The following is a 71,883-nucleotide window of genomic DNA, read 5'->3' on the forward strand; positions in this document are numbered from 1 at the left end:
TAGGATGGGTTCCAGGCCGGCAGCCTGGGATAGCAAGGATGGACGTCGTTCTTCTTTTGTCGTTTATTTTCGTCCGTAGTCGGACCCTGCTCTTACTCTTGATGATTATGTAATGTACTGATGTGACTCTGATGTAGCTTGTGGCGAGTGTAAGCCAATTCTATATATCTCTTCTTTTTAGTACATGTACTTGTAACGATATCCATTCTTGCGACACGACGAGATGCGCTTCTATCCCTGACGAGGCCCTCGTGCCAAATTGAGGATAGGGTCGCATCTTGGGCGTGACACTCCGGCACGTCCATCACGTACCTGGAGCTCCGGAGTAGTAGTCAGTAGCAGCCGTAGTATACTACGTAACAAAATAGCAGGGGGTTAATACTGCAATGGAACTGGTACTACGTAACAAAATAGCAGAGGGTTAATACTGCAATGGAACTGTATTTTTTTTCTTTGAGAATAAAACAGTGGTGTTTGTGTGTGTGCGCTGCGTAGGTCGATGACGATGATGATGATGACAACGAAAATTGGGTCCGTGTGCAGAGCTGCATTGTTAGCGCTGGGCATGCTTGAGCATAAAGGCATCCCGATCACGCGAATAGACATGACCATATATCAACTGAAGGTAATCAATCATAAATATTGCATTTTATATGTATCTTTGAGTATTCAGTGTTGGTATAAACACATGTTAATATTGTGCACGTGTGAATAATTCAGCATCTGCACAAAAATCTTTGTTATAATGACTATTCATTCAACGTCTCCTTTTCTCCTTTGTATTATTTCTCATCAAAGATTAAAAGTATCAAACCACCCAAATGATGTTTGAGTGTAATCGTAAGTACACGCTATCAATATGACGAGTCAAAAACAAAAAATTATTAAAATTAAAATAATAAGTTAAATAAAAAAAATGTTTACCCCGTTGCAACGCACGGGTATCTATTACCTAATAATAAAGCCCCTGTAATTTTTGTTATTCAACCCGTGCTCCACCATTTACTGCAGCACAAAGGGAAAAAACGATTCACTGCAAAAATTATACCTGTACGCATCGCCTCCTCCCGTCGACCCTGGACCACCCTGGCCTGTGCCCAGGCCGTCGCCACACCACTCGCCGTCGTGGCCGACCTCAACCGCCACCGCTGCCGATCTCAACCCACCCGCCTCTGTGACTGTGCCTCTCCCCGCTCACTGCCCCGTTACGGCGCTCGAGCGCATCGCGTCGACCCTGGTCCATCCTGGCCTGTGCCCAGGCCGCTGTCACACCACTCGTCGCCGCGGCCGACCTCAACCACCACTTATGTCGATCTCAACCCACCCGCCTCCGCGGTCGTACCTCTGCCTGCTTGCTGCCCCCGTTTCGGCGCTCGAGCACAGCTTCTGGATCAAATCAACGCGACAGCTACAACAACTTGGGATGATGCGTCTGCTCGATGCAGAATGGCGGCGGCGCACGGATAAGGCGCGGCGGAGCGAAGTACTTGCAGGTGGAGGCGGGCCTCCATGGCTCACACGGGGAACTCCGAGGTTATGGCGCGGCAACGACGACTCCTTATGGCCACATAGAGGCGCCTAACCCCTCGCTCCCCTCATCGTATCCCCTCCTCCGGTAGGAACTCATCATCTAATGAGATCCCCTCCCCATGCCTCCAACCGTGTGCCAAGCACCGGCAAGAAATTTTGTTTTGTGGGAATTTGTTTTGCTGATGAATGAATGTATTGAATGTAAGATTGCATTGTTATATAGAGAGAGAATGGAACACCACCTTCAGTTTGTCATCTGATCCCACATTCTCTACCCCATGAGTGAAATAAGATAACAGTCCATTGATCAATTCAGGTAGCCTCTTTGTTTTGCTTTGCTTGTCCCGCTCAATTTCTCATCATGGTGGAATTAACAATGGACGGGTTGATTTCTCAACAAAATAGGATAGGACTGACTACATTAGTTAGTTAGCTTATTATTTCTATACCTAATAATAAAGCGGCTATTGCTTCCGTCAGAAAACCCACCACGACATTTTTATAATAAAGCCCCTGTAATTTTTGTTATTCAACCCGCGCTCCATCATTTACTGCAACACAAAAGGAAAAAACGATTCGCTGCAGAAATTATACCCGTACGCATCGCCTCCTCCCGTCGACCCTGGACCACCCTGGCCTGTGCCCAGGCCGCCGCCACACCACTCGCCGTCGTGGCCGACCTCAACCGCCACCGCTGCCGATCTCAACCCACCCGCCTCCGCGGCTGTACCTCTCCCCGCTCACTGCCCCGTTACGGCGCTCGAGCGCATCGCGTCGACCCTGGTCCACCCTGGCCTGTGCCCAGGCCGCTGTCACACCACTCGTCGCCGCGGCCGTCCTCAACCACCACTGCTGTCGACCTCAACCCACCCGCCTCCGCGGTCGTACCTCTGCCTGCTTGATGCCCCCGTTTCGGCGCTCGAGCACAGCTTCTGGATCAAATCAACGCGACAGCTACAGAGACTTGGGATGATGCGTCTGCTCGATGCAGAACGGCGGCGGAGCGCGGATAAGCCGCGGCGGAGCGAAGTACTTGCAGGTGGAGGCGGGCCTCCATGGCTCACACGGGGAACTCCGAGGTTATGGCGCGGCAATGACTACTCCTTATGGCCACATAGAGGCGCCTAACCCCTTGCTCCCCTCATCGTATCCCTCCTCCGGTAGGAACTCATCATCTGGTGAGATCCCCTCCCCATGCCTCCAACCGTGTGCCAAGCACCGGCAAGAAATTTTGTTTTGTGGGAATTTGTTTTGCTGATGAATGAATGTATTGAATGTAAGATTGCATTGTTATATAGAGAGAGAATGGAACACCACCTTCAGTTTGTCATGTGATCCCACATTCTCTACCCCATGAGTGAAATAAGATAACAACCCATCGATCAATTCAGGTAGCCTCTTTGTTTTGCTTTGCTTGTCCCGCTCAATTTCTCATCATGGTGGAATTAACAATGGACGGGTTGATTTCTCAACAAAATAGGATAGAACTGACTACATTAGTTAGTTAGCTTATTATTTTAATAAATCAACATTATTATAAAAAGATTAAAAGCGTGTGTTCTGAAACTTAAAGCGCGTTGGTCCCATGAATCATTTATATCTATACCTACCTAATAATAAAGCGGCTATTGCTTCCGTCGGAAAACCCACCACGACATTTTTATAATAAAGCCCCTGTGATTTTTGTTATTCAACCCGCGCTCCATCATTTACTGCAACACAAAAGGAAAAAATGATTCGCTGCAAAAATTATACCCGTACGCATCGCCTCCTCCCGTCGACCCTGGACCATCCTGGCCTGTGCCCAGGCCGCCGCCACACCACTCGCCGTCGTGGCCGACCTCAACCGCCACCGCTGTCGATCTCAACCCACCCGCCTCCGCGGTTGTACCTCTCCCCGCTCACTGCCCCCGTTACGGCGCTCGAGCGCATCGCGTCGATCCCTGGTCCACCCTGGCCTGTGACCAGGCCGCTGTCACACCACTCGTCGCCGCGGCCGACCTCAACCACCACTGCTGTCGATCTCAACCCACCCGCCTCCGCGGTCGTATCTCTGCCTGCTTGCTGCCCCCGTTTCGGCGCTCGAGCATAGCTTTTGGATCAAATCAACGCGACAGCTACAGAGACTTGGGATGATGCGTCTGCTCGATGCAGAACGGCGGCGGCGCGCGGATAAGCCGCGGCGGAGCGAAGTACTTGCAGGTGGAGGCGGGCCTCCATGGCTCACACGGAGAACTCCGAGGTTATGGCGCGGCAACGACGACTCCTTATGGCCACATAGAGGCGCCTAACCCCTTGCTCCCCTCATCGTATCCCCTCCTCCGGTAGGAACTCATCATCTGGTGAGATCCCCTCCACATGCCTCCAACCGTGTGCCAAGCACCGGCAAGAAATTTTGTTTTGTGGGAATTTGTTTTGCTGATGAATGAATGTATTGAATGTAAGATTGCATTGTTATATAGAGAGAGAATGGAACACCACCTTCAGTTTGTCATCTGATCCCACATTCTCTACCCCATGAGTGGAATAAGATAACAGTCCATTGATCAATTCAGGTAGCCTCTTTGTTTTGCTTTGTTTGTCCCGCTCAATTTCTCATCATGGTGGAATTAACAATGGACGGGTTGATTTTTCAACAAAATAGGATAGGACTGACTACATTAGTTAGTTAGCTTATTATTTTAATAAATCAACATTATTATAAAAAGATTAAAAGCGTGTGGTATTTTTTTCTCCCGTTGCAACGCACGGGTCCTTTTGCTAGTTTTTACTAGTAATAATAAAGCGCAGAGCGCTTCTGTCGTCCGTCACGGCGTTTTTGCAGAAAAGCCCTTGTCGTTTCAGGTAATTAACCCATAGTCCTTCTGTAAGTCGGGTCGAACCTTTTTTTACTTTTTATGAAAAAAAACCCTGTATTTAATCCGAACTAACCCGCGGTCCGCCCTCCTCCAGCGCCGCCGCTTCGACTCCGCGCTCCGCCCGTCCCCCACCTTCCGCGGCTTCTCCCCGGCCTCCATCGCCTCCTCGCTCGCCGCCATCCCGCGCCTCATCCTCCCGCGCTCCGCGGGCCGCCTCTGCCCACAGCGGCCCTTCCCCTCCCCGTCCTTCTCCTACCACCGTCGAGTCGCCGCCGCGCTCACCCTCGCCTTCCTCAACTGGTCCCACTCCGACGCCAGCCCGCGCACAGTCCCGCTCACAGAGGCCCCGCTCCGCGTCGCCGCGCTCTCCCTCGCCCGCGCCCGCGCGCTCCCCGCGCTCTTCAGCCTCCTCCGCGAGCACGCCCCGCTCGTCTCCACCGCCGCGCTCACCGACGTCATCCGCCCGCTCGGCGAGGAGGGCCTCCCGCGCCAGGCCCTCGCCGCCTTCCACCGCGCGCGCCAGCTCCGGTGCTCCCCAGACGCGCAGTGCTACAACACGTTGCTCGCCGTGCTGTGCCGGAACGGCCGGTTCAAGGATGCCAGGTTCCTGCTCGACCAGATGGAGCGCCCCGGCGCGCGCTGCAAGCCTGACTCCTACACCTACACAGTGCTCATTTCCTGGTACTGCCGGATCGGGGCGGGGACCGGGTGCCGGAAGGCCGCCAGGAGAAGGATCTACGAGGCCGGCAGGCTGTTCCGGAGGATGGGGGAGAAGGGGCTGGAGCCTGACGTTGTGGCCTACAACTGCTATATCAATGGTCTGTGCAAGACGTAACGCGTGGAGCGTGCGCACGAGGTGTTTGACGAAATGGTGAAGAAGGGGTGCATGCCAAACAGGGTGACATACAACTCGTTTGTGAGGTATCATTATGTGTCCACTTTTGTGATATTAACTGCGGGCATCTAAAGATGTAGAGTTTGCTTGCTTGCACTGTTCATAAACTTTATTAATGCAATTGTCACTATGATGAAAGTGAGTTCCCAAGTTATTTGAAGTTTTTCTCTCTTGGTTTGTTACAGAATGATTCACAATCACTCGGGAATTAATTGGAACGGGAGGACAATATGTAGTTCTTTTGTACTGTTACTCATGCGTAGATTTAGAATTGGTTTATTTCTTCGAAATACTATCTTATTCTTCATAGTTCCTATGCATGTTGTTGTAACCCTGGTTATGCTGCTTTCAGAAGATGGTGGGAAAATTGAACAAGAAAACCATGGAGATGCAAATCCATTACCATCCCAAGAGTTGGGCAAAATAGTTAATGGGACTAAAAAGGTTTGACCTATCTACACTCAATAGTATTACCAACAATCTAGCGATGCTTCTGTGCAAAATGCAGGTTCCTGCTACATTAGATGACTATAGAAAGCTTGTAGTTCCAGTAATTGAGGAGTATTATAGTACAGGAGATGTGGAACTGGCAGTTTCTGAGCTAAGGAGTCTTGGATCCGATCAGTTTCACAATTACTTTGTGAAAAAGCTCATATCCATGGCAATGGACCGCCATGATAAAGAAAAAGAAATGTCATCAATTCTGATGTCTGCCTTGTATGCTGATCTATTGGACTCCTCCAAGATGAGTGAAGGTTTTATGATGCTTCTAGAGTCAACAGAAGATCTATCTGTGGATATACCAGACGCTGTTGATGTCTTGGCTGTTTTTGTGGCACGTGCCATTGTTGATGAAATATTGCCTCCCGTTTTTCTCACTCGGGCCAGAGCATTGCTTCCAGAATCTTCAAAAGGTATTGAAGTTCTGCAGGTTGCTGAGAAGAGTTACTTGTCAGCTCCTCACCATGCGGAGTTAGTTGAACGCATGTGGGGCGGGAGCACACACTTTACTGTAGAAGAGGTGAAAAAGAGGATCCAGGATATTCTGAGAGAGTACATTGAGAGTGGTGATACAGATGAAGCCTTTAGGTGCATAAGGGAGCTGGGCCTTCCATTCTTCCATCACGAGGTTGTGAAACGTGCTCTCATCCTTGGTATGGAGAATCTATCGTCGCAACCATTAATCCTGAAGTTGTTGAAGGAATCAACGACGGGTTGTTTGATCAGTTCTAATCAAGTGTCGAAGGGTTTTTCTAGGGCTGCTGAGAGTGTTGATGACCTGAGCCTTGATGTTCCTTCAGCCAAAACGCTTTTTGACAAGCTGCTTTCAGCAGCCATATCTGAAGGGTGGCTTGATGCTTCATTCTGTAAATCTGCTGCACCTGATGAAGATATGTGGAATGCAAGCAGTGAAAAGGTCAAGCGTTTCAAAGAAGAATCTGATCACATAATTCAGGAGTATTTCCTCTCCGATGACGTCCCAGAACTTATTAGAAGCCTTCAAGAGCTTTCTGCCCCTGAATACAACGCCATGTTCCTCAAGAAGCTCATCACTCTTGCTATGGACAGGAAGAACAGGGAGAAGGAGATGGCTTCTGTACTTCTTTCTTCGCTCAGCTTGGAACTATTTTCCACAGGTGATATCATGAAGGGATTCATAATGCTTCTGCAGTCAGCAGAAGACACTGCCCTTGACATTGTGGGTGCTCCCCGGACGCGCAGTCCTACAACACGTTGCTCGCCGCGCTGTGCCGGAACGGCCGGTTCAAGGATGCCAGGTTCCTGCTCGACCAGATGGAGCGCCCCGGCGCGCGCTGCAAGCCTGACTCCTACACCTACACAGTGCTCATTTCCTGGTACTGCCGGATCGGGGCGGGGACCGGGTGCCGGAAGGCCGCCAGGAGAAGGATCTACGAGGCCGGCAGGCTGTTCCGGAGGATGGGGGAGAAGGGGCTGGAGCCTGACGTTGTGACCTACAACTGCTATATCAATGGTCTGTGCAAGACGTACCACGTGGAGCGTGCGCACGAGGTGTTTGACGAAATGGTGAAGAAGGGGTGCATGCCAAACAGGGTGACATACAACTCGATTGTGAGGTATTATAGTGCGGTGAATAAGGTTGACAAGGCTATTGGGTGGATGAGGGACATGGTGGTGAGTGGGCATGGGGTGGCGACATCAAGCACATACACCAAATCTTCATACGTTTATAGAACTTCAGTTATTATCTCATGCTATCCATCCTTGAATTATTTAACCTACATCCAAACATCAATTTGATAGTATGTAAGCATGGCTTATGTTGATTTTCAGTCCTCTCAAATCTATAAGCGTGTTTTTCAAGGAATGTTGTTAATGTGGCATACCATTTTAAATGGGGATGCAGTAAAATGTGAAGAGATCTCAAATGCTGATTCTCCTAACCTATTGAATGTACTAAAGTTCAGAACATAGGGTATTGATAAAATGATGATGCAAAAGCAAACATATTGTTAATGCTCTGGCTTACCTTTCAAAGTACAACAATGTCCATTAATACATATGATAAGGAAACAAATAAACCGTTATTTCTTATGTAACTTAAGAAGATCTTGATTGGATGTTTTGAATAACTGAACAAGGAGAAACTACTTTTGGCTCTACTTTCATGTGGTTCCGTAGCGTAGCACGGGCATTTTACTAGTCCTCAATACAGAAAGAAACAAAGTTCGTCCCCCCCCCCCCCCCCCCAAAAAAATAAGAGACAAAGTTCAGAATTTTCTTGTGTGTTTTTTAGGTTCCGAAAGGCAGCAACTTCGGAACTGAGTCGGAATTATGGTATGTATTTATCATTGATTTCTTGCGATGAGCCCTTCCAAACTAATTCTTCATAAAAAATTGCACGCATTTAGAATACACGGATATTTTTATACTAAAGTATTCGGACTTTGACAGTTATCCAAGTACCCGAGTTCCCGTTTAGAAATTTATTAATACCTGATCAAGGTTCACAAATTTTAAGAAATTTCAAATGCAATTTTGAATATCTCCAGACAAACTTAAGTTTGGTGCTTAAATTTATTTTATGCTAAAATAATTAGAACACTTTGAGTTTGATCCTGGTGTACATGGTCTAGTTTATTGCGTTGTTTGAAGTCTTACAACAAGAAATAAAGGACGAGTCCATGATAAACTTATGTATCACCCAAGTTTTGGTTATCCAGCGGTAAATTTTGTTAAGGCTTGATAACCACGAATCTTGGTAGCTCACAAGGAATTGCATTATTAAATAGAAAATCCCGAATTTTTGGATATGAATGTTATTTTACAAAATAATTTATTCGAATGTAAAATTCATTAAGAAAAATTGTCTGGTAACTACCAGGTATTTTTTGGAAACCGGAAATCTTGGTGACCCACGAGATTCTTTTGCATTTGGAATGCAAAACCTTATGCGTCAAAATTTCTCTTATTAGACATTCATGCAAATCAAATGTAGAAAATCCACGCTTTCATCTTCGAGTGTATGCACTGCTTACTCTTGAGATGTCTAGTGGTCAAAGTGTGTCTAAGAACAGACGCACCCCGCCCACAAAGTGCATCTAAGAACCTATGGTCCTCCGACGGGGTTAGCTGACGAGCTTTTATTCCATCATGGGGTCAACGGGACTAGCGTCGGCCGACACACAATTATTTGAGCGAGTGGAGGAGCGACAAGTTTTAGGGAGAATGGGTGTGACCTACTTAAATTTGAGCGAAAATGTAGTTTTTTTAGGCTTAACTTCTCAAACTTTAGGTAATGTTAAAAATCTGACAGCAGACATTTGGTGAATCCCAATGAATGCTCTAGAATTGTCATGCAAAAAGGAATAAATTCGTCATGGCGTTGTATAAAGATTTACAATGTTCTAAGGTGAAAATTACCACATACTCCATCCGTTTAATAATTTTTGGCGTGGATCATGGTTTTAATTGAGCCATGGTTGAACTAAAAACACGACACAAATTATGAAACAGATGGAGTAAAATAAAAAATTGACAAAAAAAATTGCCACGTTACATGAGGGTAATTGACATGTGTGTTGGATCAAGATCTGGCAAGGACGCTTTTGACGCTAAAAATTTGACGTGGGATGTATATTGAAGCCTTAATTTTTTTTGAGAAGTTCTTATAGATTTGAGAGATCTGTTTGTTGGGTGTTACCTTCCTAAGAGCATCTTCAATAGGTGTTGTAAATTAGGTGTTTTATAATTTACAATACCAAAAAATGTGTTTTACAACATCAAAAAACAGCCAACTCCAACAGATGTTGTATATTCGCGTTATTAGTCGCCAACTCCAATAGATGTTGTAAACGGTGTTGTAAAAATCGGCCGGCTGCCAAGCTGCTGCTGTTCGGCTACACAACCACTGTTGGTTGGCTGCCGGCCACATTTGCATATTAAAACAATCAAAAATGAAATAAAAAATATACATGTCCACAATATCAAATTATTACATAGTTCATCAAATCCACAACATCAAATGGATCACACATACAACATAGTTTTGCACAATACAGAAACAACTAAATGAAACTAGGCGGCTCTATCGCCATGGAATTTTCAATACTCCTCCATCAAATTCCTCTGAAGTTGATCGTGTGAATCAGAGTCTCTAATCTCATTGTACACCTTCATGAAGCATTTTATTCGCTCCGTTCAACTAGCATTGCAATGTCTTCTTCTTCGTTCAAAACAAATTAATCATCCGATGAGGATGAGTAATTGTCCACGTAAGAGGAGCCACACGAGCTCATCTACAATGCGGGAAATCAACGGTAAACTACTTTACATCCAACAAAAAAGCTCAAGATCATCTATTTTTACCTTCGAGAATTTTGTCGAACACCTTGTTTGCGAGGTGGAAGAAATCGGTCGACGGTGAGATCAGCAGCCGGGCGGCGGAGCGGTCAGTGGACGGTAGCAGTCAGCCGGCGACGGAGCGGTTAGCAGGCCGACGACGGCCACTTCACCGAGGAGAGGGAGCCGTCGGGTGGCAGGCGGCGGCAGCACCTGCGCCGCGGGCCGTTGGGCGGCGACGACTACACGACCGCGGCAAAAACCTACCCCATCGCCTCGGCCAGCCACGGTCGTTGGAGAAGCTCTGGCCACCGTGAATTTGGTCGGCGGCCGAGACCAAATCGGGCAGCTCGCGAGCGCGCAAGGCGGCCGGGAACAGGTCGGCGAAGTCGCGGCGGGCTCGGCGGTGGTCGGTGTGGTCGGGAGGCGGCGGATCTGGCCGGCGGCAAGTTCGGGCAGCGGCTGGCGGGCGCGGGAAAGGAATCGGAAGAGCGGTTGGAGGTTGACGCGCGGCTGGCCGTTTTACAACACCTAGCCCTTGTGTTGTGTATTTGCAATACCAAGGTCAAATTCTTACAACGTTTGTTGTAAAAAAATTTACATATAGCAAAAAAGCCCATGCGTTGCAACGGAAGAGAAAATAACACACGCTTTGAACGTAATATATTAGCACATTTGTGTTGTCGACGATGAACTCAGTGCTCACACAACGAAAACGCGTTTGAATGTACAATCACTCGGAATAAGATGAGAAATATGTTGTTTCTCCCCACGAGATTTTTCAAAGGTGTGCATGTATGTTAACGATGTTTCCTTTCCTCTCGATTTGGTTTTAATTTAATGGATATTTATTGCAATTCGTATGGTCGTCTGAAAGAGAGAGAAAAAGACAGTGCATTACAGATTAAGTTTGCACCAAAAATAATATTGAAGAAGTATTCAACAGCTAAAAATAACATCCTGTTTAAATTTTACACATTTTTTCAATCAAATTTCATATATAATATGTTAAAATCGGAGTTACGGTTTAAAAGATATGGATAATTTTGTTTTAGATAAAATCTGGATTGGTTAAAAGAAAAGTCGGGGTTTTTTTTGTTAAAACAAAAAAACGTTTCGGCTGACTTAAATAGGAACGGCGGGTTGATTACCTGAAACATCAAGGAGTTTTTCTATAAAATGCAAAATACGGTTCGGCACCGACTAAAAGATGGACCGCGGGTTGATTATCTAAAACTGTGAGGACTTTTCTGCAAAAGGACAGAAAACGGTTTGTTCTGACTTAAAGTTGAACCGCGGGTTAATTAACTGAAACTATAAGGGCTTTTCTGTAAAATGACCGATGACGGACGACAAAAGCGCGCAGGGGAGATACAACACCTCTTGAAGCACTGTTTTTGAGCCTAAGTGTTTTATAAGTTAGTTATTTTTATATATACAACATCTATTGAAGATGCTCTAATAGATCGCGGCACTGTTTTTGAGCCTAAGTGTTTTATAAGTTAGTTATTTTTATATATATAACATCTATTGGACATGCTCTAATAGATTGCGTTATGTGAAGTTAAGAGAAATCTAAGGGTTATGAGTTGTCTGTACTTTCCTTAACAGTGACTTTGTAATGTCTCAGCTAAACTATTTGTGAGGTCTTACAGCGAGATCCGTGTATTTTTTTTTCTTGTTTCTCTAATGTTATGTCATTTAATTGAGACTTGATTAAGTATTGAGTCGACTAAGATATAGCCACACCATTTGCTTATAATTACGGTGCCTGAATTTTCTAACCATCGGTAAGATGTGGCATGCATCGCACTCGTCCAAGTTTACACAACATCCGTCCTCATCGAAGAACTTGCTAGCCTCTCTGCCGTCGCTACCCAAGCTCCCGATCGCCATGCCATGCATGAGCAGCGTTGGTTGCGTCAGAGCGGCTTCCTGTGCGCGGAGGAGGCCATGAGCACGGACATGGCGACGACGAACATGAAGAGCATGCTCCCCAGCAGCGTGTACGTCCTCCTCGACGACCTCCGGTACTCCCCGAACAGCACCACGCCCCAGAACGTGCTCACCAGCGGCAGCGCCTGCACGGAGTCCGCCGCCGCGTACCCGGCCGCCTGCCCGGCCATGAACGTGAACGCGTTGCCCAGCCCGGACACCATCCCCGCCAGCAGCGCCAGCCCCCTCCCCTCCCCGTCGGCGAGGTACGCCCGCAGCGTCGACCGCGGCACGCCGGCCACGGGGCGGTAGAGGCACCACACGTTGAGCGCCACGCCGACGACCAGCGAGGAGAGGCAGAAGTAGAAGTAGGCGGTGTAGACCACCAGGTGCGGCACGCCGTCGCGCAGCGTGTGCCACTGGTCGTTGGTCGCCAGGTTGAACGCCGGCGCGAACAGCGAGTAGCACACCCCCGCGAACGTCACGATCGCCAGCCCCACCAGCGTGTTGGACCCGAGGACCTGTGAGATGTTCATCTCCTCGATCGTCAGCAAAAGAAAACACATACTGTGTGTTCTTTGGTTGTTCAGAAAATGTCTGCAGGTAAATGATGTTCAGTTCTACTCCGAGAAATATATGGATTTTCATTGTTTCTTCGTTTTTTTGCAGGGAAGCTCTGCAGTTCAATCATGATAAAGTACTACTATTCTTCAGGTACCTACCTTGATTGATCTTTTGTCCTCGAGATCAATAAGGAAATCTGCTGTTCCTGCCTCGACTTTCTCCACCGCCTTTGGTAGTGCGGGCTTTGCTTCTTCACAATCCTTTGGTTCCTCTGTTGTCAATTGAATGATTATTACTTTTTTGACGGTGATTGAAAGATGATCATTTTCTGATTATAATGACACAAGTTGTTTCTTTGAAGGGAAAGTACCTTCTTCAAGGAGGCGCTGGGTGAGATCTTCCTTTGCAGTGTTCCTGTCAAGAATTCAGCAAAGTGATCTTCAGATGCAGTGCTTAAAATATTCACAGATCCACAACTAAAATTTTGGTGAAAAGGAAAGAAGCCCGTTCCTTACTTTCACCAAATGGAAAGGAAGAAGCAGAAGCAGAGATGAGACTGTACCCAGTAGAGTAGTTTCTGGAGTTTGATAGCTTCTCCTGGTTGTCAGCAGCATTAGAGGAGTGGACAAGTGAGCCTAGGCACGCTGCAATCAGAAAACATCCGACGCCGGGGAAGAGAACCTCCGCCCTGTTGATCCGGCCGTCCAGAAAATAGTTCAGTGTCGTCCCTACAACAGTAATTTCAGTCATTCACTTATCTTCAGATAATGATGCTGGAACAGCTGCAGCTTGAAACATCCATGTACTTCCTACCTATGACAACCTTGAGACTTGAGGCCATGACCTCGGTGACCGAAAGCCCGACGTATGCCCAGCCGTACTGCGTGGCCACGGTGCCGAGGGTGATCACCACGCCGCCCGCCAGCGCAAACATGATGGACGGCCAGTAGTCCTGGATTGTTCGTTCAATACAGATATAGTTAGGACAATTGCACCATCATATACACTGAGCAAAGCCTGATGTACCAACTGAACTTGTGGCTTCACTTATGTCAGTTAAACTTCAGTTCAGAAAGGCTGAAAGCCAGGCCAACTTCAGGTGCTGTCTGAATTTCAGTCTTGCATATACATGTTGACCCTTTCTTTCTATGCGATGCGAGGAAGGAATGACGACAGTGATAATTGAGCTACCTGCGGCTGGGTGAGCTGAGTGAGGAAATTGGGCGTCTCCGGCGTGTCGCCGCCGATCTGGCCGAATGTGAGGGCGATCAGCACGGCGGCCAGGAAGTTGGTGATGGAGTAGTCGAGGTACGTGTGCTGCGGCAGCCGTCCCCGGCGCTCCAGCACGGCGAGGACGACCGGCCAGGTGCCGAGGAGCACCAAGGCCGCCGCCATCAGCCCGATGGCTCCGCCGATGTCCTTCACCAGATACATCTGATCTTTGTGACGGCGGCTTCAGGAAATTGTGAACAACAGTCAGTACAGGTAAGAAAGATGACGGCTTTCCTTAAAAAACTGAATCTGTCTACACATCAGACCCAGCCTCGGTTACCACTGAAAAATGAAGATGTTAACTAGAGAAGAGCTCTGGATGGAACAGTTCAGCAAGTCAACATGCAAGAAGATTCATAGGTCTGCCTCTGCCCGGGAAACCACAACCATCATGTATAAATAAGCACTTGCAAGGCATTAGCAAAGGAAAAAAAACATGCAAGATGGACCAGGAAGCTCTAGAATCTGCTCCGGAGACAGATCTGGGAGTGGGAGAAGGAAGGGAAAATATGCTTAAAGCGGCATGTTCCTTTGTCAGAAGAACAATGGGGGAAGTCAGCAGTGCATGTGCAAGGGGTAAAAAACTAAAAATGCTCTTGCATCTTCTTTTGTCAGAAAAGAATCGTTGAACAGCCAAGCAAATCGCTAGTAAAACGGAATGAAAAAAATTGCTCGAGGAAGAGCAGAAGCGGCGGTGGTAGATCGAGCTCAAGCTTTCAGATCCTACGTACCAGTTACGGCCAACCAAAGATGAGGCTGCTCTTGCTGATTGTTGAGCCCGAGAGTGTGTATGTGTATGGTGTATATATGCAGTCCTCCACCGGAGAGTGCCTTTTTTTATGAATGTTTGTGGTGTCTCTGGAAGCTCCACGGTGAGCTGAGCTGTGGATATGTGATGAGGAGAATGGAGATTGCTCACGGACCGTGAGAGGCTGGCGCGGGTCCCGCCCATGAGGTAGGCGTGCTGTCCGCTAGCGTGCTCTTCATCTGCTAGGTGGACTGTACTCAATTATTGCTTTATCTTAATCTGCTTTACTCCACACGATATAAATACAGCAACTTGATCACAGCTAGGGTAGTCATAGGAGACGGAGAGAAGAGGTGCCGCTGAACCACAGGTGCCTAGTCGCACATGCTGCTCAGTTTAAGGACCGCCTGCAACACGTGAGACGTGAATATGGATGCAGCGGGCCAGCGGATTGTCGGTCCAATTAGAGCATTTTACAGGAGAAGACTCCTACCCGTCTCAAACGTTCGGACAAACTTGCTGATTTATGACCGGTTAAAAAAACATGACCTATCTAAACCTTTCAAATTTTTCATAGACATACGGATTTATCGACACCCTCCATATTCAGTTCAAATCTAGAACGGATATGGAGCAGCCTGGGCATGCTTGGACGTGTCCGTCACGTCCTACCTAACAGGCCCGGCCCACCATTGTTCCCTCAAGGACCGCTCCTCCACACGGGCATCGACGGGTGCTAGTGCCTGTGTCGTTGGTCTGCACGCGCACTCCGGAATCGGAGGCGTGCGCTGTCCACCGTGAAAGGCAGGGGGCAAGGGAGAGGGAAGCGGCGGAGCAGTCTGCACACTCCCGTCGCGGGATGCCGGCGGAGCCCAACAAGGACGAACGCCTCCTCGTCTAGGTGTACCGCACGCCGGTCCCTCACGACGGCGAAAACGGAGGCTCGATGCCTTCGACGAAAGAACGCCAAGACGCTCCTGCTTGCTATCAAGCAGTCAGAGCGTGTTGCGAAGGACGTAGCGGCGGAGGCGGCTTGGATCATCAAGCCAAAGCGGGAAGAGGACGAGGCGGTCCATCGGATGAAGGGGCTCATCGTCCTTTCCGACTCCAATGACGAAGACGGTGCTTGATCACGTATAACACCTCTATGGCATGTGTGTAGTATGGATATAAAATGTCCGATATAAGATATGGAGATGCCGAGTACCAAATTTAAGGGTTGTCCGGCCAGTGCCCACAGACGTGACCGGGCGCGTCCGCAGGTGTTTAAGGATTCGTATTTGCAGGTTGTGGCTGTTAGAGCATCTACAACTGGATCCCTCAAACCCTTCTCAAATGTCCGGGCAGACCGCCCACTCATGAAAAAGCGACACAGACGGGCCCCTCAAATCGGTCATAAATGCCCGGGCTGACCGGCACCACTCATTTCCAGCCCAAATATGAAATGGATATGGGGTATCCCGGACGCGCCCGGGAACGTCGCCTGCCCCGCAGTGCCCCGCGTTGGCCCGCATCTACCCCACATATGTTCGTCCCCATTCGCTCGTCGGACCAAACCCAAGCCACTACACTCCACTCTCCTCAACTCCCATCCGCCACCCAAGCTCACCGCCAGCATAGCGGGCAGCGGATCTGAGTCCTTCAGCTCCAGGCCCGTCGACCAGGAGCTCGTCACACGCGACACAGAGGAGGAGATGGCCGTCCGTCTTGCGCTCCGTTGCTCCCGGGAGGCGGCCGCATGACAACAGCGCTCGGACTTGCAACGCCGGGAATCCATTGCGTCCGCAGAACCGATGCTTGAATCCGGCGTCGCTGCCTCACCGAAGACAGTGCGTTTCGTCTGGCGTCTGTGTTGGGGAACGCCGCATGGGAAACAAAAATTTTCCTACGCGCACGAAGACCTATCATGGTGATGTCCATCTACGAGAGGGGATGAGTGATCTACGTACCCTTGTAGATCGTACAGCAGAAGCGTTAGAGAACGCGGTTGATGTAGTGGAACGTCCTCACGTCCCTCGATCCGCCCCGCGAACAATCCCGCGATCAGTCCCACGATCTAGTACCGAACGGACGGCACCTCCGCGTTCAGCACACGTACAGCTCGACGATGATCTCGGCCTTCTTGATCCAGCAAGAGAGACGGAGAGGTAGAAGAGTTCTCCGGCAGCGTGACGGCGCTCCGGAGGTTGGTGATGATCTCGTCTCAGCAGGGCTCCGCCCGAGCTCCGCAGAAACGCGATCTAGAGGAAAAACTATGGAGGTATGTGGTCGGGCAGCCGTGAGAAAGTCGTCTCAAATCTGCCCTAAAAGCCCCATATATATAGGAGGAGGGAGGGGGACCTTGCCTTGGGGTCCAAGGGATCCCCAAGGGGTCGGCCGAGCCAGGGGGGAGGACTCTCCCCCCCCCAAACCGAGTTGGACTAGGTTTGGTGGGAGGGAGTCCTTCCCCTTTCCCACTTCCCCCCTTTTTTTTTCTCCTTTGATTTTTATCCTTGGCGCATAGGGGACTTGTGGGCTGTCCCACCAGCCCACTAAGGGCTGGTGTGGCTCCCCAAAAGCCTATGGGTTCCCCGGGGTGGGTTGCCCCCCCGGTGAACTCCCGGAACCCATTCGTCATTCCCGGTACATTCCCGGTAACTCCGAAAACCTTCCGGTAATCAAATGAGGTCATCCTATATATCAATCTTCGTTTCCGGACCATTCCGGAAACCCTCGTGACGTCCGTGATCTCATCCGGGACTCCGAACAACATTCGGTAACCAACCATATAACTCAAATACGCATAAAACAACGTCGAACCTTAAGTGTGCAGACCCTGCGGGTTCGAGAACTATGTAGACATGACCCGAGAGACTCCTCGGTCAATATCCAATAACGGGACCTGGATGCCCATATTGGATCCTACATATTCTACGAAGATCTTATCGTTTGAACCTCAGTGCCAAGGATTCGTATAATCCCGTATGTCATTCCCTTTGTCCTTCGGTATGTTACTTGCCCGAGATTCGATCGTCGGTATCCGCATACCTATTTTAATCTCGTTTACCGGCAAGTCTCTTTACTCGTTCCGTAATACAAGATCCCGCAACTTACACTAAGTTACATTGCTTGCAAGGCTTGTGTGTGATGTTGTATTACCGAGTGGGCCCCGAGATACCTCTCCGTCATACGGAGTGACAAATCCCAGTCTTGATCCATACTAACTCAACTAACACCTTCGGAGATACCTGTAGAGCATCTTTATAGTCACCCAGTTACGTTTGCGACGTTTGATACACACAAGGCATTCCTCCGGTGTCAGTGAGTTATATGATCTCATGGTCATAGGAATAAATACTTGACACGCAGAAAACAGTAGCAACAAAATGACACGATCAACATGCTACGTCTATTAGTTTGGGTCTAGTCCATCACGTGATTCTCCCAATGACGTGATCCAGTTATCAAGCAACAACACCTTGTTCATAATCAGAAGACACTGACTATCATCGATCAACTGGCTAGCCAACTAGAGGCATGCTAGGGACGGTGTTTTGTCTATGTATCCACACATGTAAATGAGTCTTCATTCAATACAATTATAGCATGGATAATAAACTATTATCTTGATACAGGAATTATAATAATAACTATACATTTATTATTGCCTCTAGGGCATAATTCCAACAGTCTGAACACCATGGCGGAAGCGCAACCCCTCTATTGGCACGCTGAGCACGTAGCATACCCGTCCTCAGACGATGTCATGGCGTGGCGTGCCCGCTTGGCGAGGTAGCGGGCACGGAATGCAACGGAGGCCCTCACGACAGTGGATGTTGGAGAGGCGGAGTCACACTCTTCGGCGCCTCATAAGGTACCAATGCGGGCGACGCAAACGCGTCGTAGTGGACGTCGGCTCCTTACAGGAAGGATCCATCATCGACCTCACGTCGACTGTCACCGTTCGGGTTATCGGCTCTGGCGAGGAAGAGTAGGGCATGGGAAACGACGGGAGTCGGCTAATGTTCCATGTTCTATTCTACCTCACCGTTGGCCGGACCGACACTGTAAGGGACGTATCAAACTGTCATACATGGATCCGTCGGGTGAGCTTCATTTAGTACTCCCTCCGTCCTAAAATTCTTGTCTTAGTTTTGTCTAAAAATGAATTTATCTAAATACTAAAACTTGACTAGATACATTCGTATCTAAACAAATCTAAGACAAGAATTTTGGGACGAAGGAACTATTAGGTTTATGTTACATGTAATATTATGAATGAATTTAAGATTTTCAATTTAAGGTATCACAGCATCTCCAACAGGCGCGCTATACAAGCGCCGCGCCGTAAAAAAGGCAGTTTTTAGCGCGCGCGCGCAAAAACGGTGCGCGCGCCATTTCCAATTCAGCGCGCTGGCCGAAACGCAATCCCGCGCCCATTATTTGCTGCGCCGGCTCCCGCGCGCGCGACTCTCCCGCGCTCGCTCCTGCTTTCTCCTGCGTTCTCTCCTGCTCTCTCCTGCGCTGGCTCTACACTCTCCTGCGCTCGCTCTGCACTCTCGCGACCGCCCCCATCCGACCGCGCCGCCGCCGCCGCTCGCGCCACCGTTCGGCGCTTCCCCGGCCTATCCCCGAGCCGCCGTCGCCGCCCACGCCCGCCGGCGACCACTGAAGCGCTTCCCCGGCCTGTCTCCGCTGCGGCCGCCGCCCGCACCCCCGGCGACCGTTCAGGCGCTTCCCCGGCCTCCCCGCGTCGCCGCGCTTCCGCCCCACCCCCTCCTAGTCCGGACGGCCCTCGCGCGCCTCTGACGTCCGAGGAACGGCGCCCGAGCGCTCGCTGCCGCGCCGCGCCCGCAAGGTGTTCGACAAAACGCCTACAAGGTATGTATTGCTTCAAACTTATGAATTTGGTGCATGTTTTGAATTGTAGTTTTTATAGTATAGTATTGAACATTGTAGATGAGTTCGTCGTATGATTCTTCCGAAGAAGAATTTGATATGGAAGAGAAGGAGGATCTTGCAATGATCATAGCTATGCATATCAATAAAAAACCGAAGCACGGTGGTTCGGTTATGGGTCGGGAAATTTTTTGGAGAGATAAGATTGATGCCCATAACAAATTGATGAAGAACTATTTCGTGGAGAATCCCACATACCCGGAGTCGTATTTTCGTCGTCGGTTTAGGATGAGCACAAACTTGTTCAAGCGCATTGCAGAGAAACTAGCGAGTCATGACCGATTTTTCCAGCAAAGGAGGAATGCCGCCGGAGAGCTCGGGCATAGCACCTTTCTGAAGGTGACTGCCGCTTTGCGTATGTTGGCATACGGTATCCCGGCTGATTTAGTTGATGATCACTTGGCTATGGGTGAGAGCCAAGCCATCATGTGTGTCAAGCGCTTTGAAGTGGGAATTGTGCAAGTGTTTGGCGAGGAGTATTTGAGATCTCCCACTGCTGAAGACGCCCCAAGGCTATTGGCGATGAACAAATCTCGCAGCTTTCCTGGCATGCTTGGCTCAATAGATTGCATGCATTGGAGTTGGAAGAATTGTCCAAAGGCATGTCATGGGCAATTCCACGGCCAAAAAAAGGGTTCCACTGTAATGCTTGAAGCGATTGCCGATCATGAGACTTGGATTTGGCATGCATTCTTTGGAATGCCTGGATCTTTGAATGACATCAATGTTGTCAACCGGTCACCACTGATGAATAAGATTGCGAATGATGAGTTGCCACCGGTGCAGTTTGTAGCAAATGGCCGTACGTACAACTATGACTATTATCTAGCGGATGGCATCTATCCAAAGTAGCAAACCTTCGTGAAGCCGTTGAAAAAGCGAGAAGGTAAGAAAAATCTTGATTTTCACAATGCTCAGGCGGCTGCTAGAAAAGATGTGGAGAGAGCATTTGGGATTTTGCAAGCCCAATTTGCTATTGTGAGAGGACCGGCTAGATTTTGGGATCAAAAAATGCTTTGGTACATCATGCACGCTTGTGTGATCATGCACAACATGATCATCGAGAATGAGCGTGGCCAAGATGTAGACTACTCACAGTATGAGCTCTTGGGACATCTCGTGCGAGTGCGACGGAGGGCTGAAAGGATAGCCCGTTTTGTTGCCTCGTATCATGACATTCGGCGTCCCGCAACACACAATGATCTTCAGAAGGATCTGATTGAAGAGTGGTGGGCATGGCATGGACGACAAAGAGCATGATTTGATTGTATTATTTGTATTGTATTTTTCATGAACTATTGGTTGTGTTTATTGCATTATTGGTTGTACTGAACGATAAACTATTTGTTTGAGTTGTAATAACTATTTATTGTTGATTTATTTTGTTTGTTTGATCGTTTTTTCCTATTTTTTGAAATGTATATGTGGTTTGTGCCTGCTGCACGCGCTGCATTTTTTGGCACTGCTGGAGCGGCATGCACGCGCTGCATTATAACGTGGCTGTTGGAGTCAGCGCCTATCCCTGCGCTAAACCAGACGGCGCGCGCTGTAAAAATATTTCTTTGACGCGACGTGAAGCGCGGCTGTTGGAGATGCTCTGAGAATATTGAATGCATCTTCGCCATCGATTAATATCGTGAACTCACGCGGGCGCGTCTGCGGACTGGTCGGATTTGGAAAATGCGGTTCTAGATGTCCTTAGCTGTCAAATTAAGCTGCGATGAATGTACTGTGCCAACTCAGCCTTGCACGCGCGCGGACGTGGCGTGCCATGGAGTATAAAATTCTGATGATGGTGCATGGGCATGCATGGCGGCCGGTGACGTGGGTGCCGTGCATGGAGGCGGAGGACATGTGTCTACGGGCATCCCTTCGTTCCAGACTTCCGGTGGACCTCCACGAAGGGTCGAAGGCACAGACCAAGGCCGGCTGGCAGCTCTCTAATCCCGACTTGTCGGTCGGCGGAAACCCACCCACCCACCCACCGCAGTAGGCAGTAGTAAAGCTGGCCGACCATCGACAACAACAAACTTGACGTATCGGAAAAAAAATTGACGTGAAAGTTTTCACCAAGTAATAAACCAGCACACATATATATATACGGCATTAACAGTCACTGAAATGAGTTGATCTACACGTCTAGGTACATTCAGTATGCAATACAACATGGCTGGATGTGTGTAGCAAAAGTATTAACCTACTCACATGGCTGGATGTGTCTAGCAAAAGCAACAGTCACTGAAATTAGAGTATCAACGTTTGTGCAGAGCGTCCGGAAGACAAGAAAACGGTTCGTGCAAATCAAGATGCTGCCATTTCAGTCATGATCCCATCTCAGTCGCCACGTACGCAAGCATGTAGATGATTTTCCGGTGGATGTGCATTTTGTATTGCATATTGGATGTATCTAGACTCGTAGACCCATTTCAGTCATCACCCGAACCATGGATCAGCTCGACGTCGTCGTGGCCAGCGGGGCGCCCCCACAATTGGAAAGAAGTTTATGATGGGCCGTCGCCATCGGGATTATTCAAACCTTGGAGACGTACGTATGGTTGATCGAGACTACTCGTCGTGTCTGTACGTCTCGACATGGGGCGTGACGTCTGGCCTTTTTTGCTCCAACCAACAACTTTTGCCGCGGTCCCCTATGGAAGAAGCTATGTATCTACTCCCTTCGTTTCTAAATATAAATCTTTTTAAATATTTTATTAGTAAGCTATGTACAAAATAAAATAAATAAATATATTTTTTAAAATATGTTTATATATATTCGTATGTAGTCTTTTAATGAAAAATTTACAAAGACTTATATTTAGAAATAAAGGAAGTTGTAGCTACGGTTTCTTCAACTTGCTTGCGTTTTGTTGGCTAGCTCCTCTATACGTTCGTCTTAGATGAAAATTTACTTCCTTCCACTTTGTTATGAACGTCAACGTGTATGGATTTGTTCCCGGAAGGTCGAAACCATTGTTCTGACCTTGTGAGTGACGATAGTCACAAATTGAATTCAAGACGAAAGTATTTCACGATCTTATCCTTTTGGCAATGTCATGGACCGCGGCGTTTCAGCACAATACAGAAACAACGAGGTAGATAGCGTTTCTGGAAAATATGGAAACACCAGCCCAGATTGTGTTTGTGTCCTTGCCCACTGTCAGACCCAGCACGCGTTGTTCGCTGACGTGGCAGACCAGAAACGCCGATCCAGTTTGTAGATGGACGTGCAGCTCTCAGCAGTCACACACCACTCACTCCCTTCTCCCCCATTGGGCTATCCCGAGCTCTCTCCCTTTCCCCCCTTTGTGTCCCTCACTTGGCCCCTCTCAAATCCTTGCAAATTGATTGAATTGGGTATGTCTATCCGGTGTCATTTCCGTTCCTTAAGGTAACCTCCTTCATCTCACACATTTTTATTGGTTGGATTTGTCTATTTGGATTGTTTTGTTCATGTGGTTCCTAACCCTAGTTTTGAACATGGTTCTACAATATGATGTGGCTGAGCATTGTTATTTCAATAGTGTTGCATTGTGATGTTGGTAAACAAACCTTATTGTTTGGGTTATGCCTAATGTTAAGATTTAGGGTTAGAGTTAGGGTTTGGATAATGCTTGGTAATGCTTAATTTGGATGGACAAAGTCGTTTTATTAGCAATTTGGTATGTTTATTGTACTTATGTTTGTCTTTTTTAGATGAAAAATATTGTGAATATTAATTATGTCGACAAAGAGGCATTCATGAATGTTGATATTGTTGACAAGTATGAGGAAGTGTTGATATATCTTGAGGGTCCTAGTTATGATGAGGTTGTGGAGGAAACAAGGACAAGATTAAAGTGGGTTGATGCAAGTGACCAAGTTGAATTAGTAGGAAGATATAATGTTGGGTCGGCACACAAGTGTCGAATGAAGACAATGCCTATTAGGTCCAATTTGCATTGGGCTGCATATAAGGAGGTTGTTGCATCGTCGACAATCAAGTAACTAGAATTGTTTGCAAGTAAGATGGAAGGTCCTCTTTTTCAAGTTGACTTGAACCAAAACTTGGTAGATGATGTTGAGCATAAAGTTGAAGTGCAAGCCAATAAGTATCCCAAATATGAGTTCGCAGGTAGTGCACCTAGTAATGATGGTCATGACTCCCAGGAAGAGTATGAGAGGCAGCACAACAATGTGGGTGACGTAGAGACTCAAGTAACATGGATCCTGACATTATCTATCAACGTGCTTGTGTGGATGACTCGGATGATGAAGGCCCGGTGAATGAGTTGGACGAGGATGGCTTCACTGAGAAAGTTAGGGATCACAAAGTTCCCTCATTTTGTGATGCTAGCCTTGCAAATAAGGCTATAGTCGACGGTGACGTGAGCAAGACAACTGAGGCTAGACAGTTCCCAAGTAGTACACCCGACGAGATTTCGATGTCTTACCTAAAGAAAGGTTTGATGTTTGAGCACATGCTAGAATTCAAGATGTGGTTGTGTGAGTATGCTGTCAAACACCACATACCTTTGATAGTTGTTCACTCTGATAGCAACTAGTGATACAGCATGAAATGTGAAGTAGAAATATGCAAATGGAAATTCAACGGAAAAATCACAAAATATAGTTGGTGGAAGATAACAAGTTGCAAAGCCACTCACCAATGCACACCGCCGACCTAGAAGCATGGAAGACACACCGTCAACTAACCTCGGAATTCATCGGTTATAAATACCAAAAATATATAGCCAAGGATCCAACCATTAAAGTGAAGTTGTTGATGAGTTGGGTTGACGATAAGTTTGGATATAAGGTCAAGTACGGGAAGACATGGGAGGCTAAGCAAGTCTATCTTAGAATTTTGTATGGCGGATGGGAAGAGGCGTACAACATGCTACCCAGGTTGTTGGGAGCGATGTCCTACAGAAACCAAGGAATGTACCAATATGTTCAAGATATTGAAGGAGTGTTCCGTAATGCCTTCTAGACGTTTGGCCCATGCATTGCAACTTTTGAGCATTGTCGTCCGGTTATGTCTGTAGATGGAACATTCTTGATAGGCAAATACAAGGGCACACTCACTATAGCAATGGCACATGATGCTAATGGCACATGATGCTAATGATCAGGTGTCGCCTTTGGCATTTGCTTTCGTGGCCGTCGAGAACCAAGACAACTAGGAATGGTTCATGAGACTAGTGAGGACCACAGTCATTCCTTCAAATAGGGAGGTATGCATCATATCCGATCGGCACCAAGGCATATTGAAGGCCGGGATATTCACATTCCAGGGCATGCGAGGCTTCACCATCGATGGTGTATGAGGCACTCTGTTGCAAACTTTTACATGGCTTGTAAGAACAAGGATCTTTGCAAGGATCTTAACTCCGCATGTGTAGCCTTCTCGTTTAAGTCGTTCACTACTCCGTCAACGGAGGAGGAGAAAGAAGAAGAGAGGAAGAAGAAAAAAGAAAAGGGGCCTTGCTCTACACAATAGAGCACTCTGGTTCTCATCATGCATTTTATTTTAAACCTTCTCGTCGCCTACATTATGATCTTCGAACTTTAAGTTGCTATGGACTACTCCGTGTGTACTCTAAATTGCTATGGACTACTCCGTGTGTACTCTAAATTGCTAAGGACTACTCTATGTGTACCCTATGAACTCGCATGTGTATTTTCTAGTTCTGCTATGTGTTACGTGACATTTTTAGTGTACCAAAAAATGTGATTGTATAGCATGTGTGGGGCATTTTCTGTTCCTAGACAGACGCCAAAGGACATGGCGTTGCTATGTTTCCTGGAAACGCCAGGACAGTTCGTGTTCCAAGCATATAAGCCTCCGGATTCCCTGGCGTTTCTTTAAGACAGGAGCTGCAAGAGACATGCGAAGGGAACGTTTCCCTGTGGGCTGGAAATGCAAAGCCATCGGTGTTACCAGCCTACATGGAAACGCCATTGTCTATGGCATTGCTGGCCTACTATGGCAATCACAGAACTTTCAGCTCTACGAAAATTTCTAATATTGTCACAACAAAATTAACAAGTCCATCACACATAGCATTATCACATATTTTCACAAGTTAAGGACACATAGTACTAACAAATTCACGAGACATAAACCATAACAAGTTCATGCATTCAATTCTTCCTCCCTCTTTTCAAGATGGAAGACACAAAGCTATATGACAAGTTCAGGAAACATAAAGCATCAGTCATCACTTCACTTCCTCCCTCTTTTCGAAGGTAACTTGCCCTTTTTGATGTACCCCTCTGGAGTGCTCTGCCATTGTGGACGTCGACTAGTTCTTGAACTAGCTTGTCGTGCTTGTTCTGACGGCTGAGAAGGTTGAGTTGGCTACGGAGCTTCTTTCATCTGCGAAGCCCCGAGTTCCACATAGTGCAGAATCGCTTCTTTATCTATCTACTATTCATCTTCCTCAATCCGTGCTTGACTCGAAGAAGCACGAGCTCCGCTCAAAGAAGCATGAGCCCCGCTCGAAGAAGCACGAGCTCCCTCAAAGAAGCACGAGCGGAAGAAAGCACATCCATTCTATAATAAGCACGTGCCCGCACATCCGTGGATGAACCAGCGTGGAAAGAGAGTAAAGTGGCTAGGGTGCAGCAATGATTCACGACTTTGTGCATAAGGAAATATATTGACATGTTAATATGCAAAAAAAGTTACAATGAAAGAAATAACAAGTTCATATTAACTAGGCCTCTAACCTGTAGAGTACTCCTAACAAGCTCGTCCGTTTTTGAACCAGGGGCACGGCGAAGCACCACATTACTATCATTGATACATCTCCATAGCTCTGTGCCCTGAATAGAACGTATGTGGCACACCACTCACAAAGAAATGACACGTGCTCATATTTCAAAAGAGAGGCACAAGAGAGACATACCCCTCGGTCATGCAGAGGGCCATAATCTAAGTGTGCTCCAATGGTCTCCCTAATAGAGATGTTGAATGCACCATCAAAGGCCTCACTTGGCATTAGGTCCAAGAAATCGACACGAGTCCACACACCCTTGTGGATAACTCTGTACTCTTTGCGAAGCCACTCTAAATGCCCTAAATATGCCCCTTCGTCGTTGTCGGGTGTGTGATCATTTTCCACTCGAGCATTCCTCTGAGAATTCCATATGTCCACCCACATAAGGTGGTGATCCTCCCAATTTGTGTCATTCTTGTTATTTTACCAACTCGTCCTACAAAGCATGAGAAGAATACATCAGTTTCATTTTTCGTGTTACACATTGATCAACATGTGTTGTAAAAAACTCTCACCTATGTAGCAGCACACTTGTCTCAACATAGTCTGGCAGGGCGCATTGTTGTACTCCAAATTGCTTTGAAAAATGATGTGGAAGATGCATCATAGGAAGCATTATCTGTCGGTACAAGAAGGATAGTGTCGCCGACCCCCAACTTCACTTATCATCCCAATTACGAAGAGGGTCCAAGAACATACATAAGGCCGTGTCTCCCGTGCTATCCGGAAACACCACTTGGGTCAAAAGATTCCATAAGTAAGCCCTGGTATACCTCTACATAATAGCTGGACTCGCATCCTCTGACACTCATAAAAATGTTCTTGTAGCCACGGGAACAACACCAGATGGTCTAGGATCCTTCTTGATTTCCTGAATCCTTGTTGGTGGTTCAACACCAACCAATCCTGGAACCCATTGTCGCCACCCCTGAGACTTCACCTTCCAGTTAAGAGCCTTGCCCTCGATCAGTAGCCTGGAGATCATCGCAATATCCTTCAAAGTGATGGTCATCTCACCAAGAGCAAAGTGGAAAGAGTGCGTCTTCGGCCTTCAACGGTCCGTAAGGGTGGTAATGGCTGTAGAGTTCAGTGAGGGTGGTGTGCCTTTAAACTTAAGCACAAACTGAAGAAGATCTGTTCTTCTAAAATAAGGCTTGTAGTGACGGTTATATATGAGAGATTCACGCGGGTTGTGGCCCCTCAACCAAAGAACTGGTGGAACCTAAAAAAACGCACATTTTTTTATTACTTCTCTCAACTTGTCGCAATATAAAAATCAAACAATGTAGAAATATAAAAATCAAGACAAATTTGGAGGGGGAGATAAGAATGGACATCCTGCTTGTTTAGCTTGTGCTTCGCAAGCAAAGTCATCATTCATGTGTTAGCTTTCTCAAAAATCAAACGTGTGCATCGTACCAAAAAATCCATCTTGAAAAGCTTTTTGTATTTTGCTTAGTCTGAATTGTGTATGCTGAGATTTTTAGTCTATATAATACCTGTCAAACACATACTACCTCCGTCTCAAAAAATTTGTCTTAGATTTGCCTAGAAATGGATGTATCTAAATACTAAAACTTGACTAGATACATTCATATCTAAACAAATCTAAGACAATTTTTTTGAAACGGGGGAGTACATGTCAGAAAAATTGACACATCTTTACAGGATGCTAAGGTCATGAAGCATATTCAGGATTTGATAAGCTTACAAAAAGCTGTGCAAATGGGAAGTCATGGTTTCATGGATAACACTGCCAACAAGTCAACAATTGCTAACAGGCATGCAAAATCATTCAGCCACTTACCAACACCATATAAACGAACTAGGCTATAGAACCAACATTGTCGGATCATATCACCAACACCTAACACCTAGGACCTAATACTAACAAACGATAGAACATCATAGCGCATAACATATATAACTATTTCCTTCAAGTCGCCTTCTGCTTCTTGGGCATCCTGTATCCACCGACGACACAGGCATGGTCACGCTCAAAGGGCTCCAGGGTCACCTGCTCCGAAGGCTTGAACTGCTCAAGCTTCAGCTTCTCAACTTCAGCAGCAAACACGGCCTCGGGAGCCTGGATGGAGTCGATACAGTTGGCCTGGCAAGAGGAAGAACCATTACATAAATGCAACATTTCCAGGAAATCATGTTCCAGGGCATATGCAATGTTTCTTGAATCTGTAATCAGTACATACCTTGATTGAAATGACAAAGTGACCACCATTCTTCAGGAAGTATGAAGCATTAAGGGCCAAGATCCTAGCCTGCAGGAGAGAAGATAGTTTGACAGGTTTAAGAATGATAGTACAGTTTAGTATCACCTATGAATGTTTTCGCTACTTAACAATGGCATATTGGTTGTTCAAGCTGATATTGAACACTAAATTTCAAAGATGAACGACCTGCATATAATGTTTTTACCAACACATAAGATAATTACAATTCTTAATCTTGGTTAATATAATCATCAGTATGTTGGAAGAGATGAAAGTGCAGAGACTAAATGTTGTAAACAAAGCAAGGTACAATTTAATAACCAAACATAAAGATTTCGAGTTTTGACACTTCACAACAATAACCGGCTGTCTAACCCTGCAACCTTGAAAACGTGTACATATCAGTAAGGCAACACCGTAAGTAGTTTCAAGACAGTTTCACCTTAAGAGGAAATGACCTACCATATGCTAACATAATTCTTAGTATTATAGTACGACACATGCCACACCAAAGATCAAAGTTTCTATCAGCAAGGGGAAAGTTGCAAACCAAATCGGCAAAAGGGATAAGCAATTATACTTTTATCAAATCTGAATTGTGCAGTGGCAAGGTTCAACATCAAGCAAGCATAAATCAACCTTCCAAACTGACAGTTACAAATAAGGAAAGAACCATGTTACAAGAGGCGAATTATTGAAACCATTGAAATGGAATCAACTCATGCAGCATTCAAAGTGAAGTAAGAAATCCAAGTGTAATCAAAATCAACACAACAAATATGGTGATACAAGTAGGAATTCTGGGCATTAAGAGCATCAGAGACTCGATTTTGCATCATCCATTGTGATGTCCTGAAGGGGAATCCGAGTAAGCTCATCATCAGCAATAGCACCAACACAGCCAAAGAAAACCAGGAAAGCAATGCAAACTGATAAACCATAATGGAAAGAAATAATCTGATGTAAACCATAATTACAAAATCTAAGCGGAGCAGTTCAAGTACTTGTATACATAAATGGTTAGTGCTATTGATAACCATTGTAATGGGAATAGTTTCATGTAACATCCAATGTGATGACATCAAAAGAGAAGCCTAGCAAATCCAAGATAAATAAGAAATGGACTGGCGTTGGGCATAAAATGCATCAGATACTCGATTTTGCATCATCCATTGTGATGTCCTGAAGGGGAATCCGAGTAAGCTCATCATTTGCTAAGCCCCAATGTAGCCACAGAAGGTGATCCAAACATAGCAGTCAATGACATACCACAATGGATAGGCCTGCCCATAGGCAAATGAGCAAATAGTTATTGTGGGCATTTATATGATGACAGGTATACCTGATCAGGCTGTGCAACATCTGAGAAGATAACATCAACCATGCCGACCAACATGCGGTACTTCGCAGGGTGCCTAGCATCCTCAATGATGGGGATCACATTGGTCCTCTTCTTGGCCATGTTGACAAGATCCCTGCCACTGCGGTGCGAGAACTCCACAGCATACACCAGCCCAGTCTGCAAGTGACGAGATTTCTGTAAGACCACAGCTCACATAAACAGAAGCATTTGATCAATAGTGAGTAGCTATGATGTCTCACCGGTCCAACAATATCAGACACATGGGACACCGTCGTTCCTGAGGCGGCACCAAGATACAGCACACGAGCACCAGGAGCCTGAATTAAGAAGTGCAATGTCAGCATATAGACAATGTCGTACGCTAATCTACATCGCAACCTGAAACAGCAAGGTTTGAATACACGTAATACATGCTAAAGCACAACGAACTTACAATCCAGATGTTGTCGACACCTCCAAGAACGGCGGCAGCCAGCTTTGATCTGAAGGGGTTCCAGACCCTGTACTCAGCCTTGGTCCCGTCCTCGTTCTGCAATACCAGGGCAGAAATAAGCATACTTTGTTTGATATATGCACAATGAACACAACAGAGCAGGAAATCTGATACCACAGGGAAACAATCATCTAACAAGAACCTGTGAACAGACGATTGCACTCAAATCTAAGCTGGTTTTAGTGAAGTTGATTGATCTATCGACGTCCGCTAGTGGCACATAACCGATGTTGATATGGTGCCTCTAAGAGTAAGAGCGGGAGCAGCGGGCACTGACCTGGACCGAGACGCGCTTCTCGCCGTAGACGGACTCCCCGGCGGCCATGTTCTTGGTGCAGAGCGCGTCCTCCTTGGCCTTGGCGATGAAGACGCCGTCGTGCTTGTGCGGGATCACGACCACCTTGCTCCCGCCCTTCATGCCGGGCGCCCCCCTTCCCCCGCCACGACCGCGGCCCCTGGGCGTCCTGCCGCCCCTGCCACCCCGGCCCCCGCGGCCGCCGCCATCGCTCCTCCCGCTGAAGCCCCTCCCCCCGCGGCCGCCGCCGTCGCTCCTCCCGCCGAAACCCCTCCCGCCGCGTCCTGCGTGCAGCGTAACAGCGTCTTCGGATGAGATCGGGGATGTGAGGAAGAAGAATAGGGCCGAGGGTAGGGCGACGGACTGTTACCTCCTCGTGCCGGTGGCCTCATGGCGTCGGAAATTTGTTGCTGCCGCCGCCGGAGATGGAGGGAGGAGGAGGGTAGGGTTTTTGAGAGGGTTGGCCTCCGCCGGGGGAGCGGTAATTTTATAGACGAAGAGTAGGGCCCATTTTCTTGGGGGAGAATTGGACTATGGCCCATTTAAGAAAGACTGGTTGAAACAGGCCGAACAATATAAGATGGTCCTTCGGCCCATTTAAGAAGAACTACCTTAGTGGGACGAAAGTATACGATGGACTTGCGGCCTAATATATGGTCCGCCCATTTGGAAATAGCCAGATCACAAAAAAAAAGAGAGAGTTGGAATTAGCCCATCTTAACTGAGAGTCAGAACGTCAAGGCACGGGCCCGCTCGTTACTTGTTCGATGCCCGGTAAGGGACGCGTCGAGGAGAGGTTTTGCATCGGTTTCCTTTTTCGTTTTCTCGATTTTTTCTTCGGTTTTTATTGTTTCTTTCTCAGTTTTTATTTATTTATTATATTATTTTCTTTTTCGTCCAAATAAGAAGTATTTATTTATGTGTGTTTAACGTATTCCAAATACATGATTAGCGTTTATTTTCAAAATAGGTTTTCACGTCCACTTTTTTTACGTATTATACATCTTTGTATAAACTAGCAAAATGGCCCGTGCGTTGCAACGGAATAAAAAACATCATAATTTTCAACGGCGATAACCATATTTTGCTACATCACCGAAATACATTATAAATTTCATTTTTGTGAAATCATATTTTTGAAAAATATTTGAAATTGTGATAAAAATTCAAGTTCGTGAACATTTTCTAAAATCAGGAATATTTTTTTGCATTCATGAACATTTTAGACTATTTGCAAATATATATTCTTAAAATGTGAACATTTTTAAAATAGTTTTCTTGAATCATCGAACTTATCTAGAGTCGACACACACAATAAATCTAAATATTGCAACGTCTACATTTTCATCCAGTGAAACTTGATGGAGAAAAATGAGGATATGTGACCCAGTGACAGTCTGCTCGCCCGAGCTCTTGGTGGAATTTACTATTATGGTATAGTTATGGATTTGATAATAATATATTCTGTCAGTTGCTACGAAAAATCTATGAATGCAAACTACCAACAACATATTCAAATCTAGAAGAAAACTGGAAAACTTGAGGGACAAAACAAAAAGTTTATGTTGACAGCAATACTCCTCTAAATGGCATATACTGTCAGATTTTATTTTGTACTGAAATTTTTAGACACCAAAACCTGAAATGTAATACAATTCAGAAAAAAAAAGAGGTAAAGGAGATATTGAAATTAAAAAGCAAAAATAATAATTTAAGAAAGGCAGCAACAGGGATCAAACTCAGGTCTCCCGGATGATAGAGCATGACTCAGACCAGTGGGATGCGCGTGGAACTGTGATTTGTTCAGGTATTATTTTAAATGGAGAATGGACGAACGCCTGACTTCAAAAAAAGAGGAAAACAAAATCGTTTTTTCCACTCATCGGTGGCATAGGGGCGTAATTCCTGCGAAGTCTAGGGGCAAATTCCGCAACGGACGACAGAAGCGGTAGCTCCTTTATTATTAGGGAAAGATATGAAACATTTTTGAAACATTACAGATCCTTTAAATATATGAATAATTATTTTAAATATATATATATTTCCACTTTATCATACGCATTGTATATTTTTTATACACCCAAAAAATGTGTACATGGTTAACCATTTTCAAATACATGGTCAATACTTTTTTAACACATGTTTTTCAATATTTTTCTGAATTTGTGTTAATATTTTTACAAAATATGCGAACATTTTGTACATTTATAATTAGAAATTCATGAACACTTTTTTGGCAAGTTTACCACTCTAGCTTTTGTCAATTTTTCTCATGACATTCTAAAATCTAACATTTCAGTTTCGCCACTCTTAACTTTTGATAATGTATCACAATTGCCATTATGTGGCAAAAAGCGGAATAATTTTATTTTAATTTTGTCACTTGTAGTTTTTGATTGTATCACAATTTTCATTGTTTGACAAAAGTCAAATAGTTTTATTTCACTTTTGTCGCTCATAGCTTTTGACAATGTATCACAATTTCCACTCTGGATTTTTTGCGTTTGCCATGCAATGGCAATTACGATGGTTGTCAACAAAAAATGGTGACAAAAGTAAAATGTCAAAAGCTAGAGTAGCATAATGAAAACTGGCAAAAACTATAATGGAAAAAACAATGTTTTCCTTTTTTGGAACACGTGTTTTTTTAATTCTATCAACAATTTTTGTAACTATGCTAACAAAAAAATGCAGTCTTAACATTTTTTACTTCACTTATTTTGTAATTTTTTTATGTTGTTTAAGTTTTTGGAGTATATGCATTTTAGAATATACTAGCAAAAGGACCCGTGCATTGCAACGGGAGAAAAAAATATCACATGCTTTTAAATTTTTTATAATCATTTTGATTTATTAAAATAATAAGTTAACTAACTAATGTAGTCAGTCATATCCTATTTTGTTGAGAAATCAACCCGTCCATTGTTAATTCCACCATGATGAGAAATTGAGCGGGACAAGCAAAACAAAACAAAGAGGCTACGTGAATTGGTCAATGGATTGTTATCTTATTTCACTCATGGATAGAGAATGTGGGATCAGATGACAAACTGAAGGTGGTGTTCCATTCTCTGTCTCTACAACAATACAATCTTACATTTAATACATTCATTAATCAGCAAACAAATCCCCATAAAACAAAATTTCTTGCCGGTGTTTGGCACACGGTTAGAGGCATGGGGAGGGAATCTCACCAGATGATGAGTTCCTGCCGGAGGAGGGGATACGATGAGGGGAGCAAGGGTTAGGCGTCTCTATCTGGCCATAAGGAGTCGCCGTTGCCGCGCCATAACCTTGGAGTTTCCCGTGTGAGCCATGGAGGCCCGCCTCCACCTGCAAGTACTTGGCTCCGCCGCGCCTTATCCGCGCGCCGCCGTCGTTCTGCATCGAGCAGACGCATCATCTCAGTCACTGTAGCTGTCCCGTTGATTTGATCCAGAAGTTGTGCTCGAGCGCCGAAACGGAGGCAGCAAGCGGGCAGAGGTACGGCCGCGGAGGTGGGTGGGTTGAGATCGACAACGGTGGTGGTTGAGGTCGGTCGCGGCGGCGAGTGGTGTGGCAGCGGCCTGGGCACAGGCCAGGGTGGACCAGGGTCGACGCGATGCGCTCGAGCGCCGCAACGGGGGCGGTGAGCGGGGAGAGGTACGTCTGCGGAGGCGGGTGGGTTGAGATCGGCAACGGTGGCAGTTGAGGTCGGCCGCGGCGGCGAGTGGTGTGGCGGCGGCCTGGGCACAGACCAGGGTAGCCCAGGATCGACGGGAGGAGGCGATGCGTACGGGTATAATTTTTTCAGCGAATCGTTTTTTCCTTTTGCGTTCCAGATAAATGATGGAGTGCGGGTTGAATAACAAAAATTACAGGGGCTTTTTTTGTAAAAATGCCCCGGTGGGTTTTCCGATGAAAGCAATAGCCTCTTTATTATTAGGTAGGTATAGGTATAGATATTTTAAAAATAAAAACAAAAGCGAACGAATGAAAGACAGAAAATAGTGAACGAAACAAACTAGCCGCGGCCGGCCCATAGCGACGGGAAGACAGGTAGACAAGCTGCTTGAGGCTAGACCTCCTTCCGGTTAGCTATAAGCGACATATAGCCGCGCCCGTTTGAACACCATCGACGTTCATCTTCATGTTGTTGGATGCAGAACAAGGGTGCATTCAGAGAATTCTCAAGAAACAAAAAAGGTGCAGGTAGAGTTGTTTGCCGACATGAGCATGATAAGTTCCAGGGGGCAACACTTAGAAGTGTTGTTCGATGGAATCAATGATCCCCCACCCCATTTATACATTCTTGTAAACGTTGATATTATGCGATAAAACGGCACCATTTTTCTATAAAAAATTGAGAGTCAGAACGGAGCGCAAACTTAATATGACTATATCTTCTAAAAAACCGCAAATTTTACCTAGAAAAAGGAACACAGCCTTAATTATGTCATCTAAAAATGTTAATTCTGTCCCTAAGATAACCAGGAATCATTTTTCCAAAAAAAAACAAATCTAAGGAGGAAAATCGAATCAATATGGATTGGTGTGCATGATGACTGCCATTCCATTCCATTCCATGATAATTTGTTGCTTTTTAAAGTTGAGAGACTCTTGGCTCTTGACCAGTCCTTGTCCTGGCAGTAGCATTCAGCGGCTGGTGGTTGGCCAGATGACCTAACAGAAGGACAAAACAGCAAGGAAGAACCTGATCCACAGCCATGTAAGATTAAGTTGCAAGAAAGATGAGGACCTACCAGGATAGCCATCCGGCTTTGTTCCCAAAGGTTCTTCCAAAAGAGACATGGGAATGAAAGTGAGGCTGTTGTCATGATGGCTGACAGTGACACCAAATCTGTATAAAACATTTAGTAGCACATCCCAGTCATGGTCTACTAACCAGCACCACCATAGCCTGAACAAAGAGAGACAGAGAAGGTAGTACAACCATGTATGTAGCGTGTGTATGTTGCTTGTTACTTTGATCATGCTTTGCTTTTGTTTTTTTCACTCGAAGTGTTGATCATTTTAGCTATAAGAGATAGCTGATAGCACCATCCTCAGCTGTTTTGCCTGCTGATATGGTAATGCATGTCACACCGTTAACGTATACTGGCTTATATATGTTTGACAGCTCGACTGCTAGGCCTCTTGTTGTTGCTGAGTCATGTCGTGGATCACCTTGCTTCGGGAACGGAGGGTTTGATCATGCATCGGTGTAGCTTGCACATCAAGATCTCGAAAGCAATGCACGGTGACATGCACCTGAAATCTGACACCCAGAGCTTTCAAAAATTTGAAAGAGATCCAATTCATGGTTGACGAAAAGATGTTGTTGGCAAGGTGATAAAACATGTTTTGACTTTAGGAAGACACCCAGTAGTTATTTTTTACACCATGAAAATGATGGCCATGAGAATAATGCTTCCACTCAAGGCATCCTCCTTTTCCCCATCACAGGCCACCGGAAGACAACGCTCTGAGTTGAATTACCGGGCACTGACGGCACACGGTACCACATATTCCCGAGAGCTCCATGAACCGTCGTACAGGTGGTAGCTGCATGCGCTGGCCAGATCACCATACGGTACTACACTTGTACTACTACTACCGCGAAATTTGCCGGTGTACTACTCCGGTCACCAACGTCAAGCGTAATTCCGCGGCAACGCTGCCCGCCCTGGTGGACGTTGTTGCCGGCCGGTGACCTGCCTTGAGGTGCGAAATATCGGTAGGCAGCACAAGAAGATGGCTCTGGAAAAGTCTCTGCAAACTTCACCAACCCTCACAGTGGCACAGGTCGACAGACAGGCTGCCCAGGCTACTACCGTCGCTGAAAACGAACCTTCAACTCTCGAGTTCCAGCATGGCATAAGTACCACTAGTTTTCTTGAAAAATCGAGGGCATGCGGGCGAAAATTAGAATCCTTTGTACGGACCCCAAACGAACAACGACGGATGAAATGAATCGTCTGTTGAAGTTTTTGCTCCACCAACTCCTCACGCATGGCATGTATCAGCCGGCAGCTGAACCGCCTGAATATATTAATGTGCCCCTCCATCACCTCAGCTGCAGCTAAGCCTGCCTTAATAAGGATGTAGAGCTGATGGATGATTATTGTTCTAGCTAGTGCAGTCCTATTGTACTGTACTGTTAGCAGCCGTGATTCGCCCGATCGTTAGCTTCTCTCGGCGCACACGCAGATGCAGGCAGTGCAAGCACATGATCTGCCTGTGAGAGTAAAGCAAAGCAAAGCTGGTGGTACAGAGTACAGCCAGGTGCTTCGTTGAATCTGTATTTGCTATGCTACTAGTAGTACGATGGTGCAAAACCTGCTGCTTCCACGAGGCCATCCACTTTTCCGTTTCGAAAGAAAAACGAGGCCATCCAGTTTGAGTTTGAGCCATGGCCTCTGGTGCCGGTGGTACGTGTGGCGGTTGGTACTTGTCGGGTCGGGAGATGCACACAACCGGTTGGAATCGCGGTCGACTGAGGCGCCACGCAGCGTGCACCGAGACACTGAGCGGGTGGGCTTTTGGGTGAGGCAAATTTAACAAATTTAACCCAGGAGCAAAAGTTTTTTATAAATTGAATCACGTCTGAAAAAATTTCACGCAGCTGATGATGGGGATATGAATCTAGGATAAGGTCCTAGGTCTGACTTACATGCCCTATCCAAAGACATTACATTAAAGACCTTAAAGATTAAAAGAAAGACTCGGAGTAAAATCACCATGACGCATGAGTCACTCGACAGAACGTCCACTCGGAGGTTTCTCCCTCCATTTGACAGTTGCTTTCCATTCGAAAGAACGAGAAGTCAATCGACCGCAGAAGATCAGAAGCCACTCGAGGGAGGCTAACGGACAGGCATTCGACTGGATATCATAAGTAGCATTTATTACATACGTTATCAGTAACGTTCACCTTTATTAACACAATCGAACTCTTGGTTGCTGGGTATTCGTGAGGGGCGGCGTACTCTATATAAGCCACCCCTCTCTTCTGACACAAGGGTTCGCATCCCTTGTAACTCACATATTCCACACGACATAAGCTCCCGAACACTGAGACGTAGGATTGTTACCTCCACGAGAGAGCCTGAACTCATACATTCGTGTGTACAATCTCGTCGTAGCTAGGACTCTGTCCTATCTTTATGTACCCCTAACCTCTACTGTCAGGCTAGTTCCCACGACATCTGACCTTTTTGTGTGGCGCCCGACAATCAGACGCCATACTACACTGTGTGGCGTATACGTCTTAGACGTCATACTAGATCTCGGACGTTACACAACGTAGTGTCGGACGTCACACAATATAATGTAGCGTCTAAGACAAAAACGTCATAAAAAAAGGGTCAGCTGGTTAAAAAAAATCGCGGACAATTCATTTTGTGAACTAGTTTCGCTTTTAGGTTAAATTTTTGCATTTTGCCTTTGGATGATAGGTATGTCTCTGTCCTACTGGCCTTGCTTTCACTTCACTTGCCCTGCTGGGGTTGTTCAGAAAAGGAGTGTCTGCACGCCACCGACCAGCGTTACGGTCACTTTGATATTCCGTGTAGAGGCATATATAAGCGTTTAATGGACGTGTAGTTTTTGCATTCGAGCATAGTACATTTTAAAAATATTTAAAAAATGCACAGAAATTATCTGAATTTGTTTATGGCAAACTTTAATAGTTATTTTTAGAGCTACCAAAGTTTTATTAGAAAATCACGTTTGTCAAAGTCATAGAAAAAAAACGATGTTCTAAAATGCTACTTTCGAAAGCATTTTGGAGCCCTTTTTTTGCGAGGACTTCCATAAATATTATTTTGTGCTGAAATTTTCGAAACTGTTAGAACATTTGTCAAATTTTGTTGTAAAAGATTAAAAATATGAACTTTTTTTAAACATTTTTTAAATAATTGTTCATTCCGGACTCATTTGAGCTCGGGTGTAGAAGGGCACTTTCGTGTTTACATCAGTGTTTAAGTGACCTATGTTAGGTTGATCTCTTCCGCGTGGGCCCAACGGCCCACCGGGCCATTGATCTATGCGCCCTGATCGGGGGCGCCCAACCCGTTATGGTTGGTGGGCCCCTGTGACATGCGCTACAAATAAAGTGGTGGGGGCCGGGACGCACGGTACGAGGTTCACCGCGCCGCCAGACTCCCCATCTAAACCCCCTTCCGATCTAGGGTTAGCGCAGTGCTCACGGGAAGCACCACCCACGACCACACCTCTTCCCTCACGCCACCGACGACTACACCGGCACCGATGGCCGGAGCAGGGAGTTCCTCGGGCTCGGGATTAGGTGAGTACAATGGTAACTCCGGATCTATCTATGCCTAGTTGATCTACGGCTTCAACATTGGTATCATGAGCCGCTAGGCAAAGATTTATTCGGTACAAAGAAAAGAAAGCATTTTTTCCTACCCCTATGAACCCTAGATGGGCAAGGCACCGAGGATGGCTACGGCCTCGTCGAAAAAGAAGTGTCGCCGCAAGGCCGCGCCTGTTCCTCTCGATCCCCACACGCATCGACAAGCCGAGGTGCGGGGAAGAAGAACCTACCCTCTCGGGGGCTAAGTACGGATCAAGATCCGAAAGGAAAAACAAAGTATGGATCATATTCGATCCAAAAGAAGATCAGATTGAAACCGGCAAAAGACAACAAAAAAAGAGAGGGGGGGGGACTATGCAAAACAAAGGCAAAGGGCGCCACTACCGAACCGTTTGACGGCGGCGCGTTCACCCTAGAGGTGCTCGCATAGCCGGCAAAGGGGACGGAGATGGCGCCATCGTACTGCTCAAAACGAAAAGAAAAGGCAGGATAGTTGGCATCCCAACACCTCCCTTGACGGCGGCGCACTCTCCCTCGGGAGAGGGCGCGCACCGGCAAGGGGAGTGAAGGGGGCCGCCGCTGCGATAGGAAAGAGGCACTGCAACCCGCAAGGCAGTGTTGGGGAACGTCGCATGGGAAACAAAAAATTTTCCTACGCGCACGAAGACCTATCATGGTGATGCCCATCTACGAGAGGGGATGAGTGATCTACGTACCCTTGTAGACCGTACAGCAGAAGCGTTAGAGAACGCGGTTGATGTAGTGGAACGTCCTCACATCCCTCGATCCGCCCCGCGAACAATCCCGCGATCAGTCCCACGATCTAGTACCGAACGGACGGCACCTCCGCGTTCAGCACACGTACAGCTCGACGATGATCTCGGCCTTCTTGATCCAGCAAGAGAGACGGAGAGGTAGAAGAGTTCTCCGGCAGCGTGACGGCGCTCCGGAGGTTGGTGATGACCTTGCCTCAGCAGGGCTCCGCCCGAGCTCCGCAGAAACGCGATCTAGAGGAAAAACCGTGGAGGTATGTGGTCGGGCTGCCGTGGAAAAGTCGTCTCAAATCAGCCCCAATACCTCCGTATATATAGGTGGGAGGGAGGGGACCTTGCCTTAGGGCTCAAGGATCCCCAAGGGGGTCGGCCGAGTCCAAGGGGGGGAGGCTCCCCCCCCCCCAAACCGAGTTGGACTTGGTTTGGTGGGTGGGAGTCCTTCCCTTCCTTCCCACCTCCCTTTTTTTTCTTTCTCTTTGATTTTTATCTCTATGGCGCATAGGGCCTTTTGGGCTGTCCCACCAGCCCACTAAGGGCTGGTGCGCCACCCTTATGGCCTATGGGCTTCCCCGGGGTGGGTTGCCCCCCCCCCCGGTGAACTCCCGGAACCCATTCGTCATTCCCGGTACATTCCCGGTAACTCCGAAAACCTTCCGGTAATCAAATGAGGTCATCCTATATATCAATCTTCGTTTCCGGACCATTCCAGAAACCCTCGTGACGTCCGTGATCTCATCCGGGACTCCGAACAACATTCGGTAACCAACCATATAACTCAAATACGCATAAAACAACGTCGAACCTTAAGTGTGCAGACCCTGCGGGTTCGAGAACTATGTAGACATGACCCGAGTGACTCCTCGGTCAATATCCAATAGCGGGACCTAGATGCCCATATTGGATCCTACATATTCTACGAAGATCTTATCGTTTGAACCTCAGTGCCAAGGATTCATATAATCCCGTATGTCATTCCCTTTGTCCTTCGGTATGTTACTTGCCCGAGATTCGATCGTCAGTATCCGCATACCTATTTCAATCTCGTTTATCGGCAAGTTTCTTTACTCGTTCCATAATACAAGATCACGCAACTTACACTAAGTCATATTGCTTGCAAGGCTTGTGTGTGATGTTGTATTACCGAGTGGGCCCCGAGATACCTCTCCGTCACACAGAGTGACAAATCCCAGTCTCGATCCATACTAACTCAACGAACACCTTCGGAGATACCTGTAGAGCATCTTTATAGTCACCCAGTTACGTTGCGACGTTTGATACACACAAAGCATTCCTCCGGTGTCCGTAAGTTATATGATCTCATGGTCATAGGAACAAATACTTGACATGCAGAAAACAGTAGCAGCAAAATGACACGATCAACATGCTACGTCTATTAGTTTGGGTCTAGTCCATCACATGATTCTCCTAATGATGTGATCCCGTTATCAAGTGACAACACTTGCCTATGGCCAGGAAACCTTGACCATCTTTGATCAACAAGCTAGTCAACTAGAGGCTTATTAGGGACAGTGTTTTGTCTATGTATCCACACAAGTATTGTGTTTCCAATCAATACAATTATAGCATGGATAATAAACGATTATCATGAACTAAGAAATATAATAATAACTAATTTATTATTACCTCTAGGGCATATTTCCAACAGTCTCCCACTTGCACTAGAGTCAATAATCTAGTTCACATCACCATGTGATTCCAACGAATCCAACACCCATATAGTTATGGGGTCTGATCACGTCTTGCTCGTGAGAGAGGTTTTAGTCAACGGCTCTGAAACTTTCAGATCCGTGCGTTCTTTACAAATCTTTATGTCATCTTATAGATGCTGCTACTACGTGCTATTCGGAAATGCTCCAAATATATATACTCTACTATACGAATTCGTTTCACTACTCATAGTTATTCGGATTAGTGTCAAAGCTTGCATCAACGTAACCCTTTACGATGAACTCTTTAACCACCTCCATAAACGAGAAAAATTCCTTAGTCCATTAGTTACTAAGGATAAATTTTGACCGCTGCTAGTGATTCAATCATGGATCACTCTCTGTACCTCTCAACAGATTTTGAGTCAAGGCACACATCAGGTGCGGTACACACCATGGCATACTTTAGATTCTACGGCTAAGGCATAGAAGACGACCTTCGTCTCTTCTCTTTATTCTGCCGTGGTCGGGTTTTGAGTCTTACTCAAATTCACACCTCACAAGGCAACCAAGAACTCCTTCTTTGCTGATCTATTTTGAACTCTTTCAAAAACTTGTCAAGGCATGCATCTTGTTGAAACTTCTATTAAGCGCTTTTGATCTATCTCCATAGATCTTTGATGCTCAACGTTCAAGTAGCTCAATCCAGGTATTCCTTTGAAAACTCCTTTCAAACAACCTTGTATGCTTTACAGAAATTCTACATTACTTCTGATCCACAATATGTCAACCACATATACTTATCAGAAATTCTATAGTGCTCCCACTCACTTCTTTGGAAATACAAGTTTTTCATAAACCTTGTACAAACCCAAAATCTTTGATCATCTCATCAAAGTGTATATTCCAATTCCGAGATGCTTGCACCAGTCCATTGAAGGATCACTGGAGTTTGCATAGTTGCTATTATCTTTAGGATCGACAAAACCTTCTGGTTGTATCACATACAATGTTTGCTCAAGGAAACCGTCGAGAAAACAATGTTTTGACATCCTACGTGCAATATTTCATAAATAATGCATCAACAACTAACATAATTCTAACAGACCTTTAGCATCGCTACGAGTGAGAAAGTCTCATCATAGTCAACTGTTTGATCTTGTCGAAAACATCTTTGCGACAAGTAGAGTTTTTCTTAATAGTGACTTATCACCATCATCGTCTGTCTTTCTTTTAAAGACCCATCTTTATTCAATAGTCCTCTGACCATCAAGTAGTTCTTCCAAAGTCTACACTTTGATTTCATACATGGATCCTCTCTCGGATTTCATGGCTTCTAGCCATTTGTCGGAATCTGGGCCCACCATCGCTTTCTCCATAACTCATAGGTTCACTGTTGCTCAACAACATGACCTGCAAGACAGGGTTACCGTACCACTCTGTAGTAGTACGCGACCTTGTCAACCTACGAGGCTTGTAGTAACTTGATCTGATGCTCGATGATCACCATCATCAACTTCCACTTCAATTGGTGTAGGCACCACAGGAACAACTTCTTGCGCCCTCCTACACACTGGTTGAAGTGATGGTTCAATAACGTCATCAAGTTCTACCACTCTCCCACTCAATTCTTTCGAGAGAAACCTTTCCTCGAGAAAGGATCCGTTTCTAGAAACAAACACTTTGCTTTCGGATCTGATATAGGAGATGTACCCAACTGTTTTGGATATCCTATGAAGATGCATTTATCCGCTTTGGGTTCGAGCTTATCAGACTGAAACTTTTTCACATAAGTGTCGAAGCCCCAAAATTTCAAGAAACGAAGTTTAGATTTCTCTAAACCTCAGTCTATACTGTGTCATCTCAACGGAAATACGCGGTGCCCTATTTAAAGTGAGTGCGGTTGTCTCTAATGCATAACCCATAAACGATAGTGGTAATTCGATAAGAGACATCATAGTATGCACCATACCAAATAGTGCGTGGCTATGACGTTCAGACACATCATCACACTATGATGTTCCAGGTGGCATGAACTGCGAAACAATTTCCACATTGTCTTAATTGCGTACCAAAACTCGTAACTCAGATATTCATTTCTATGATCATATCGTAGACAGTTTATCCTCTTGTTATGACGAACTTCACTCTGAAACGGAATTGAACTTTTCAATATTTCAGACTTGTGATTCATTAAGTAAATACTCCTGTATCTACTCAAATCGTCAGTGAAGTAAGAACATAATGATATCCACTGCGTGCCTCAGCACCCATTGGACTGCATACATCAAAAATGTATCACTTCCAACAAGTTACTATCTTATTTCATCTCAATGAAAACAAGGCCTTGCTCATGTGGTATGATTTGCATGTCACTAGTGATTCGAAATCAGGTAAGTACAAAGATCCATCAGCATGGAGCCTCTTCATGCAATTTATACTAACATGACTCAAGCGGTAGTGCCACAAGTAAGTGGTACTATCATCATTAACTCGTATCTTTTGGCACCAATATCATGAACATGTGTAACACTACGATCGAGATTCAATAAACCATTGAAGGTGAATATTCAAAAAAATAGAGTAACCATTATTCTCTTTAAATGAATAATCGTATTGCAATAAACACGATCCAATCATGTTCATGCTTAACGCAAGCACCAAATAACAATTATTTAGGTTTAACACCAATCCCGATGGTAGAGGGAGCGTGCGGCGTTTGATCATATTAACCTTGGAAACACTTCCAACACGTATCGTCACCTCGCCTTTAGCTAGTCTCCGTTTATGCCGTAGCTTTCATTTCGTGTTACTAATCACTTAGCAACCGAACCGGTATCCAATACCCTCATGCTACTAGGAGTACTAGTAAAGTACACACCAACATCATGTATATCAAATACACTTCTTTCGACTTTTGCCAGCCTTCTTATCTACCAAGTATCTAGAGTTGCTCCGCCTCAGTGACTGTTCCCCTCATTACAGAAGCACTTAGTCTCGGGTTTGGGTTTAATCTTGGGTCTCTTCATTAGTGCAGCAACTGTTTTGCCGTTTCACGAAGTATCCCTTCTTGCCCTTGCCTTTCTTGAAACTTAGTGGTTTTACAAACCATCAACTATTGATGCTCCTTCTTGATTTCTACTTTTGCAGTGTCAAACATCGCGAATCGCTCAAGGATCATTGTATCTATCCTTGATATGTTATAGTTCATCACAAAGCTCTCAAAGCTTGGTGGCAGTGACTTTGGAGAACCATCACTATCTCATCTGGAAGATTAACTCCCACTTGATTCAAGTGATTGTCGTACTCAGACAATCTGAGCACACGCTCAACGATTGAGCTTTTCTCCTTTACTTTGTGGACAAAGAATCTTGTTGGAGGTCTCGTACCTCTTAACAAGGGCACAAGCATGAAATCACAATTTCATCTCTTTAGAACATCACTTATGTTCCGTGACGTTTTACAACGTTTTCGGCGCCTTGCTTCTAAGCCATTAAGTATTTTGCACTTGAACTATCGTGTAGTCATCAGAAACGTGTATGTCGGATGTTCATAGCATCCACAGACGACGCTCGAGGTGCAGCACACCGAGTGGTGCATTAAGGGCATAAGCCTTCTGCGTAGCAACGAGGACAATCCTCGGTTTTACACACTCAGTCTGCAAAGTTTGCTACTATCAATTTTCAACTAAATTTTCTCTAGGAACATATAAAAACAGTAGAGCTATAGCGCAAGCTACATCGTAATTCGCAAAGACCATTAGACTATGTTCATGACAATTAGTTCAATTAATCATATTACTTAAGAACTCCCACTCAAAAAGTACATCGCTCTAGTCATTTGAGTGGTACATGATCCAAATCCACTATCTCAAGTCCGATCATCACGTGAGTCGAGAATAGTTTCAGTGGTAAGCATCTCTATGCTAATCATATCAACTATACGATTCATGCTCGACCTTTCGGTCTCATGTGTTCCGAGGCCATGTCTGCACATGCTAGGCTCGTCAAGCTTAACACGAGTGTTCCGCGTGCGCAACTGTTTTGCACCCGTTGTATGTGAACGTTGAGTCTATCACACCCGATCATCACGTGGTGTCTCGAAATGACGAACTGTAGCAACGGTGCACAGTCGGGGAGAACACAATTCCGTCTTGAAATTTTAGTGAGAGATCACCTCATAATGCTACCGTCGTTCTAAGCAAAATAAGGTGCATAAAAGGATTAACATCACATGCAATTCATAAGTGACATGATATGGCCATCATCACGTGCTTCTTGATCTTCATCACCAAAACACCGGCACGATCTTCTTATCACCGACGCCACGCCATGATCGACATCAACGTGTTGCCATCGGGGTTGTCGTGCTACTCATGCTATTATTACTAAAGCTACATCCTAGCAAAATAGTAAACGCATCTGCAAGCACAAACGTTAGTATAAAGACAACCCTATGGCTCCTGCCGGTTGCCGTACCATCGACGTGCAAGTCGATATTTCTATTACAACATGATCATCTCATACATCCAATATATCACATCACATCGTTGGCCATATCATATCACAAGCATACCCTGCAAAAACAAGTTAGACGTCCTCTAATTTTGTTTTTGCATGTTTTACGTGGTGACCATGGGTATCTAGTAGGATCGCATCTTACTTACGCAAACACCACAACGGAGATATATGAGTTGCTATTTAACCTCATCCAAGGACCTCCTCGGTCAAATCCGATTCAACTAAAGTTGGAGAAACCGACACTTGCCAGTCATCTTTGAGCAACGGAGTTACTCGTAACGATGAAACCAGTCTCTCGTAAGCGTACGAGTAATGTCGGTCCAAGCCGCTTCAATCCAACAATACCGCGGAATCAAGAAAAGACTAAGGAGGGCAGCAAAACGCACATCACCGCCCACAAAAACTTTTGTGTTCTACTCGAGTAGACATCTACGCATGAACCTAGCTCATGATGCCACTTTTGGGGAACGTCGCATGGGAAACAAAAAATTTCCTACGCGCACGAAGACCTATCATGGTGATGTCCATCTACGAGAGGGGATGAGTGATCTACGTACCCTTGTAGATCGTACAGCAGAAGCGTTAGTGAACGCGGTTGATGTAGTGGAACGTCCTCACGTCCCTCGATCCGCCCCGCGAACAATCCCGTGATCAGTCCCACGATCTAGTACCGAACGGACGGCACCTCCGCGTTCAGCACACGTACAGCTCGACGATGATCTCGGCCTTCTTGATCCAGCAAGAGAGACGGAGAGGTAGAAGAGTTCTCCGGCAGCGTGACGGCGCTCCGGAGGTTGGTGATGACCTTGTCTCAGCAGGGCTCCGCCCGAGCTCCGCAAAAACGCGATCTAGAGGAAAAAGCGTGGAGGTATGTGGTCGGGCTGCCGTGGAAAAGTCGTCTCAAATAAGCCCCAATACCTCCGTATATATAGGTGGGAGGGAGGGGACCTTGCCTTGGGGCTCAAGGAGCCCCAAGGGGGTCGGCCGAGTCCAAGGGGGGAAGACTCCCCCCCAAACCGAGTTGGACTTGGTTTGGTGGGTGGGAGTCCTTCCCTTCCTTCCCACCTCCCTTTTTTTTCTTTCTCTTTGATTTTTATCTCTATGGCGCATAGGGCCCTTTTGGGCTGTCCCACCAGCCCACTAAGGGCTGGTGCGCCACCCTTATGGCCTATGGGCTTCCCCGGGGTGGGTTGCCCCCCCGGTGAACTCCCGGAACCCATTCGTCATTCCCGGTACATTCCCGGTAACTCCGAAAACCTTCCGGTAATCAAATGAGGTCATCCTATATATCAATCTTCGTTTCCGGACTATTCCGGAAACCCTCGTGACGTCTGTGATCTCATCCGGGACTCCGAACAACATTCGGTAACCAACCATATAACTCAAATACGCATAAAACAACGTCGAACCTTAAGTGTGCAGACCCTGCGGGTTCGAGAACTATGTAGACATGACCCGAGTGACTCCTCGGTCAATATCCAATAGCGGGACCTGGATGCCCATATTGGATCCTACATATTCTACGAAGATCTTATCGTTTGAACCTCAGTGCCAAGGATTCATATAATCCCGTGTGTCATTCCCTTTGTCCTTCGGTATGTTACTTGCCCGAGATTTGATCGTCAGTATCCGTATACCTATTTCAATCTCGTTTACCGGCAAGTCTCTTTACTCGTTCCGTAATACAAGATCCCGCAACTTACACTAAGTTGCATTGCTTGCAAGGCTTGTGTGTGATGTTGTATTACCGAGTGGGCCCCCAGATACCTCTCCGTCACACGGAGTGACAAATCCCAGTCTTGATCCATACTAACTCAACTAACACCTTCGGAGATACCTGTAGAGCATCTTTATAGTCACCCAGTTACGTTGCGACGTTTGATACACACAAAGCATTCCTCCGGTGTCAGTGAGTTATATGATCTCATGGTCATAGGAATAAATACTTGGCACGCAGAAAACAGTAGCAACAAAATGACACGATCAACATGCTACGTCTATTAGTTTGGGTCTAGTCCATCACGTGATTCTCCTAATGACATGATCCAGTTATCAAGCAACAACACCTTGTTCATAATCATAAGACACTGACTATCTTTGATCAACTGGCTAGCCAACTAGAGGCTTGCTAGGGACGGTGTTTTGTCTATGTATCCACACATGTAAATGAGTCTTCATTCAATACAATTATAGCATGGATAATAAACGATTATCTTGATACGGGAATTATAATGATAACTATATTTATTATTGCCTCCAGGGCATAATTCCAACAGTATCCCACTTGCACTAGAGTCAATAATCTAGCCCTCACATCATCATGTGAATTACATTGTAATAAATCTAACACCCATACAGTTCTGGTGTTGATCATGCTTTGGCCGTGGAAGAGGTTTAGTCAGCGGGTCTGCTACATTCAGATCCGTGTGCACTTTGCATATATTTACGTCCTCTCCCTCGACGTAGTCGCGGATGAGGTTGAAGCGTCGTTTGATGTGTCTGGTCTTCTTGTGAAACCGTGGTTCCTTTGCTAAGGCAATGGCACCCGTGTTGTCACAGAACAAGGTTATTGGATTCAGTGCGCTTGGCACCACTCCAAGATCCGTCATGAACTGCTTCATCCAGACACCCTCCTTAGCCGCCTCCGAGGCAGCCATGTACTCCGCTTCACATGTAGAATCTGCTACGACGCTTTGCTTGGAACTGCACCAGCTTACCGCACCCCCATTAAGAATAAATACGTATCCGGTTTGCGACTTAGAGTCGTCCGGATCTGTGTCAAAGCTTGCATCGACGTAACCTTTTACAGCGAGCTCTTCGTCACCTCCATACACGAGAAACATCTCCTTAGTCCTTTTCAGGTACTTCAGGATATTCTTGACCGCTGTCTAGTGATCCACTCCTGGATTACTCTGGAACCTACCTGCCATACTTATGGCCAGGCTAACATCCGGTCTAGTGCACAGCATCGCATACATGATAGAACCTATGGCTGAAGCATAGGGGACGGAGCGCATATGCTCTCTATCTTCATCAGTTGCTGGGCACTGAGTCTTACTCAATCTCGTACCTTGTAGAACTGGCAAGAACCCTTTCTTGGACTGTTCCATTTTGAACCTCTTCAAAACTTTATCAAGGTATGTGCTTTGTGAAAGTCCTATCAGGCGTTTTGATCTATCCCTATAGATCTTAATGCCTAGAATGTAAGCAGCTTCTCCTAGGTCCTTCATAGAGAAACTTTTATTCAAGTAACCTTTTATGCTCTCCAAGAACTCTACGTTGTTTCCAATCAGTAATATGTCATCCACAGATAATATCAGAAACGCCACAGAGCTCCCACTCACTTTCTTGTAAATACAAGATTCTCCAACCACTTGTATAAACCCAAATGCTTTGATCACCTCATCAAAGCGTTTGTTCCAACTCCGAGATGCTTGCACCAGTCCATAAATGGATCGCTGGAGCTTGCACACCTTGTTAGCATTCTTAGGATCGACAAAACCTTCGGGTTGTATCATATACAACTCTTCCTTAAGGAAACCGTTAAGGAACGCCGTTTTGACATCCATCTGCCAGATCTCATAATCGAAAAATGCAGCTATTGCTAACATGATTCTGACGGACTTAAGCATCGCTACGGGTGAGAATGTCTCATCGTAGTCAACTCCTTGAACTTGTGAAAAACCCATCGCCACAAGTCGAGCTTTATAAACGGTCACATTGCCGCCAGCGTCCGTCTTCCTCTTAAAGATCCATTTGTTCTGAATAGCCTTGCGGCCCTCAGGTAGTACCTCCAAAGTCCACACTTTGTTCTCATACATGGATCCTATCTCGGATTTCATGGCCTCTAGCCATTTGTTGGAATCTGGGCCCACCATTGCTTCTTCATAATTTACAGGTTCATTGTTGTCTAACAACATGATTGATAAGACGGGATTACCGTACCACTCTGGAGCAGCACGTGGTCTCGTCGACCTGCGTGGTTCGACAGAAACTTGAACTGGAGTTTCATGATCATCATCATTAACTTCCTCCTCAACCGGCGTCGCAATGACAGAGGTTTCCCCTTGCCCTGCGCCACCATCCAGAGGGATGAGAGGTTCGACAACCTCGTCAAGTTCTATCTTCCTCCCACTCAATTCTCTCGAGAGAAACTCCTTCTCGAGAAAAGCTCCGTTTTTAGCAACAAACACTTTGCCCTCGGATTTGAGATAGAAGGTGTACCCAACTGTCTCTTTTGGGTAACCTATGAAGACGCACTTTTCCGCTTTGGGTTCCAGCTTTTCAGGCTGAAGCTTTTTGATATAAGCATCACATCCCCAAACTTTAAGAAACGACAACTTTGGCCTTTTGCCATACCACAGTTCGTATGGTGTCGTCTCAACGGATTTTGATGGTGCCCTATTTAAAGTGAATGCAGCTGTTTCTAATGCATAACCCCAAAACGATAACGGCAAATCAGTAAGAGACATCATAGATCGCACCATCTCTAATAGAGTACGATTACAACATTCGGACACACCATTACACTGTGGTGTTCGAGGCGGTGTTAACTGTGAAACAATTCCACATTGTCTTAAGTGAGTACCAAACTCGAAACTCAGATATTCACCCCCACGATCAGACCGTAGGAACTTGATCTTCTTGTTACGATGATTTTCCACTTCACTCTGAAATTGTTTGAACTTTTCAAATGTTTCAGACTTGTGCTTCATCAAGTAGACATAACCATATCTACTTAAATCGTCGGTGAAGGTGAGAAAATAACGATATCCGCCGCGTGCCTCCACGCTCATCGGACCACACACATCTGTATGTATGATCTCCAACAAGTCACTTGCACGCTCCATTGTTCCGGAGAACGGAGTCTTAGTCATCTTGCCCATGAGGCATGGTTCGCACGTGTCAAGTGAATCAAAGTCAAGTGACTCCAAAAGTCCATCAGCATGGAGTTTCTTCATGCGCTTTACACCAATATGACCTAAGCGGCAGTGCCACAAAAATATGGCGCTATCATTGTTAACTCTAACTCTTTTGGTCTCAATGTTATGTATATGCGTATCGCTATCAAGATTCAATATGAAAAATCCTCTCACATTCGGTGCATGACCATAAAAGATGTTACTCATAGAAATAGAACAACCATTATTCTCTGACTTAAAAGAGTAACCGTCTCACAATAAACAAGATCCAGATATAATGTTCATGCTCAACGCAGGCACTAAATAACAATGATTTAAGTTCATCACTAATCCTGATGGTAACTGAAGTGACACTGTGCCGACGGCGATTGCATCAACCTTGGAACCATTTCCTACGCGCATCGTCACTTCATCTTTTGCCAGCCTTCGTCTATTCCGCAGTTCCTGTTTCGAGTTGCAAATATGAGCAACAGAACCGGTATCGAATACCCAGGCACTACTACGAGAGCCGGTTAAGTACACATCAATAACATGTATATCAAATATACCTGATTTTTCTTTGGCCGCCTTCTTATCTGCCAGATACTTGGGTCAATTGCGCTTCCAGTGACCCATACCCTTGCAATAGTAACACTCCGTTTTAGGCTTAGGTCCAGCTTTGGGTTTCTTTGTCGGATTGGCAACAGGCTTGCCGCTCTTCTTCGAATTGCCCTTCTTGCCCTTGCCGTTTCTCTTGAAACTAGTGGTCTTATTGACCATCAACACTTGATGCTCTTTACGGAGTTCAGACTCTGCGACTTTCAGCATCGCAAACAACTCGCCGGGAGACTTGTTCATCCCTTGCATGTTGTAGTTCAACACAAAGCCTTTATAGCTTGGCGGCAGTGATTGAAGGATTCTGTCAGTGATAGCTTCTTGCGGGAGTTCAATCCCCAGCTCAGCTAGACGGTTTGAGTACCCAGACATTTTGAGCACATGTTCATTGACAGATGAGTTTTCCTCCATCTTGCAAGCATAGAATTTAGCGGAGGTCTCATACCTCTCGATCCGGGCGTTCTTCTGAAAGATAAACTTCAACTCTTGGAACATCTCAAATGCTCCATGACGCTCAAAGCGACGTTGAAGTCCCGGTTCTAAGCCATACAAGACTGCACATTGAACTATTGAGTAGTCCTCCTTACGTGCTAACCAAGCGTTCTTAACATCCTGATCAGCCGTAGCGGGTGGTTCATCTCCTAACGCAGCATTAAGGACATAATCCTTCTTCCCAGCTTGTAAGATTAGCTTAAGATTACGAGCCCAGTCTACAAAGTTGCTTCCATCATCTCTCAACTTAGCTTTCTCTAGGAACGTATTAAAATTCAGGATGACTGTCGCGTGAGCCATGATCTACAACACAAATATATTCAAAGTGGACTTAGACTATGTTCAAGATAATTAGAGTTTAACTTAATCAAATTATTCGCTAAAATCCCACTCAAAAAGTACATCTCTCTAGTCATTTGAGTGGTTCATGATCCACTTACACTAGCTCAAGTCCGATCATCACGTGAGTTGAGTATAGTTTCAGTGGTAAGCATCCCTATGCTAATCATATCATCTATATGATTCATGATCGACCTTTCGGTCTCATGTGTTCCGAGGCCATGTCTGCACATGCTTGGCTCGTCAAGCTTAACCCGAGTGTTCCGCGTGCGCAACTGTTTTGCACCCGTTGTATGTGAACGTTGAGTCTATCACACCCGATCATCACGTGGTGTCTCGAAACGACGAACTGTAGCAACGGTGCACAGTCGGGGAGAACACAATTTCGTCTTGAAATTTTAGTGAGAGATCACCTCATAATGCTACCGTCGTTCTAAGCAAAATAAGGTGCATAAAAGGATTAACATCACATGCAATTCATAAGTGACATGATATGGCCATCATCACGTGCTTCTTGATCTCCATCGCCAAAGCACCGGCACGATCTTCTTATCACCGGCGCCACACCATGATCTCCATCAACGTGTTGCCATCGGGGTTGTCGTGCTACTCATGCTATTACTACTAAAGCTACATCCTAGCAAAATAGTAAACGCATCTGCAAGCACACACGTTAGTATAAAGACAACCCTATGGCTCCTGCCGGTTGCCGTACCATCGACGTGCAAGTCGATATTTCTATTACAACATGATCATCTCATACATCCAATATATCACATCACATCATTGGCCATATCACATCACAAGCATACCCTGCAAAAACAAGTTAGACGTCCTCTAATTTTGTTGTTGCATGTTTTACGTGGTGACCAAGGGTATCTAGTAGGATCGCATCTTACTTACGCAAACACCACAACGGAGATATATGAGTTGCTATTTAACCTCATCCAAGGACCTCCTCGGTCAAATCCGATTCAACTAAAGTTGGAGAAACCGACACTTGCCAGTCATCTTTGAGCAACGGAGTTACTCGTAACGATGAAACCAGTTTCTCGTAAGCGTACGAGTAATGTCGGTCCAAGCCGCTTCAATCCAACAATACCGCGGAATCAAGAAAAGACTAAGGAGGGCAGCAAAACGCACATCACCGCCCACAAAAACTTTTGTGTTCTACTCGAGAAGACATCTACGCATGAACCTAGCTCTGATACCACTGTTGGGGAACGTCGCATGGGAAACAAAAAATTTCCTACGCGCACGAAGACCTATCATGGTGATGCCCATCTACGAGAGGGGATGAGTGATCTACGTACCCTTGTAGACCGTACAACAGAAGCGTTAGAGAATGCGGTTGATGTAGTGGAACGTCCTCACATCCCTCGATCCGCCCCGCGAACAATCCCGCGATCAGTCCCACGATCTAGTACCGAACGGACGGCACCTCCGCGTTCAGCACACGTACAGCTCGACGATGATCTCGGCCTTCTTGATCCAGCAAGAGAGACAGAGAGGTAGAAGAGTTCTCCGGCAGCGTGACCGCGCTCCGGAGGTTGGTGATGACCTTGTCTCAGCAGGGCTCCGCCCGAGCTCCGCAGAAACGCGATCTATAGGAAAAAAACCGTGGAGGTATGTGGTCGGGCTGCCGTGGAAAAGTCGTCTCAAATCAGACCCAATACCTCCGTATATATAGGTGGGAGGGAGGGGACCTTGCCTTGGGTCTCAAGGAGCCCCAAGGGGGTCGGCCGAGTCCAAGCGGGGAAGGCTCCCCCCCCAAACCGAGTTGGACTTGGTTTGTTGAGTGGGAGTCCTTCCCTTCCTTCCCACCTCCCTTTTTTTTCTTTCTCTTTGATTTTTATCTCTATGGCGCATAGGGCCCTTTTGGGCTGTCCCACCAGCCCACTAAGGGCTGGTGCGCCACCCTTATGGCCTATGGGCTTCCCCGGGGTGGGTTGCCCCCCCCCCGGTGAACTCCCGGAACCCATTCGTCATTCCCGGTACATTCCCGGTAACTCCGAAAACCTTCCGGTAATCAAATGAGGTCATCCTATATATCAATCTTCATTTCCGGACCATTCCGTAAACCCTCGTGACGTCCGTGATCTCATCCGGGACTCCGAACAACATTCGGTAACCAACCATATAACTCAAATACGCATAAAACAACGTCGAACCTTAAGTGTGCAGACCCTGCGGGTTCGAGAACTATGTAGACATGACCCGAGTGACTCCTCGGTCAATATCCAATAGCGGGACCTGGATGCCCATATTGGATCCTACATATTCTACGAAGATCTTATCGTTTGAACCTCAGTGCCAAGGATTCATATAATCCCGTATGTCATTCCCTTTGTCCTTCGGTATGTTACTTGCCCGAGATTCGATCGTCAGTATCCACATACCTATTTCAATCTCGTTTATTGGCAAGTCTCTTTACTCGTTTCATAATACAAGATCCCGCAACTTACACTAAGTCACATTGCTTGCAAGGTTTGTGTGTGATGTTGTATTACCGAGTGGGCCCCGAGATACCTCTCCGTCACACGGAGTGACAAATCCCAGTCTCGATCCATACTAACTCAACGAACACCTTCGGAGATACCTGTAGAGCATCTTTATAGTCACCCAGTTACGTTGCGACGTTTGATACACTCAAAGCATTCCTCCGGTGTCCGTGAGTTATATGATCTCATGGTCATAGGAACAAATACTTGACACGCAGAAAACAGTAGCAACAAAATGACACGATCAACATGCTACGTCTATTAGTTTGGGTCTAGTCCATCACATGATTCTCCTAATGATGTGATTCCGTTATCAAGTGACAACACTTGCCTATGGCCAGGAAACCTTGACCATCTTTGATCAACGAGCTAGTCAACTAGAGGCTTACTAGGGACAGTGTTTTGTCTATGTATCCACACAAGTATTGTGTTTCCAATCAATACAATTATAGCATGGATAATAAACGATTATCATGAACTAAGAAATATAATAATAACTAATTTATTATTGCCTCTAGGGCATATTTCCAACAGGCAGAACGCGGCGTGGGGCTTTAGGCCACCACGGCCAGCGGCCACAAGAAGCAAGGGGGCTCGGCCTCCTGCACGCAGCACCCTGCGCGGCGTGGATATTCCACCGCTGGCGGCCGCCGTCAGCCAGTACAGAGACGCGGTCAGGGGCTGCGCGAGGCGTGGTGACGAGCAAGCACAGCGGCGCGCTGCGCTCGGTCCCGAATCTTCTCGCTCGAAGGAAAGGGAGCAGGAGAGTCGCGAGGGACTACGAGGTGCACTCGGCGGGGCAGGAAGCCACCGCTCGAGGGAGACGAGCTCGGCCCTGCGGGAGCATCTTGCCGAGAGAGAGCGGCGGGCTGGGGAGAGTGAAATGAAAGCGGCTAGGGTTTCGGCAGGGAAGAAGGGGTTTTTATCTCAGCGCCAATCGTGCCCGGCCGTCGGATCTAATCCGACGGTCCGGGGAAAAACCCTAAGCAGCGCTAGGCCGCCAGGAGGCGCTATTGGGCCACAGCAGGCCGAAGTGGCGGGCCCCCAGGCCGAGCCGGTTGACTGTTGGGCCGAGGCAACGCCTCAGACCGGCGGGAGAAGTCTCTCGGGCCGAAAGTAAAAGGGTCCACAGGACGGCCATTTTCCTTTTTTAAGGAATTTTCGTTCTCTGTCTATTTAGACAGTTTTAAAAGTGTGTTCTAGACATTTTTTCTGTGAAAATATGTTTAGAAAAATAGAAAGTAAAAATGTTCAAAGTTTCTGTGAATATTTACAGAATTGTTATATAATTTTTCTGTAAAGAAACGTAGAAAGTATTTTGAGAATAAAATAGCTTTCTTAGAAAAGGAATAGTTCATGAATTTTATAAAAGCATTAATAAAGTTCATGAATTTTATTTTAAATGTCAGAATTATTTTCTATAAATTTAAGAGGCACATGAAAGTTTATTTCACGTTTTCCGCTGCTAAAAGCAATATGGAATATGATCATGTTGTTATTCTGACCGACGTTGTTTAATCACACGGTCATATTGCATATTGCAAAATGATGCATTTATTTTTATCATTTGCCCAACGGTAATGTAGATTAATATGCATAGGCAATTATATGATTATGTTAACCAACGTTATTTAATGCATATGATTGTCGTACTGACTTCGCTTATTTGGTGATTTCAGGAGGTTTCCATCTGATGAGCTGCATCAAGGAAATTCCGACACTCAGGGGGGACAACTACTCTGAGTGGAGGGAGAAGCTGGACATGGCTCTCTGCATTGCAGAGGTGGACTGGGTTCTGGAGGAACCATAGCCAGCTGCACCTGCAGACCCAGTCAGAGAGGCTGATGAGGATGATGAGAGCTGGGACAAAAAGCAAGGAAATTATGAAAAAGAGGTGATGTCCCACCCCATCAACAACATGCTATGGTTAAATGCCAACAAGAAATGTTTGGCGTTTATAAAGAACACCATTGAGACCACTATCGTGGGATCAATTGCTGATTGCCCTACGGCAAAAGAAATGCTGAACAAGATAAAGAGTCAGTTTACTGGCTCTTCTAAGATGTATGCCACCCAGTTGATCAAACAACTGGTGACAGAGAGCTACCATGGTGGTGGCCATGGCATAAGGGAGCACATCCTTAGGATGAGCCACACGGCGGCTAAGCTCAAACCTATGGATGCGGATCTGGAGATAAAACCAGCTCTCCTTGTCCACCTGGTGATGGCTTCTTTGCCTAAGGAGTTCGAGACCTTTGTTGTCAACTACAACATGCAGCCCGAGACTTGGGACATAGAAAAGGTCATCGCAATGTGCACTCAGGAGGAGGAGAGGATTAAGGCCTCACATGGTGGCTCTCTTAACTATGTGAAGGAAAAGAAGAAGGGCTTTCCACCCAACAAAGCTTCTCCCTCCAAGCCACAGGGCAATGGCAATGACAATGGCAATGGCAAAGCTCCTGTCCATTATCAGCATAGTCACATTCCAGTGGACAGGGAAACTTGCGTCCACTGTAAGGAGAAAGGGCACCACAAGAAGGATTGCCCTATTTTTCTAAAGACCTTCATGGCTAAGAGAGGTAAAGATATAGTTTCTTTTGTTAATGAATCCTTGTATACAAAGTTTATGAAATCTACTTGGTGGATTGACTCAGGAGCAACTGTTCATGTTGCAAATTCTTTACAGGGATTCAGTTCGACGATAACTTTGCCAAGAAATTCAAGAGGAATTGAAGTTGTGAACGGTGTCCAAGCCGAAGTTGAAGCTGTGGGTGACGTCTCCTTGGAGCTAGCCGGTGGTTTCAAACTTCTGCTTAGGGATGTGCTTTTCGTACCTTCATGTAATAGGAACTTAATAAGTGTTTCCTGTTTAGACAAAGATGATTATCAATGTTTCTTTGGACATGGCAAATGCGCCATTTGGTCTCATAATGATTATGTTGGGGATGCATTTCTTCATGATGAGCTTTATTTATTATCGCTATGTGAAAAAGCGCCCTATGTGTTGAATGTGAATGAACAAAGTACTTCGTCGAACAACGATCAAAAGAAAAGAAAAAGAACTCACGACTCCTCGAAACTATGGCACTGTCGATTGGGCCATATTTCCAGGGGGAGAATAGAAAGATTAATCAAAAATGAAATTCTTCCAAAGTTGGAGTTCTCTGACTTAGAACAATGCGTGGATTGCATTAAAGGAAAATATGTAAAACAGATAAAGAAAGGGGCAAACCGAAGCACAGGAACACTGGAAATTGTCCACACTGATATTTGTGGACCGTTTCCGGTGAAGAGTGTGGATGGTTATGATTCATTCATAACGTTCACAGACGATTACTCCCGCTTCGGTTACATTTATCCAATCAAAGACCGACATGAAGCATTGGATAAATTCAAAATATTCAAAGCTGAAGTTGAAAATCAGCTTGATAAAAAGATTAAGATAGTGAGGTCTGACCGTGGGGGGGGGGGGGGGGTACTACGGTCGACACACTCCATATGGCGAAGTCCCTGGAACTTCTGCAAAATTCTTGCAAGAGACTGGCATTGTTGCCCAGTATTCCATGCCGGGCGAGCCTCAGCAAAATGGAGTAGCTGAAAGGTGTAACCGTACTCTCATGGATATGGTACGCAGCATGATGAGCTACTCAGGCCTTCCGTTGGGATTGTGGATGGAGGCGCTTAAAACCGCCATTCACATTCTCAACAGAGTTCCAAGCAAGTCGGTGCCCAAAACACCGCACGAGCTCTGGACAGGAAGAGTGCCATCCCTACAACACTTAAGAGTGTGGGGATGCCCTGCTGAGGCCAAAATGTTTAATCCAAATCTTGGAAAGTTAGACCCGAAGACACTGAGTTGCCATTTCATTGGCTACCCTGATAGGTCAAAAGGTTTTCGTTTCTACTGTCCAGACAGATACACAAAGTTTGTGGAAATGAGACATGCTGTCTTCTTAGAGGACGAGATGATGAGGGGGAGCCGGGTAGCTCGGAAAATTGATCTTGAGGAGAAAAGGATGCATGCACCCATTCTGATGATTCGAGACCCATTTTTCTCACTACCCGTTGTAACTCCAACCATGACAACTGCGGGAGAAGACCCGGAACTTGTCCTTCAGGAGCCGACTGAACCCGTTGTTGATCATGAATTGGAAGTGCAGCAAGAAATAGTAGAAAGTGTGCCCGACAATGAGGCACTTAGAAGGTCTAATAGAACAGGAAGACCCGCTATTTCTACTGATTATAAAGTATACAATACAGAAATGGCCCACATGGAAGGTGATCCCACCACATATGAGGAGGCCATTAAAAGCCCCCACTCATCAAAATGGATAGAGGCAATGGAAGATGAAATAAAATCGATGAGTTCCAATCATGTTTGGGACTTAGAGATTATTCCTAAAGGAGCAAAGACATTAGGCTGCAAATGGGTCTACAAAACAAAGTATGACTCTAATGGGAATGTAGACAAGTATAAAGCCCGACTTGTGGCAAAAGGATTTACACAAAGAGAAGGGATAGATTACAATGAGACCTTTTCTCCGGTCTCTTGTAAGGATTCCTTCAGAATCATAATGGCACTAGTTGCTCATTTTGATTTAGATCTGCATCAAATGGATGTAAAGACGGCATTTCTAAACGGTGATTTAGAAGAAGATGTCTACATGAAACAACCCAAGGGTTTTATCATGGAAGGCGAGGAAGATCTAGGTTGCCGTCTAAAGAAATCCATTTATGGGCTAAGGCAAGCCTCTAGACAATGGTACATCAAGTTCAATGATACCATTAAAAGATTTGGATTCCAAGAAAATGTTGAGGATAATTGCATTTATGCTAAGTTTAAACATGGGAAATATATTTTCCTAATCTTGTATGTGGATGATATCTTGCTTGCAAGCAATGGTATTGGTCTACCACAAGAGACAAAGAAGTTTTTATCCTCACACTTCGACATGAAAGACCTTGGTGAAGCTTCATATGTTTTGGGCATTGAAATTCACCGAGACAGGAAGAATGGAGTCTTAGGACTCTCACAGAAAGCATATTTAGAGAAAGTTCTCCAAAAGTATAATATGCATAAGAGCACAGCTACACCTGCTCCCATAGTCAAGGGCGATAGTTTTGGGAAATATCAATGTCTCAAGAATCAGTATGAGCTCAATGAAATTAAAATAGTACCGTATACTTCGGCTGTTGAAAGTTTACAGTACGCACAAGTGTGCACACGCCCTAACTTAGCTTTTATCACCGGAGAGTACTTGGTAGATATCAAGCAAATCCAGGCCAAGAGCACTGGAAGATGGCAAAGAAAGCTTTGCGTTATGTGCAAGGCACAAAAGAAATCATGCTGACATATAGGCGATCTGATTCCCTAGAGATAAAAGGGTACTCCGACACCGATTTTCCGGGAGATAGAGATGATAGAAAGTCCACGTCTGGGTACGTGTTCACTCTCGCAGGGGGAGCTATTTCATGGAAAAGCTCTAAACAGACCATAGTTGCATCGTCTATGATGCAAGCAGAGTTCATAGCATGTTTTGAAGCCACCGGGCACGTGATATGGCTAAAGAAATTTATACCCGACTTGAAAGTGGTAGATTGTATCCACAAGCCACTAAAGATATACTGCGACAACCAGCCCGCAGTATTCTACTCTCACAACAACAAGTCTAGCAATGCTGCAAAGACAATAGATATAAAGTATTATGTTGTGAAAGATAAAATCCAGGATCAAACTATAAGTCTCGAGCATATAAGTACGAAGTATATGCTTGCGGATCCGCTAACGAAAGGCTTACCACCCAGTGTGTTCAAGGAACACTTAGCCGGCATGGGTTTGATGGAAAGCCTATGATTCCTGGATAATAAGAGGCCCAGAAGTAAATGAATTTGTTTCAAAACAAAAGGTGTGTTGTGACTGTATGATTCAATCGGCAATTAAGCTGTGACGATGAGACATGCTCTACACGCCTATATGTGATGGAACAAATAAAAGTATAAAGTCAAAGTGAAAGTTGAGATCAAGGGGGAGAATGTTAGGTTGATCTCTTTCGTGTGGGCCCAACGGCCCACCGGGCCCTTGATCTATGCGCCCTGATCAGGGGCGCCCAACCCGTTATGGTTGGTGGGCCCCTGTGACCTGCGCTATAAATAAAGTGGTGGGGGCCGGGGCGCACGGTACGAGGTTCACCGTGCCGCCAGACTCCCCACCTAAATCCCCTTCTGATCTAGGGTTAGCGCAGTGCTCACGGGAAGCACCACCCACGACCACACCTCTTCCCTCACGCCACCGACGACTACACCGGCACCGATGGTCGGAGCAGGGAGTTCCTCGGGCTCGGGATTAGGTGAGTACAATGGTAACTCCGGATCTATCTATGCCTAGTTGATCTACGGCTTCAACAACCTAAACACTTTTTTGTTTTTCTACCAAGGGAGTACTGAACAAGTGGTGCCATACATCTCGGTAAAGAAGATGCCTTGGCCTTTGAGTGGACGAATTAGTGTGTGACAGTGTACAGATGATCAAGGACTTTTTCTTCACATGTTTTCTCCAGTTTTTCTTGTCCACTAGGGCAAACCCTCCCTCTAGATTTTGTTGGGGTGTCCACGAATTCGCCTCGTCTCTTCCATCCACTCTGGCACCCGGTGGTTGAGAGGGGGATCTCGGTGCCTTTGCTCCGGCTAGTACTTTATGGTAGGGTTTTTATAGTCCTTACATATACGGCGCTCAAGCTAATGATGTTGCTTCTTCTTCGAGCTTGTATTTCATACTTCAATCCTTCTTGAGTTTATCCATCTGGATGCAGTACGTCGAGCTTCGATGTAAATTCCTACGGTCTCCTTGGGGCGTGAAAAGTTAGGGTTTCTTGTCGTACGTGCATGACAATGAGATTTGGTGTCGGTTGCATCAGATATGTCGATAGGTTCAACACCGACAACTACGACTCTGTAGCGTTGGTCCTCTTTACTTCCAATACACCCATTCTTCCCCTCCCGGACCCATTTACTTCCAATCTGCCCATTATTCGGAAATGGATAGTTTGATCACCCTTCGGTGTAACTTGCACAACAAGATCTCCAAAGTGACACACAATGGCATACCCCTAGTATCTGACGGATCGGGCGTCGGTTGTTTGTAATTATTAGAGATTCAATTCAAGGTTGACACCAGAAATCCTGCGTAAAATCTAGTACCCTTTGATCTTCATTTTAAGCAATGTAGTAAAACATTTTTTGACCTTTTTAGAGCATCTATAGCCAGATTTGGCAAGTCCGACACCTCAAAGGACGAGTCACTCCTTAATTTGTGTCCTTCACATCCGCACTCCTCACATGTGATATCATATATTCATACTACCGATGCAACATGAAGATAAGTTACGTAAATCATCGCACTAATTATGAAACAAAGTTAGATATGTACATTACGATCATCAAAAGATCAAGAACGGATCTTCAAAAGCTAGTCAAAGTTCACATCATCCACATGCTACAGACAAGTTCTAACTAGAGACATGTATAACTAGAAATTAACTATGAAGACGGTGGAGATTCGCCACTTCCCCGTCGACCTTTTCCCCTTATAGTTGCCGGCGTAACTGTAGGTGTCCGCTGCTCATGGAGGATCGTTTGAGTCGTCAGACAATGCGATATGGTCGTCGGAGAAGGAGGAAAGGACGATTAGCCATTTAAGCCACCGAACGGCAAGGCCCTGTTGTCGCTTGAGCTTTTCCAGTCGAGGTGCCTCCGTCGCTTTCTCCTTGGGCTCGCGTTCAGACTGCTTGATGGCGAGCCGGAGCGCCTTGGCGTTCTTCCGACGGAGCCGGCGGGCGTTCGTCTGCGCCGACGTAAGCGACCGGGGGTAGATCAAAGCGAGGAGCAACTCGTCTTCGTCGGGCTTCGCCGAAAACCCAGACGGCGCCATATTTTTCCGCCGCCTCCCTCTCCATTGCCCGTTGTCTCTCGCGATGGGCGGCGCACGTCTCCTACTCCGGCGTGTGCCCGCGAGTTGTCTGGACGAGCCCAAGCGCCCATCGCTGCCCATTTGAGGGAGCAGCAGCCTGTGGGGCATGGATGACATGGGGAAGGCGCGGACTGTGTATCCCTCGTGGAGCTGCGCATGGGCCGGGAGGGGCTAACACAAACGTCCTCGCTGCGTCGGCAGGGGAGAAGCGAGACGGAAGATCCGAAACAGGCCCCGTGTCCACCTTGGACCTCTCGAGGGGAATGCGGAGCGTCAACTCCTCATTGTCATTGAGGTTGGAGTCGGAGCGGCTGTAGTTGTCGTCGTACTGGACTGAATCAGGGAAATCGAAGAAGGAGAAAAAAAGACGAAACGAGAGCGGAATGAGGTAGGGTTTCCGGTTTGGGGATATTTGTAAGGACTGAGTTGGGTCGGGTGGGCCAGGCTGACGTGGCGGACGCGCCCTTCGTCCGGACACGTTCCATATCCGACCTGGATTTGGGATGAATATGAGGAACACCGAACAATCCGTATGTTTGAAGCATGTTTGAGACGCCCGTGTATCTCGTATTTTCGTGACGGTCAGTGATTAAGGATCCGTGCGAACGTTTGAGATGAATTTACCATGTTCGGTTGTAGATGCTCATGTCGGAGCATGGTTTTTACCATGGAAATGATGGCCATGAGAATGCTTTCACTCTGAAGGGCCTCCTTTTCCCCATCACGGGCCACCGGAAGACAACGCTCTGAGTTGAATTACCGGGCACTGATGGCATAGGGTTCCACACGCACCAACAACTCCTCACGCATGGCAATGGCATGGATCACGCGGCCAGCTGAACCACCTGAATATATTAACGTGCCCCTCCATCACCTCACCTGCAGCTAAGCCTGCCTTAATAAGGATGCAGAGCTGATGGGTGATTATTATTCTAGCTGCTGGTGCAGTACTATTGTTGTATTGTACTGTTATCAGCCATGACTCGCCGAATCGTTAGCTTCTCATGGCGCACGTGCAGACGCAGGCAGTGCAAGCACAGTAAAGCAAAGCTGGTGGTGCAGTCAGGTGCTTCGTTGAATCGAATCTGTATTGCTACTAGTACGATGGTGCAAAACCTGCGTCCACGAGGCCATCCAGTTTGAGTTTGAGCCATGGCCTCTGGTGCCGGTGGTACGTGTGGCGGTTGGGACTTGTCGGGTCGGGAGATGCACAAAACCGGTTGGAATCGCGGTCGACTGAGGCGCCACGCAGCGTGCACTGAGTGGGTGGCTTTTTGGGGTATAGGTGTTGTGTGTATGTCCTCTGGTCTTTGCTTTCACTTCACTTGCCGTGCTGGGGTTGTTCACAAAAGGAGTGTCTGCACGCGACCGACCAGCGTTAGGGTCACTTTGATACCCCGTGTAGAGGCATATATGAGCGTTTAAATGGACGTGAAGTTTTTCACCCGAGCACAGTACATTTGAAAATATTTAAAAATGCATAAAAGAAATCTGAATTTGCTTATAGCAAATTTTAACATTTGTTTTAAAAGCTCATAAAGTTTTATCATGAAACCATATTTGTGAAAGTCATAGCAAAAAAATATGATGTTCTAAAATGCTATTTTTGAAAGCATTTTAGAGCTTTTTTTTGCCACGACTTCCACAACATGCTTTGGTGTTGAAGTTTTCCAAGATGTTAAAACATTCATCAGAGTTTGTCGTAAAAAAATTGAAAATAAATAAATATTTTTCTTGAATTACTATTCACTTCAAATTCATCTAAGCTCGGATGTAGAAGGGCACTTTCGCGTTTAAATCACTGTTTTAGTGATCTAAACACTTTAATGTTTTTTTATGGAGACAGTACTGAACAAGTGGTGCCATACATCTCGGGAAAGACCGTGCGGCAGCCGCGGTGAGCAATCTTTAAATCATTCAAATACATCTCGATAAAGAAGATGCCTTGGCCTTTGAGTGGACGAATTCGGGTCTGACAGTGTACGTATGATCAAGGACATTTTCTTCACACGTTTTTCTCCACTTTTTCTTAGCCACTAGGGCAAACCCTTCCTCTAGATTTTATTGGCGTGTCCATGGATCCGCCTCGTCTCTGCCATCCACTCCGGCAGCCGGTGGTCGAGAGGGGGATCTCGATGCCTTCCCTTCGATCAGTAGTTTATGTTAGGGTTTTTTAGTCCTCACATATGGGGCGCTCAAGCTGATGGTGTTGCTTCTTCTTCGATTTGTATTCCGTACTTCGATCTACAGCGTGCATGACAATGAAATTTGTTGTGAGTTGCATCGGATATATCAATGGGTTCAACGGCAACAATTGTGGCTCTATAGCGTTGGTCCTTAGGGCACATGCACGAAGACTTCCCGATTGCATCCACAAAGTCAAGCCGATTCAAGTTGTGACGCCCTCGATTTAATCGTACGCTAATCATACACGCAAATGCGTACGACCAAACCCAAGGACTCACGGGAAGATATCACAACACAACTCTAGACACAAATGAAAATAACATCACCTTCATATTACAAGCCAGGGGCCTCGAGGGCTAGAATACGAAAACTCGATAAACACACGAGTCAACGAAAGCAACAAATATCTGAGTACAGACATAAAACAACATGGGGTGCCTTAGAGAAGGCTAGCACAAAAGATACAACGATCGAACGAGGCGAGGCCTCCTGCCTGGGAACCTCCTAACTACTCCTGATCATCAGCGGCCTCCACATAGTAGTAGGCACCGTCGGGGTAGCAGTCGTCGGCGGCGGGGACCTCCATCTCCTGGGCTCCATCATCTGGTCGCAGCAAACGGATCAAGGGAACAAGGGGGGAGCAAAGCAGCGATGAGTACTCATCCAAAGTACTCGCAAGTCTTACATCAGAACTATTCTAAATATGCATCAGTATCAAAGAAGGGGGGTTATATGTGGACTGACTGCAGCAATGCGAGAATAGAGAGAGAAAGCCTAGTCCTATCGAAGACTAGCATCTTCAGGGTCTTGCAGCAATAGATGAGAGTAGAACAGGGGGTAACACATTAATAGTCATATTGTTGCAGCAAAATTAAAGTGAGGTCACGCCTAAAGATCCTCCCTCGACTCCCTGCGAGGAAGCAATCCCGAGGCAAACTAATTCCAGTTAAGTAACAATTGTAGTTGTAAAAGATCGGGGCACAACTCCAAGTCGTCCTGTAACCGTGGACACGGCTATCCGAATAGTTAATTTTCATCCCTGCAGGGGTGTGCCACATGTCCCGTCACGCTCGATAACACTCTGGCCGGACATACTTTTCTGGGTCCTGCCCGGCCTCGAAATATCGACACGTCGCAGCCCCACCTAAGACTAATCAGAGAGGCCAGCCCGCCGGTCTAAATCCTAAGCACAAAGGGTTCGTGGGCCCAGTTCCCCTTCACGCTCCTGCACGTGGCGTGGGCGGCCGACGTCAGTCCTAGCATCCCTTAATCACAAGCGCGATGCATCTCGGGACCACTCGGGCGCGCGCCGCTACATTGCTGGCATCTGAAAAGCTTCGGCTGATACCGCGACGCCGAGTACCCATAATTCTTCCCGCGTAGCCGGTTAGTGCGAAAAGGTCTCCGACCAACCCAGATCAAATACCCAAATCCATTAACATTTTAATTTGGCCAACAACACAGTCTCACGGGAATCCACCCGTCTTACAACTAATCACCAATAATCCCAGTAACATGGTCGAGTAACTGTGTGGTTGTAACATCGGGGGGAATCCGAGGTATCACCCTCGTTGGATTCCGAACGATGTACCCGTCAAGGTGGGCTTAGAGGAATCATCCTCGGGGGTCCCACACTCGCGAGGTTGCACGACAGAGGCGTCATCGGGAATGGTGAAAGAGGAATCACCCTCGATAACCACGACCGGCTAGCTATACTACAAAGATATCATCAGGAGTACTTAGCGAGGTGTCACCCTCGGTACCCGATAGTATCCCTATAGCGTCGTACAACGAAGGGGGGGTGAATGTGCTGTGTCGGGTCTGGCTCGTCGATCTCGAGATTTGAAAACAAGCGGGGCAACTGGACTACGGGGTCAGAGGGGATGACTACTCCACCTATACTAAGCAGATCAAAGGTACAGGACTGAAAGTAGCAGTTCATCAAAAACAGGCTATGCATCAGATATAGGAGCTAACTACAACAGTAGCAAAATACTAATGCAAGCAGTAGGAAGAAAGACATAGGTGATATAGGAATGATCAAGGGGAGTTTGCTTGCCTTGCTGCTATGCGGCAAAGGACTGATCGGTAGGGTCGTAGATGTACCCGGCAGCAGCATCAGTCTCGGGGTCTACCGGTAAGAAGAGGGGGAAGAAACAATAAATAATAGCACCGATGCAACTCAAAGCATGACATGGCAAGATGTAGTCTAGACATGAGCTAACGCAGCAACATCCGTCATAGACGAGTCGGAAGAATATCTGACGATATTTTCCGGGTCTCGGGCTACTACCGGTTATACTGGAAACGAAGGAAAAGTTCCAAGTTTGCTATGCTAGGGACGCGTGACACACGAATGGACCGTGTATCCGGGTTCGTCACGTTTTGCTGATCAACTTTCATGTTGAAAATAATTCGATCTGACTTACGGATTATTTAATATTAATTTTTAAAGTTTTATTCAACAATTAGGAATTAAAAACAGATTTTATTATTTTAATAAAATCCTATTATGACATCATCGTGATGTCATGCCGACATCAACATTTGACTGGTCAACTGACCAGCGGGTCCCGAACGTCATAGGCACAAGTTTTATTTAAGATGAAATATTAATTTATTAGATTAATTTAATGGGGGACCCACGTGGCATACTCTAATTATTCTAATTAACTAATTTAACTAATATATCTATTTATTTATTTAATAAAAACATTATTATTTATTTTTAGCTTAACTATCGCGTGGGGCCTCCCTGTCATAGACAGCGGGTGCGTTGGCCCCACCGGTAAGTGACCCTAGGCCATTTACTCATTTCATTAATCACAAATACATAACCATACACATGTCGTATTTCTCCACATGTCTATATACGCAAATACATACATAAATACGGGTATCGAATACATACATACATACATACATACGGAATACAACATTTGTTTTTTTTATTTTCTTTCAAAACTCTCATCTCCCTCTCTCTGTTAACAAATAAACACAGAGGTTCTTTGCTAACTCCACCTAGAAGAACCAAAAGTTCAATCCTCCCTACCGAAGTCTACCGTCGACGGATCGAGGTCCCGTTTGCCGGAACGGAACCGGGGCGGTGAGGACATCGACATGGTGGGAGGAGCCCGAGGAGGGGCTCACCGACGTTGACGGGAGGGGCCGGTGAAGCCGGAGTTCGCGGGAAGGGGCGGAGGAGACGGCGTGGTTCCGGTGGTGAAGGGGGCGGTGATGATGGTGGTGACGCGCCGGCGAGGGGGAGCCGGCCGGATCCGGCGAGGTGATGATGTCTCCCTGCCCGGTCCCTCCCGGACCGAGCGGGAGAAGGCCGACGGGGGCGGGGTGGTAGGCCGGCGAGGTGGAGGGCCGGGGCAGCCGGGGCCCCTGCCGGCGGGGTGGAGGCCGAGGGGGGGGCTCGCCGGCCGGGAGAGGGGAGGGGCTCGTCGGCCGGGAGAGGGGCCGACGGGGGAGAGGCCGTCGGCGGGAGGAGGAGGCCGTGGGGGAGCGGCTCGCCGGCGGGAGGAGGAGGCGGTGGAGAGGAGGGCTCGCCGGCGAGAGGAGGCAGGAGAGGGGCGCCGGCCGAGGTGGGGCGAGGTGGAGGAGGGGAGGGCTCGCGAGAGGGGATGGAGGAGATCTGGCGTGGGGAGAGGGAGCCACGGGAGAGAGAGGGAGGTGCTCTCGTGGGGGGGTTGTCGGTGGGGGTGGGGGGACCGAGAGGGGTCACGAGAGAGAGAGGGATGGGGGCGCTGTCGTGGGGGAGGGTGGGGCCCCCCACGAGGGGGAGGCTGGCGGCGGCGTGGGAGGGGAGGGAGAGGTGGCGGCTCCCTCGCCAGGGGGGCTAGGGTTTGAGCGGGAGGGGGCGGGGGGGGGCCTGGCCAGTTGGGCCTTTTGGCCCAGCTCGGCCACGGGGGTGGGGTTGCTTTTTTTTTTGGTGTTTTGTTTTGTTTTGCCTTTTCTTATTATTTCTTTCTTTCCTATTTATTTTACTAACTGATTTCTCTTTTTAAATACTTTCTTTTATTATACTTTATTTTATCATTAATATTTTTAATACTTTCCTTTTTATATATATTCTTTTAATATTTGCAATGAACTTACAAAGTACTTTTCTTTTGTTTTCAAATTTTGGATCCGGACAGACTCGAATCAACGCGGGTCTGAGATGGAATTCGATGACGTGGCATCATTAGCGGGTTATCACTGTAGTTTAATCACAATAATTAGTGTAGCAAAAGTCGAGGATGTCACAATTCTCCCCTACTAACAAGAATTCTCGTCCCGAGAATTAAGAGGTAGAGGGAAAAAGCCCGGGGTATTCATCACGAAGATGATCCTCGCGTTCCCAAGTGGCTTCATCTTCAGAGTGATTTGACCACTGCACCTTAAGGAACTTGGTGACCTTGCGACGAGTCTTACATTCAGCTTGGTCGAGAATGCGGACCGGATGCTCTTTATAAGAGAGGTCTTGTTGTAGCTCAAGCATATCGTGATCCACTGCTCGAATAGGGTCCTTGAAGCAGCGACGGAGCTGAGAAACATGGAAGACATCGTGAACCTGAGAAAGGTTCGCCGGCAGTTCCAATTGATAAGCCACTCTTCCACGCCTTTCGAGAACAGTGAAAGGACCAATATAACGAGGAGCTAACTTGCCCTTGATTCCGAAACGGTGTGCACCTCTCATTGGTGTGACACGAAGATAAGCCTTTTCGCCAGGTTGATAGACCATATCTTGATGATGACGGTCATACTGACTCTTCTGACGAGACTGAGCAACCTTTAGATTCTCATGAATAATGCGGACTTGATCTTCGGCATGTTGAATAATATCCGGACCGAAGAGTGATCGTTCCCCAGTTTCTGACAATTCAGAGGAGTTCGACACCTTCGCCCATATAATACTTCGAAAGGGGCCATCTTCAGACTAGCTTGATAGCTATTGTTGTAAGAGAACTCGGCATACGGGAGAGATTCCTCCCATTTCTTACCGAAAGAAATGACACAAGCTTGAAGCATGTCCTCGAGAATTTGGTTGACTTGTTCAACTTGTCCCTGGGATTGAGGATGAAATGCAGTGCTGATGGACAGATGAGTCCCCATAGCCTTCTGAAAACTTTCCCAGAATTTTGAAGTGAACAAGCTGCCACGGTCCGAACTGATTACCAACGGAATACCGTGAAGTGAAACAACTCTTGACATATAAAGATCTGCCAGCTGACTAGCATTAATCGTTTCTTTGACGGCCAGGAAATGTGCAACTTTGGACAGTCGATCAATGACGACAAGAATAGCATCATTACCTTTCTGAGATCTGGGAAAACCAGTGACGAAGTCCATTTCAACGTGGTCCCATTTCCACTCGGGAATAGAGATAGGTTGCAGAGTTCCAGCAGGCTTTTGGTGTTCTACTTTGATACGCCGGCATATATCACATTCTGCTACATAGCGTGCAATGTCTTGTTTCATATTGGGCCACCAGAATCTTTGCCGGATGTCTTGGTACATCTTGGTACTACTCGGGTGAATAGACAATGGTGTGTCATGAGCTTCTTCCATCACCTTCCCATTCATCCTGAGATTTTCCTTCTTATTTGGGACGAATAGGCGACCCTTGAAATACAAGGCGCCACCTTCATCAACAGTGAAAAAGGAGGGTTTACCCTTCGCAATATAGCTCTTAATCCTGTCGACATCATCGTCAAAGTCTTGCAGATTCTTTATGGAGCTCACAAGATCTGGTTCAACCACTAGGTTACTGAGGGAACCCTGATTAACAACACGAAGGTTCATCTTTTGACAATCTTCAGGAGGGGGAACAAGGTAACCCTGAGGAACAATGTGGAGGTTCAGCTTACGGAATTCCTCTTGCAGACGATCGTGAACCTGATGAACCTGGAAGTGGTTGCAGTATGACTTGCGACTTAAGGCATCATCCATTACATTAGCCTTGCCAGGGGTATATGATATACTACAGTCAAAATCTGCTATACGCTCCATCCATCTTTGTTGACGCAGGTTCAGCTCCGGTTGAGTGAACAAGTACTTCAGACTTTGATGGTCGGTGTAGATTTCACAGCGATTACCGACAAGGTATTGTCGCCATTCCTTCAATGCATGAATGACTGCGGCAAGCTCGAGATCATGAACTGGGTAGTTCTCTTCATGAGCACGCAGTTGACGTGAAGCATAAGCGATCACCTTGCGATCCTGCATTAGGACACAACCTATTCCTTGACGAGAAGCATCACAGTATATGACGAAATCCCTTTTCGTATCTGGAGGAGCAAGTACTGGAGCGGACGTCAGTTTGTCCTTGAGTGCCTGGAAACTTTCCTGGCATTTATCAGTCCATTCATATTTAACACCTTTGTGAAGCAGGTTGGTTAAGGGCTTCGCAATCTTGGAGAAGTTCTCAACGAATCGACGGCAATAGCTGGCGAGTCCGAGAAAACTTCTGACTTGCTTGACATTCTTCGGGGGAGTCCAGTCAAGAATAGCTTGAATTCGTTCGGGGTTGACCGCAATACCATCCTTGGAAATCACATGACCAAGGTAAGTCACTTCGTCTAGCCAGAACTCACATTTGGAATACTTCGCATAGAGTTTATGCTCCCGAAGCTTATCCAGTACAAGACGAAGATGCTCAGCATGCTCTTCTTTGTTCTTCGAAAATACCAGAATATCATCTAGATATACCACGACAAATTTGTCGAGGTAGTCCATGAATATATAATTCATCAGTCGAGAGAAGGTTGCCGGTGCATTGGTTAAGCCGAAGGACATGATGGTGTACTCGTATGATCCATATCGAGTAACAAAGGCGGTCTTTGGAATATCCTCCTTGCGAACAAGGATCTGGTGGTATCCCAATCTCAAGTCGAGCTTAGAGAAAACGGTGGAA

General features: G+C 46.2%; 4 protein-coding genes and 2 non-coding genes across 8 annotated transcripts; 2 read left to right on the forward strand and 4 right to left on the reverse strand.

The window, feature by feature from the left end:
• Nucleotides 1–4,458: 4,458 nt before the first annotated feature.
• On the forward strand, nucleotides 4,459–7,563 carry LOC123409450 (pentatricopeptide repeat-containing protein At1g77405-like; the record flags this gene model as incomplete). The annotated part of the gene is made up of 2 exons (XM_045102348.1): nucleotides 4,459–4,991; nucleotides 7,062–7,563. Coding segments are annotated over 2 exons (1,035 nt in total), but the record flags the coding sequence as incomplete, so codon positions are not given.
• LOC123413464 (MA3 DOMAIN-CONTAINING TRANSLATION REGULATORY FACTOR 1-like) lies at nucleotides 5,008–6,991 on the forward strand (the record flags this gene model as incomplete). Its single annotated transcript, XM_045106401.1, has 3 exons — nucleotides 5,008–5,206; nucleotides 5,594–5,727; nucleotides 5,792–6,991. Coding segments are annotated over exons 1-3 (1,533 nt in total), but the record flags the coding sequence as incomplete, so codon positions are not given.
• Nucleotides 7,564–11,784: 4,221 nt separating the features above from the next.
• Nucleotides 11,785–14,790, reverse strand: LOC123407384 (ureide permease 1-like). 3 transcript variants are annotated; one of them, XM_045100509.1, is made up of 7 exons: nucleotides 14,156–14,523; nucleotides 13,795–14,056; nucleotides 13,417–13,555; nucleotides 13,166–13,331; nucleotides 12,974–13,017; nucleotides 12,762–12,874; nucleotides 11,785–12,636 (listed from the first exon to the last, which is right to left on the reverse strand). In XM_045100509.1, the coding sequence occupies exons 2-7, from the start codon at nucleotides 14,035–14,037 to the stop codon at nucleotides 11,821–11,823; spliced, it is 1,521 nt and encodes a 506-aa protein (XP_044956444.1). In that variant the 5' UTR covers nucleotides 14,038–14,056; nucleotides 14,156–14,523; the 3' UTR covers nucleotides 11,785–11,820. The 3 variants fall into 3 exon arrangements, with proteins under 3 accessions (XP_044956444.1, XP_044956443.1, XP_044956445.1); XM_045100508.1 differs by lacking the exon at nucleotides 14,156–14,523 and adding an exon at nucleotides 14,607–14,790 and having other exon boundaries at nucleotides 11,786–12,636; XM_045100510.1 differs by lacking the exon at nucleotides 14,156–14,523 and adding an exon at nucleotides 14,607–14,781 and having other exon boundaries at nucleotides 11,843–12,560.
• A 13,259-nt stretch (nucleotides 14,791–28,049) lies between these two features.
• LOC123407385 (rRNA 2'-O-methyltransferase fibrillarin 1-like) lies at nucleotides 28,050–31,108 on the reverse strand. The gene is made up of 7 exons (XM_045100511.1): nucleotides 31,072–31,108; nucleotides 30,684–30,985; nucleotides 30,347–30,442; nucleotides 30,153–30,230; nucleotides 29,893–30,069; nucleotides 28,530–28,598; nucleotides 28,050–28,432 (listed from the first exon to the last, which is right to left on the reverse strand). Exons 1-7 carry the CDS (start codon nucleotides 31,091–31,093, stop codon nucleotides 28,259–28,261), a joined length of 918 nt encoding a protein of 305 aa, XP_044956446.1. The 5' UTR covers nucleotides 31,094–31,108; the 3' UTR covers nucleotides 28,050–28,258.
• Nucleotides 29,363–29,437, reverse strand: LOC123414505. Its single transcript, XR_006614448.1, has one exon. It is a non-coding gene; the product is annotated as a small nucleolar RNA snoR60 (small nucleolar RNA).
• LOC123414504 lies at nucleotides 29,693–29,767 on the reverse strand. The gene has a single exon (XR_006614447.1). It is a non-coding gene; the product is annotated as a small nucleolar RNA snoR60 (small nucleolar RNA).
• Nucleotides 31,109–71,883: the final 40,775 nt, after the last annotated feature.

Source organism: Hordeum vulgare, chromosome 7H, assembly GCF_904849725.1.
Source record: "Hordeum vulgare subsp. vulgare chromosome 7H, MorexV3_pseudomolecules_assembly, whole genome shotgun sequence".
Taxonomy (NCBI): Eukaryota; Viridiplantae; Streptophyta; class Magnoliopsida; order Poales; family Poaceae; genus Hordeum; species Hordeum vulgare.

Coding starts and splice junctions, on each gene's coding strand:
- LOC123407384 (XM_045100509.1), bottom strand. CDS start 14,037: ATGTATCTGGTGAAGGACATCGGCGGAGCCATCGGGCTGATGGCGGCG. Junction 13,556..13,794: donor CTCAGCTCACCCAGCCGCAG/GTAGCTCAATTA, acceptor CGAACAATCCAG/GACTACTGGCCGTCCATCAT. Junction 12,637..12,761: donor AGGACAAAAGATCAATCAAG/GTAGGTACCTGA, acceptor ATTTACCTGCAG/ACATTTTCTGAACAACCAAA.
- LOC123407385 (XM_045100511.1), bottom strand. CDS start 31,093: ATGAGGCCACCGGCACGAGGAG. Junction 30,231..30,346: donor GTGTCGACAACATCTGGATT/GTAAGTTCGTTG, acceptor TTCTTAATTCAG/GCTCCTGGTGCTCGTGTGCT. Junction 28,433..28,529: donor ACTTTGTCATTTCAATCAAG/GTATGTACTGAT, acceptor TCCTCTTGCCAG/GCCAACTGTATCGACTCCAT.